This window comes from Lolium perenne, chromosome 2 (genome assembly GCF_019359855.2).
Source record: "Lolium perenne isolate Kyuss_39 chromosome 2, Kyuss_2.0, whole genome shotgun sequence".
NCBI lineage: Eukaryota > Viridiplantae > Streptophyta > Magnoliopsida > Poales > Poaceae > Lolium > Lolium perenne.
Window position 1 is genome coordinate 97,153,710 of NC_067245.2, and position 72,089 is coordinate 97,225,798.

Consider the following 72,089-nt stretch of genomic DNA (forward strand, 5'->3'; position numbering starts at 1 on the left):
GCAGCGATCGAAACAATGTATATGACATGAGTAAACAAGTGAATCATATAGCAAAGACTTTTCATGAATAGCACTTCAAGACAAGCATCAATAAGTCTTGCATAAGAGTTAACTCATAAAGCAATAATTCAAAGTAGAGATATTGAAGCAACACAAAAGAAGATTAAGTTTCAGCGGTTGCTTTCAACTTGTAACATGTATATCTCATGGATATTGTCAACATAGAGTAATATAATAAGTGCAATAAGCAAGTATGTAGGAATCAATGCACAGTTCACACAAGTGTTTGCTTCTTGAGGTGGAGAGAGATAGGTGAACTGACTCAACATTGAAAGTAAAAGAATAGTCCTCCATAGAGGAAAAGCATCGATTGCTATATTTGTGCTAGAGCTTTGATTTTGAAAACATGAAACAATTTTGTCAACGGTAGTAATAAAGCATATGCATCATGTAAATTATATCTTATAAGTTGCAAGCCTCATGCATAGTGTACTAATAGTGCCCGCACCTTGTCCTAATTAGCTTGGACTACCGGATCATCACAATGCATTGTTTTTACCAAGTGTCACAAAGGGGTACCTCTATGCCGCCCGTACAAAGGTCTAAGGAGAAAGCTCGCATTGGATTTCTCGCTATTGATTATTCTTCAACTTAGACATCCATACGGGACAACATAGACAACGAGATAATGGACTCCTCTTTTATGCATAAGCATATACCAACAATTAATAATTTTCTCATTTGAGATTTGAGGATTGTTGTCCAAAATCGAAACTTCCACCATGGAGCATGGCTTTAGTTAGCGGCCCAATGTTCTTCTCTAACATATGCATGCTTAACCATATGGTGGTAGATCTCTCTTACTTCAGACAAGACGGACATGCATAGCAACTCACATGAAATTCAACAATGAATAGTTGATGGCGTCCCCAGTGAACATGGTTATCGCACAACAAGCAACTTAATAAGAGATAAAGTGCATAATTACATATTCAATACCACAATAGTTTTTAAGCTATTTGTCCCATGAGCTATATATTGCAAAGGTGAATGATGGAATTTTAAAGGTAGCACTCAAGCAATTTACTTTGGAATGGCGGAAAATACCATGTAGTAGGTAGGTATGGTGGACACAAATGGCATAGTGGTTGGCTCAAGTATTTGGATGCATGAGAAGTATTCCCTCTCGATACAAGGTTTAGGCTAGCAAGGCTTATTTGAAACAAACACAAGGATGAACCGGTGCAGCAAAACTCACATAAAAGACATATTGAAAACATTATAAGACTCTACACCGTCTTCCTTGTTGTTCAAACTCAAAACTAGAAATTATCTAGACCTTAGAGAAACCAAATATGCAAACCAAATTTTAGCATGCTCTATGTATTTCTTCATTAATGGGTGCAAAGCATATGATGCAAGAGCTTAATCATGAGCACAACAATTGCCAAGTATCACATTACCCAAGACATTTATAGCAATTACTACATGTATCATTTTCCAATTCCAACCATATAACAATTTAACGAAGGAGAAACTTCGCCATGAATACTATGAGTAGAAACCAAGGACATACTTGTCCATATGCTACAGCGGAGCGTGTCTCTCTCCCATAAAATGTGAATGCTAGGATCCATTTTATTCAAACAAAACAAAAACAAAAACAAACCGACGCTCCAAGAAAAAGCACATAAGATGTGATGGAATAAAAATATAGTTTCAGGGGAGGAACCTGATAATGTTGTCGATGAAGAAGGGGATGCCTTGGGCATCCCCAAGCTTAGACGCTTGAGTCTTCTTAGAATATGCAGGGGTGAACCACCGGGTGCATCCCCAAGCTTAGAGCTTTCACTCTCCTTGATCATGTTGCATCATACTCCTCTCTTGATCCTTGAAAACTTCCTCCACACCAAACTCGAAACAACTCATTAGAGGGTTAGTGCACAATATAAATTGACATATTCAGAGGTGACACAATCATTCTTAACACTTCTGGACATTGCATAATGCTACTGGACATTAATGGATCAAAGAAATTCATCCAACATAGCGAAAGAGGCAATGCGAAATAAAAGGCAGAATCTGTCAAAACAGAACAGTTCGTATTGACGAATTTTAAAATGGCACCAGACTTGCTCAAATGAAAATGCTCAAATTGAATGAAAGTTGCGTACATATCTGAGGATCATGCACGTAAATTGGCTTAATTTTCTGAGCTACCTACAGGGAGGTGGACTCAGATTCGTGACAGCAAAGAAATCTGGAACTGTGCAGTAATCCAAATCTAGTACTTACTTTTCTATCAACGGCTTAACTTGGCACAACAAAACACAAAACTAAGATAAGGAGAGGTTGCTACAGTAGTAAACAACTTCCAAGACACAAAATAAAAACAAAGTACTGTAGGAAAATAAACACATGGGTTATCTCCCAAGAAGTTCTTTCTTTATAGCCATTAAGATGGGCTCAGCAGTTTTAATGATGCACTCGCAAGAAATAGTAGTTGAAGCAAAAGAGAGCATCAAGAGGCAAATTCAAAACACATTTAAGTCTAACATGCTTCCTATGCATAGGAATCTTGTAAATAAACAAGTTCATGAAGAGCAAAGTAACAAGCATAGGAAGATAAAATAAGTGTAGCTTCAAAAATTTCAGCACATAGAGAGGTGTTTTAGTAACATGAAAATTTCTACAACCATATTTTCCTCTCTCATAATAACTTTCAGTAGCATCATGAGCAAACTCAACAATATAACTATCACATAAAGCATTCTTATCATGAGTCTCATGCATAAAATTATTACTCTCCACATAAGCATAATCAATTTTATTAGTTGTAGTGGGAGCAAATTCAACAAAGTGGCTATCATCATATATAGGAGGCATATTGTAATCATAAAAGAAATTTTTCTCCTCAATGTTTGGGGGACTAAAAAGATCATGCTCATCAAAGCCAGCTTCCCCAAGCTTAGAATTCTCCATAGCATTAGCAACAATGGTGTTCAAAGCATCCATAGTAATAACATTCCCATTAGCATGCATATAAAGTTCCATGGGTTTTTTAATTCTCTCTTCAAACACATCATGTCCTAATTCAAGATAAAGTTCATAAAGATCTCTCATATTTTTGTTGTTTTCCATTATGCTTAACTAGTGAAATAAAAACATGCATGATATTAAGTAAAGTAAAACAAGTAACTAATTTTTTTGTGTTTTTTGATATAGCAAACAAGATAGCAAGTAAAGTAAAACTAGCAACTAATTTTTTTGTATTTTGATTTAGTGCAGCAAACAAAGTAGTAAATAAAACTAAGCAAGACAAAAACAAAGTAAAGAGATTGAGAAGTGGAGACTCCCCTTGCAGCGTGTCTTGATCTCCCCGGCAACGGCGCCAGAAATTTGCTTGATGCGTGTGGTTGGCACGTCCGTTGGGAACCCCAAGAGGAAGGTGTGATGCGCACAGCGGCAAGTTTCCCTCAGTAAGAAACCAAGGTTTAATCGGACCAGTAGGAGTCAAGAAGCACGTTGAAGGTTGATGGCGGCGAGATGTAGTGCGGCGCAACACCAGTGATTCCGGCGCCAACGTGGAACCTGCACAACACAACCAAAGTACTTTGCCCCAACGAAACAGTGAGGTTGTCAATCTCACCGGCTTGCTGTAACAAAGAGTTAACCGTATTGTGTGGAAGATGATTGTTTGCAGAAAACAGTAGAACAAGTATTGCAGTAGATTGTATTTCAGTAAAGAGAATTGGACCGGGGTCCACAGTTCACTAGAGGTGTCTCTCCCATAAGACAAACAGCATGTTGGGTGAACAAATTACAGTTGGGCAATTGACAAATAAAGAGAGCATGACCATGCACATACATATCATGATGAGTATAGTGAGATTTAATTGGGCATTACGACAAAGTACATAGACCGTCATCCAATCGCATCTATGCCTAAAAAGTCCACCTTCGAGTTATCATCCGAACCCCCTCCAGTATTAAGTTGCTAACAACAGACAATTGCATTAAGTATGGTGCGTAATGTAACTAGTGACTACATCCTTGAACATAGCACTAATGTTTTATCCCTAGTGGCAACAGCACAACACAACCTTAGAACTTTCTATCACTTGTCCCTGTGTCAATGCAGGCATGAACCCACTATCGAGCATAAGTACTCCCTCTTGGAGTTACAAGCATCTACTTGGCCAGAGCATCTACTAGTAACGGAGAGCATGCAAGATCATAAACAACACATAGCATAACTTTGATAATCAACATAACAAGTATTCTCTATTCATCGGATCCCAACAAACGCAACATATAGAATTACAGATAGATGATCTTGATCATGTTAGGCAGCTCACAAGATCCGACAATGATAGCACAATGGGGAGAAGACAACCATCTAGCTACTGCTATGGACCCATAGTCCAGGGGTAGACTACTCACACATCACACCGGAGGCGACCATGGCGGCGTAGAGTCCTCCGGGAGATGATTCCCCTCTCCGGCAGGGTGCCGGAGGTGATCTCCTGGATCCCCCGAGATGGGATCGGCGGCGGCGGCGTCTCTGGAAGGTTTTCCGTATCGTGGCTCTCGGTACTGGGGGTTTCGTCACGGAGACTTTTTATAGGCGGAAGGGCAGGTCAAGAGGCGGCACGGGGGCCCCACACCACAGGGCCGCGCGGCCAAGGGGGGGGCCGCGCCGCCCTAGGGTGTGGCCCCTCCGTGGCCCCTCTTCGTCTCTCCTTCGGACTTCTGGAAGCTTCGTGAGAAAATAGGCCCCCGGGCTTTGATTTCGTCCAATTCCGAGAATATTTCCTTACTAGGATTTCTGAAACCAAAAACAGCAGAAAACAGCAACTGGCACTTCGGCATCTTGTTAATAGGTTAGTTCCAGAAAATGCACGAATATGACATAAAGTGTGCATAAAACATGTAGATAACATCAATAATGTGGCATGGAACATAAGAAATTATCGATACGTCGGAGACGTATCATCCATCACTCTAGGCTCCGCAACAAAGCTTCTTGATAATATGATGGTTAATTACTCTGAATGGCACACGGAAAGAGCTCCACAAGGTAAGAAGGTAGATTCTGTCGAAGAAACCTCCTCCTTGAGTGATAAGATTGATACTATTATGTCTATGCTTGTGAATGGTAGGACTAATGTTGATCCTAATAATGTTCCATTAGCTTCATTGGTTGCTCAAGAAGAACATGTTGATGTGAACTTCATTAAAAATAATAATTTCAACAACAATGCTTATCGGAACAATTCTAGTAACAACTATAGGCCATATCCTTATAATAATGGTAACGGTTATGGTAATTCTTATGGGAATTCTTACAACAATAATAGGAATACACCCCTTGGACTTGAAGCCGTGCTTAAAGAATTTATTAGTACACAAACTGCTTTTAACAAATCTGTTGAAGAAAAGCTTGGGAAAATTGATATACTTGCTCCTAAAGTCGATAGTCTTGCTGCTGATGTTGATCTTTTGAAATTGAAAGTTATGCCTAATGAAGATAAAGATATTAAGTCATTTGCTATAGCAAACTCCATCCAAGTTAGAATTAATGAGAATATAAGATTGATGGCGGAATTGCGTGCTAGGTGGGAAAAAGAAGAAAATGCTAAAGAGAATAATATAGCTAAAGTTTGGACTATTACCAACACTAGTAACGCTAATGCTCCACATGTTGCTACACCTCCTACTATCAATGGTAAAATAATTGGTGTTGGCAATGTTTCTATTTCTAATGCAAAGCTTGCAAAACTACCGGAACCTGCTAAAAGTACTAAAACTGCCTGTGATAAAACTGCTGAATTTTTTTCCAACATTGGGGACAATGATCCCATTGCTTTAGATTATAATGGTTTAGATTTTGATGATTGCCACATCTCTGAAGTTATAAAGTTCTTACAAAAACTTGCTAAAAGTCCTAATGCTAGTGCTATAAATTTGGCCTTTACAAAACATATTACAAATGCTCTCATAAAAGCTAGAGAAGAGAAATTAGAACGTGAAGCTTCTATTCCTAGGAAGTTAGAGGATGGTTGGGAGCCCATCATTAAAATGAAGGTCAATGACTTTGATTGTAATGCTTTATGTGATCTTGGTGTAAGTATTTCCGTTATGCCTAGGAAAATCTATAACATGCTTGACTTGCCACCATTGAAAAATTGTTATTTGGATGTTAATCTTGCTGATAATTCTACAAAGAAACCTTTGGGGAGGATTGATAATGTTCGCATTACGGTTAACAATAACCTTGTCCCCGTTGATTTTATTGTCTTGGATATTGAATGCAATGCATCTTGTCCCATTATATTGGGAAGACCTTTTCTTCGAACTGTTGGTGCTATTATTGATATGAAGGAAGGCAATATTAAATATCAATTTCCTCTCAAGAAAGGTATGGAACACTTCCCTAGAAAGAGAATGAAGTTAACTTTTGTTTCTATTATTAGAACAAATTATGATGTTGATGCTTCATTTCTTGATGATACTTGATACACACTTTCTGCGCCTAGCTGAAAGGCGTTAAAGAAAAGCGCTTATGGGAGACAACCCATGATTTTACTACAGTATTTTTGTTTTATATTTGAGTCTTGGAAGTTGTTACTACTGTAGCAACCTCTCCTTATCTTAATTTTGTTGAATTGTTGTGCCAAGTAAAGTCTTTGATAGTAAGGTTCATACTAGATTTGGATTGCTGCGCAGAAACAGATTTCTTGCTATCACGAATTTGAGCAGTAGCCTCTGTAGGTAACTCAGAAAATTCTGCCAATTTACATGAGTGATCCTCAGATATGTACGCAACTTTCATTCAATTTGAGCATTTTCATCTGAGTAAGTCTGTTGCACCTAAAAAATTCGTCTTTACGGACTGTTCTGTTTTGACAGATTCTGCCTTTTATTTCGCATTGCCTGTTTCGCTATGCTTGATGGATTTCTTTATTCCATTAACTTTCAGTAGCTTTGTGCAATGTCCAGAAGTGTTAAGAATGATTGTGTCACCTCTGAACATGTGAATTTTGATTATGTACTAACCCTCTAATGAGTTGTTTTGAGTTTGGTGTGGAGGAAGTTTTCAAGGATCAAGAGAGGAGGATGATACAATATGATCAAGGAGAGTGAAAGCTCTAAGCTTGGGGATGCCCCGGTGGTTCATCCCTGCATATTTCAAGAAGACTCAAGCATCTAAGCATGGGGATGCCCAAGGCATTCCCTTCTTCATCGACAACATTATCAGGTTCCTCTAGTGAAACTACATTTTTATTCCATCACATCTTATGTGCTTTGCTTGGAGCATCTGTATGTTTTTGTTTTGTTTTTGTTTGAATAAAGTGGATCCTAGCATTCATTGTGTGGGAGAGAGACACGCTCCACTGTTGCATATGGACAAATATGTCCTTAGCTTTACTCATAATGTTCATGGCGAATGTTGAACTACTTCGTTAAATTGTTATATGGTTGGAAACGGGAAATGCTACATGTGGTAAATGGTATAATATCTTGAATAATGTGATACTTGGCAATTGTTGTGCTCATGTTTAAGCTCTTGCATCATATACTTTGCACCTATTAGTGAAGAAATACATAGAGCTTGCTAAAATTTGGTTTGCATGATTGGTCTCTCTAAGGTCTAGATATTTTCTAGTAAGGGTCGAACAACAAGGAAGACGGTGTAGAGTCTTATAATGCTTGCAATATGTCTTTTATGTGAGTTTTGCTGTACCGGTTCATACTTGTGTTTGTTTCAATTAACCTTGCTAGCCTAAGCCTTGTATTGAGAGGGAATACTTCTCGTGCATCCAAAATCCTTGAGCCAAACACTATGCCATTTGTGTCCACCATACCTACCTACTACATGGTATTTCTCCGCCATTCCAAAGTAAATTGCTTGAGTGCTATCTTTAAACAATTCAAAAGTTATTACCTCTTATTTGTGTCAATGTTTTCTAGCTCATGAGGAAGTATGTGGTGTTAATCTTTCAATCTTGTTGGGCAACTTTCACCAATGGACTAGTGGCTTCATCCGCTTATCCAATAATTTTGCAAAAAGAGCTGGCAATGGGATTCCCAGTCCCAAATTAATTAACTTTCACAAATTTACAAATAGACACTCCTCCATGGTATGTGATTGTTGGACGGCACCCGAGGATTCGGTTAGCCATGGCTTGAGAAAGCAAAGGTGGGCAGGAGTGTCATCTAAACAAAACTAAAATAAAAAGGCACTCCTTCATGGTATGAGATTGTTGGCAGGCAACCGAGGATTCGGTTAGCCATGGTTTGTGAAAGCAAGGTTGGAAGGAGTGCCACCCAAAAATAAAATTTCATGGGAGCCGCTCTTTGAAAGTCTGTCTGGCGAGGGGGTTAGAGTGCCCACTACCATTCGTTGACAACAACAAACACCTCTCAAAACTTTACTTTTATGCTCTCTTTATGTTTCCAAAATAAAAGCTCTAGCACAAATATAGCAATCAATGCTTCCCTCTGCGAAGGGCCTTTCTTCTACTTTTATGTTGAGTCAGTTTACCTATTTCCTTCTGTCTTAGAAGCAAATACTTGTGTTAACTGTGCATTGATTCCTACATACTTGCATATTGCACTTGTTATATTACTTTATGTTGACAATATCCATGAGATATACATGTTACAAGTTGAAAGCAACCGCTGAAACTTAATCTTCCTTTGTGTTGCTTCAATGCCTTTACTTTGAATTTATTGCTTTATGAGTTAACTCTTATGCAAGACTTATTGATGCTTGTCTTGAAAGTACTATTCATGAAAAGTCTTTGCTATATGATTCAATTGTTTACTCATTGTATTTACCATTGCTTCGAATTGCTGCATTCATTACATGTGCTTACAATAGTATTGATCAAGATTATGATGGCATGTCATTTCAGAAATTATCTTTGTTACCGTTTACCTACTCGGGACGAGTAGGAACTAAGCTTGGGGATGCTGATACGTCTCCAACGTATCGATAATTTCTTATGTTCCATGCTACTTTTATGATGATACACACATGTTTTATACATACTGATGACCCACAAGTCTAGGGGGTATATCGTAGTATCTTCTATAAGTAAGAATGTCGATCCCAACGAGGAGCAGAAGGTGTTGACAAGCAGTTTCGATGAAGGATTCACTGTAAATGCTCACAGACAAGTATTCAGGGAGTTTTGATGTAACAGATGAATAAAGTACGAGTAAGTAAAGTGCGAGAGTAACAATTGCAGCGAGTGGCCCAATCCTTTTTAGCACAAATGACAAGCCGGTTTGTTTACTTATAATGACCAAACGTTCTCGAGGACACACGGGATTTTAGTCTAATGCTTTCGCTACATACGGCTAATTAATCTTCATTGTTTTGATAAGTGTTGTGTGGGTGAACCTGTGCTAATGTACCGCCCTTCCTAGGACTAATACATACTTGTGATTATACCCCTTGCAAGCATCCGCAACTACAAGAAAATAATTAAGATAAATCTAACCACAGCGTTAAACTCTGAGATCCTGCTATCCCTCCTGCATCGATATACCAACGGGGGTTTAGGTTTCTGTCACTCCGGCAACCCCGCAATCGGCAAACGAGTACAAGATGCATTCCCCTAGGCCCATAAAGGTGAAGTGTCGTGTAGTCGACGTTCACACGACACCACTAGAAGAATAACACCACAACTTAAATATCATAACATTGAATATTACTCAACCATACTTCACTACTAACATTTAGACTTCACCCATGTCCTCAAGAACTAAACGAACTACTCACAAGACATCATATGGAACATGATCAGAGGTGATATGATGATGAATAACAATCTGAACATAAACCTTGGTTCAACGGTTTCACTCAATAGCATCAATAACAAGTAGAAATCAACACCGGGAGAGTTTCCCCTATCAAACAATCAAGATCAAACCCAAATTGCTACAGCGGTAATGATGTGCAGCGGTGGAGACGGCGGTGATGATGATGGAGATGATGATGATGGTGATGGAGATGATGTCCAACTTGATGGCGGTGACGATGGCGTCGATTTCCCCCTCCGGGAGGGAATTTCCCCGGCGGATCTCAGCCTGTCGAAGAGCTCTTTTCTCTCTGGTGTTCTCCGCCCCGCAGAGGCGGCTGTAACTCTTCGCGAGGTACCCTCTGGAGCTTAGGTTTTCGGGACGAAGGCATACGCGAAGAAAAGGAGGCGAGAGGGGGCTGTGGGCCCCCTCCTCACAGGGCGGCGCGGCCAGGCCTTGGGCCGCGCCGGCCTATGGGGTGGGCCCACCTCGGGTCCCCTCGGCTCCCCCTTCTGGCTCACTTCGTCTTCTGGAAAAATAGGATTTTTCGTATAATTTCCGTCAACTGTTGATCTTCCGAAATATTGCATTCTGACGGCGCTTTTTCCAGCAGAATCCTGGCTCCGGTGCTCGATCCTCCAATAATCATGAAACTTGCAAAATAGATGAAATAACATAAGTATTATCCCCAAATATGAAATATATCAATGAATAATAGCAAATTATGATATAAAATAGTGATGCAAATTGGACGTATCAACTCCCCCCAAGCTTAGACTTCGCTTGTCCCCAAGCGAAACTGAACTCGGTAAACAGGACCACATGTTTATGGAGTGAAGAGTCGATAAATAAAATACGGACAAGAAGCATCATATTCATTCACACAAGACATTCTAGTAAACAACTCCCTCATATAATTCAATTTGAAACAAGTATAAGGTAATCACAAATAAAGGTGCATAAAAAATCTTAGTTGGTGATGGCAAACTTTGTTCTTGGTCAGAGAACAATTAACAGGTTATACTTATCTTACCGAGCAGCGCTCTCATGTTAAGGTTTATATGGCACAACTTGCATACTCAATCATAATAGTCTCCTCATGATCATTGATAACTTGCAAAGCTATATTCATTTAGATAAAACTTGTACTAAACAAGGAAGAGTAAAAGACATGATGAAGCAAATCACAATATAATGGTTTGATCACAACTACTCAAATGCTTGCTTGAGATGGAGGGAAATAGGTTTACTGACTCAGCATAAAGTAAAAGACAGGCCCTTCGCAGAGGGAAGCAGGGATTAAATCATGTGCTAGAGCTTTTTCAGTTTTGAAATCATATAAAGAGAATAAAAGTAACATTTTGAGAGGTGTTTGTTGTTGTCAACGACTGGTAGCGGGTACTCTAACCCCCTTGCCAGACAAACCTTCAAAGAGCGGCTCCCATTTTATTTTTGTGTGGCACTCCTTCCAACCTTTCTTTCACAAACCATGGCTAACCGAATCCTCGGGTGCCTGCCAACAATCTCATACCATGAAGGAGTGCCTTTTTATTTTAGTTTTATTATGATGACACTCCCCCCAACCTTTGCTTACACAAGCCATGGCTAACCGAATCTTCGGGTGCCGTCCATCAATCACATACCATGGAGGAGTGTCTATTTAGGTTAATTAATTTGGGACTGGGAATCCCATTGCCAGCTCTTTTTGCAAAGTTATTGGATAAGTGGATGAAGCCACTAGTCCATTGGTGAAAGTTGCCCAACAAGATTGAAAGATAAAACACCACATACTTCCTCATGAGCTATAAAACATTGACATAAATAAGAAATAGTAAATTTTGAATTATTTAAAGGTAGCACACGAAGTATTTACTTGGAATGGCAGGAAATACCATGTAGTAGGTAGTTATGGTGGACACAAATGACATAGGTTTGGGTTAAGGTTTGGATGCACGAGAAGTATTCCCTCTCAAGATGTGTCTTTGGCTAGCAAGGTTAATTAGCAAGCATAAGAGTCGAGGGAAATAAACAAATATACATGTGATAGAAACAACCATGCATCTTCCTTGCAAGCACAAACAGTTTTAACTTCAGAATAATAAACTATGAGCTAACAAGAAAGAAAGATAATGAAACAACTACATGTATTTCTCTTTTCTACTTAAACTTCAAAGTGTTGTTTCTATTGACAATGCTAAGTTTGCCAAAACCAAATAGATTTATTCAATGCTCCCAAAGTGATACCAATACTAATAACAAGATCAATCATATAATAAGGATTGCAAACTAAAATAAGATGTGCAATATGTAAATGATAAGACTTCTCATTAATATTCCATAACGATAACTCACACCAAGGGATACATAGACGATCAACTAAAGGAGAGATACTTCCACACTGCAACCCATCTTATATGATAACTTCCCTACTCATGATATGACACTACTTGACAATAAAAAGTAAAAGATAGTGATGATGTGATACCGCGGCACTCCCCCAAGCTTGGAACAAACCAAGGGGATGCCAATACCGATGATGAATTACTCCTTCGGCGATGGTGGTGATGAATTCCTGACAAGCTTCTCAACAAGCTCCTAAAGCTCATCAATCTTGTACGTGAGGTTGCGAATCATCTCCGAATTGTGCTCGACGCGGTTAAGAAGTATGCCCGACGGCGAGTCCCAACTCTTGGAGTTATTTCCCCACTCTTCACCCTCAGGCTTCATCCTTCCTGCAGTGTTAGAATGATCTATATCCCAATTGCTAGGCAATGCTGCCTTGGGATTCCTTTCAATTTGGCTATTGAAAATTAGATTGCGGAAGGGATGGTGAGTGCCTGAAGAAGACGTCTTCGGAGCTAGGTAATGACGTGGAACCCTTCCTCCGGTGTGAATTCTTGCGCTCTTGTTTGCACTAAAAGGGTTATCCACCACCTTGATGCTTGCGATGGTAGCACACGGGTATGCGCGCGAGTCTTCCTCCACCTCTTCTTCATCCTCTTCCTTGACGCTCTTGTCCACCTCTTTCCACTCGGAATCTTGAATATCTTCATCCGAAAGCTCCTTGCCTTGTTCTTGGAGACCATGGTGCTTCTAGACTGAAAACAGATCCTGACATAAACAGCTCGAAACAAAACACGTCGAGAAAACGATATACGGACCTCCAGGGGTCCGGGGGATTATATAGCAGGAATTTTTATGTCAAAAGGAAAGTACCAGGTCGAACCAGAGTCGGAAAGAGGCGACGGGGCGGCCAGCTCATAGGGCAGCGCGGGCCAAGGCCTGGTCGCGCCGGCCTATGGGGGCACGCCCTCGTGCGTCTCCTCCACTCCGTTTTGATCTCGTAATTTTTCATATTTTCCAAAAACAGCAAAAACATTGTTCAGAAAGTAAATTGCGAACTTTTTATTACCAGTACTGTTACCTATTCAAAGTCGAGTTCTGGCGGACTGTCAATTTGACCTTTGATGAAGGCCTCCGGTGTTTCCACTCGAATAACATCAACATCTACATTGTAAGAATCACCTGAGATATAATGCTTGAGTCTTTGTCCATTCACCACTTGTGTGGCATTGCCTTGGAGAGAGATAATTTTAATTGCTCCTGAACGATACACCTCCTCAACAACATATGGTCCTTCCCATTTCGAGAGTAATTTCCCTGCAAATAATCTGAGACGAGACCGATACAATAGGACTTTATCCCCAATATTAAATTCTCTTTTGATAATCCTTCTATCATGCCATTTTTTAACTTTCTCTTTAAAGAGTTTAGCATTTTCATAAGCTTCACTTCTCCATTCATCTAGAGAACTCAATTGCAGCAACCTCTTATTGCCGGCAAGTTTAGGATCTTTATTTAATTCTCTAACAGCCCAATAAGCTTTGTGCTCTAGTTCTAAAGGTAAATGACAAGCTTTCCCATAGACCATTTTATAAGGTGACATTCCCATGGGATTTTTATAAGCAGTTCTATAAGCCCATAGTGCATCCTTCAATTTACTAGCCCAATTCTTTCTAGTTTTATTAACAGTCTTTTCCAAGATAGATTTAATCTCTCTATTTGATAATTCTACTTGCCCACTAGTTTGAGGATGATAAGCGAAGCAATTCTATGATTAATACCATATTTAGCAAGAGTTTTTCTAAAACCACCATGAATAAATGAGAACCTCCATCAGTCATAATATATCTAGGAACTCCAAATCTAGGAAAAATAATATCTAAAAGCATTCTTAAAGAGGTCTCACCATCAGCACTTTTTGTAGGTATGGCTTCCACCCATTTAGTAACATAATCAACAGCAACAAGTATATGAGTGTTGCCTTCTGAAGAGGGAAAAGGTCCCATGAAGTCAAATCCCCAACAATCGAACGGTTCAATAACAAGAGTATAATTCATAGGCATTTCATTGCGTCTAGAGATATTACCAACCCTTTGATTCATCACAAGATAAAATAAACTTCCTTGCATCTTTGAAGAGAGTTGGCCAATAAAAACCTGATTGTAGAACCTTTTGCGCGGTTCTATCTCCGGCGTGATGTCCTCCATAAGCACTACCATGACATTTACTCAATATCTCTTGTTGTTCATATTCGGGAACACATCTTCGCAGGATACCATCCACTCCTTCTTTATATAAGTGTGGGTCATCCCAGAAATAATGCCTCAAGTCATAAAAGAATTTCCTCCTTTGCTGAAATTTGAAAAGGTTGGAGGCAAGTACTTGGAAACAATAAAGTTAGCATAATCAGCATACCAAGGACTGTCTCGCGAGCTCACCTTTATTACAGCCAATTGTTCATTTGGAAAACTATTATTAACAGGAACAGGATCATAAGCAATATTTTCCAATCTAGACAAATTATCAAGAATGTGATTATCAAGCACCTTTCCTATCTACATTATGTAAATCAAATTCTTGCAACAGAAGCACCCATCTAATAAGTCTTGGCTTAGCATCTTTCTTTTGCATAAGGTATCTAATTGCAGCATGATCAGTATGTATAGTAACTTTTGAATCAACAATATAAGATCTAAACTTATCACAAGTAAAGACTACAGCTAACAATTCTTTTTCAGTAGTAGCATAATTTCTTTGAGCAGCATCAAGGGTTTTACTAGCATAATGAATAACATTCAATTTTTTATTTACTCGCTGTCCAAGAACAGCGCCTACAAAGAAAATCACTAGCATCACACATAATTTCAAATGGTAAGTTCCAATCGGGAGGTTCAACTATAGGAGCGATTGTTAAGGCTTTCTTTAGAGTTTCAAAAGCTTCCTTACAATCATCATCAAAAACAAAAGGTACATCTTTTTGAAGAAGATTAGTAAGAGGCTTTGAAATCTTGGAGAAGTCTTTAATAAACCTCCTATAAAACCCAGCATGACCAAGAACACTACGAATACCTTTAACATCCCTAGGATAGGGCATCTTCTCAATTGCTTCAACTTTAGCTCTATCAACTTCAATACCTCTCTCGGAAATTTTATGTCCCAATACAATTCCTTCATTAACCATAAAGTGGCATTTCTCCCAATTAAGAACAAGGTTAGTTTCTTCACATCTCTGCAAAACTTTATCAAGGTTCCGCAAGCAATTATCAAAAGAATTCCCATAGACAGAAAAATCATCCATGAATACCTCTACAATACTCTCGCAAAAGCCATGAAAAATAGCAGACATGCATCTTTGAAAAGTAGCAGGAGCATTACATAAACCAAAAGGCATACGTCTATAAGCATAAGTTCCATAGGGACAAGTGAAAGTGGTTTTCTCTTGATCCTTAGTTTTAACAGCAATTTGTGAAAACCCAGAATAACCATCAAGAAAGCAAAAATTAGTATTTTTAGATAACCTTTCTAACATTTGATCAATAAAAGGCAAAGGGTAATGATCTTTTTTAGTAACCTTATTAACTTTTCGATAATCAATGCACATTCTATACCCTACAACTACTCTTTGAGGTATGAGCTCATCATTATCATTAGGCACAACAGTCATTCCTCCTTTCTTAGGAACACAATGAACAGGACTAACCCATCTACTATCAGCAATAGGATATATAATACCAGCTTCAAGAAGTCTTAATACCTCATTTCTTACCACATCCTTCATCTTAGGAATTAGACGACGCTGAGGTTCAACAACAGGCTTCGCATCATCTTCCATATTAATGGCGTGTTGGCAAATAGAGGGAGAAATCCCCTTCAAGTCATCAAGAGTGTAGCCAATAGCACCTCGGTGTTTCTTCCATATTTCCAATAACCTTTCTTCTTCAAACTCTGTAAGCTTAGAACTAATAATAACAGGATATATTTTCTTATCATCAATATGAGCATATTTAATATTATCAGGCAACGGTTTTAAATCAAAGACAGGATCTTCCTTTGGTGGTGGTGTTGTACCCAGATCTTCCACCGGTAAATCATGCTTAAGAATAGGTTGACGAAGGAAAATTTCATCAAGCTCATCTCTTTCTTCCCTAAAAACTTCACTCTCGCTATTCTCCAAATGTTGTCATAAGGGATTATTAGGAGCAAGAACAATAGATGCACACTGTTCAACTTTAAAATCATCATTAGGCGGATCAATTTTATAAGGAGTTTTGGCAAATTTAGAGAAGTTAAACTCATAAGATTCACCAGCAAATTTAGTCAAATTTTTCTCTTTCTTGCAATCTATAATAGCTCCACAAGTATTTAGAAAAGGTCTACCAAAAATGATAGGACAATATTTACTAGCAACAGAACCAAGTACCAAAAAGTCAGCAGGATATTTAATCTTACCGCATAGAACTTCCACATCTCGAACATACCAATTGGAGAAATAGTTTCTCTATTAGCCAGCCGAATAACCACATCAATATCTTCAAGTTCACAAGAACCAATTTCGTGCATAATCTCCGTATAAAGCTCATAAGGAATAGCAGTAACACTTGCACCAATATCACATAAACCATAATAGCAATGATCACCAATTCTAACAGATAGCATAGGAACACTAGCTTGCTTGGACTTATTAGGATGTGAAACAATATTAGAAGCATCTTCACAGAAAATAATATGACCATCCTGCACATTTTCAGTCACAAGATCTTTAACTATTGCAACAGCAGGTTCAACTTTTATTTGTTCTTCAGGTTCTATAGGTTTCTTTTCACTTTTATGAACCGCATTATTTATAACAGAGTACTCCTTCATTTTAGCAGGGAAAGGAGTTTTTTCAATATAAGCTTCAGGAATAACATGATCAACAGTTTCAACTACAACGCATTTATTAATAGATGAATCAATTTTATCTTTATATGGTTCATGATACTTATCAAAATTCTTCTTAGGCAATTCATAATGAGAGGCAAAAGCTTTATAAAGATTTGCAGCAACTTGAGAATCAAGACCATAAGTAGCACTCATATTACGAAATTTATCAGTATCCATAAAAGCTTCAATGCATTTATAATCATAATTTATACCTGATTCTCTATCTTTGTCGTTCTCCCATCCTTCAGTATTTTCCTGGATCCGATTGAGAAGGTCCCTTTTAAACTCTTCTTTGTTGCGCGTGAATGATCCAGAACAAGAAGTATCCAGCAAGGTCTTGTCTTCAAAAGAAAGTCTTGCATAGAAATTATCAATAATAACATTACCAGGAAGCTCATGAATGGGGCATTTGAGCATTAAAGACTTCAATCTCCCCCACGCTTGGGCAATACTCTCTCCATCATGAGGCCAAAAATTATATATGCGATTCCGATCTTTGTGAATTTCACTTGGAGGATAGAACTTAGAATAAAACCGGGGCACAATATCATTCCATTCAAGAGAATCCCCATTATCCAGTAATTTATACCAATGTGCCGCTTTACCAGACATCGATATAGAGAATAGTTTCTTCCTCACTTCATCCATAGCAATACCTGCACACTTGAATAAACCGCATAATTCATGTAAGAACAGTAAATGATCCCCAGGGTGGACAGTTCCATCCCCTGTATAATGGTTATCCACTACACGTTCAATAATTTTCATAGGTATTTTGTATGGTATCTCTTCCTCACCTGGCGCCTCATCCACTACCTTTGCAGTAGTAGATTTTCCAAATAAAAACTCAAGAGAATATCTCTCCATAATGAATTATGGCAGCAGGCAGAAATAAAATCAGCACAAACAGTAGAAATTTAACTTACCAATTCCACTTACCAATAGCGCTTCACTCCCCGGCAACGGCGCCGGAAAATAGTCTTGATGACCCACAAGTATAGGGGGTATATCGTAGTATATTCGATAAGTAAGAATGTCGATCCCAACGAGGAGCAGAAGGTGTTGACAAGCAGTTTCGATGAAGGATTCACTGTAAATGCTCACAGACAAGTATTCAGGGAGTTTTGATGTAACAGATGAATAAAGTACGAGTAAGTAAAGTGCGAGAGTAACAATTGCAGCGAGTGGCCCAATCCTTTTTAGCACAAAGGACAAGCCGGTTTGTTTACTTATAATGACCAAACGTTCTCGAGGACACACGGGATTTTAGTCTAATGCTTTCGCTACATACGGCTAATTAATCTTCATTGTTTTGATAAGTGTTGTGTGGGTGAACCTGTGCTAATGTACCGCCCTTCCTAGGACTAATACATACTTGTGATTATACCCCTTGCAAGCATCCGCAACTACAAGAAAGTAATTAAGATAAATCTAACCACAGCGTTAAACTCTGAGATCCTGCTATCCCTCCTGCATCGATATACCAACGGGGGTTTAGGTTTCTGTCACTCCGGCAACCCCGCAATCGGCAAACGAGTACAAGATGCATTCCCCTAGGCTCATAAAGGTGAAGTGTCGTGTAGTCGAAGTTCACACGACACCACTAGAAGAATAACACCACAACTTAAATATCATAACATTGAATATTACTCAACCATACTTCACTACTAACATTTAGACTTCACCCATGTCCTCAAGAACTAAACGAACTACTCACAAGACATCATATGGAACATGATCAGAGGTGATATGATGATGAATAACAATCTGAACATAAACCTTGGTTCAACGGTTTCACTCAATAGCATCAATAACAAGTAGAAATCAACACCGGGAGAGTTTCCCCTATCAAACAATCAAGATCAAACCCAAAATGCTACAGCGGTGATGATGTGCAGCGGTGGAGACGGCGGTGATGATGATGGAGATGATGATGATGATGGTGATGGAGATGATGTCCAACTTGATGGCGGTGACGATGGCGTCGATTTCCCCCTCCGGGAGGGAATTTCCCCGGCGGATCTCAGCCTACCGGAGAGCTCTTTTCTCTCTGGTGTTCTCCGCCCCCGCAGGCGGTCAGAACTCTTCGCGAGGTACCCTCTGGAGCTTAGGTTTTCGGGACGAAGGCATACGCGAAGAAAAGGAGGCTAGAGGGGGCTGTGGGCCCCCTCCTCACAGGGCGGCGCGACCAGGCCTTGGGCCGCGCCGGCCTATGGGGTGGGCCCACCTCGGGTCCCCTCGGCTCCCCCTTCTGGCTCACTTCGTCTTCTGGAAAAATAGGATTTTTCGTATAATTTCCGTCAACTGTTGATCTTCCGAAATATTGCATTCTGACGGCGCTTTTTCCAGCAGAATCCTAGCTCCGGTGCTCGATCCTCCAATAATCATGAAACATGCAAAATAGATGAAATAACATAAGTATTATCCCCAAATATGAAATATATCAATGAATAACAGCAAATTATGATATAAAATAGTGCTGCAAATTGGACGTATCACATACTTTATGTCATATTTATGCATTTTCCGGCACTAACCTATTAACGAGATGCCAAAGAGCCAGTTGCTGTTTTCTGCTGTTTTTGGTTTCAGAAATCCTAGTAAGGAAATATTCTCGGAATTGGACGAAATCAACGCCTAGGATCTTATTTTTCCACGAAGCTTCCAGAAGTCCGAAAGGGAAACGAAGTGGGGCGACGAGGCGACGCCACAGTAGGGCGGCGCGGCCAGGGCTTGGGCCGCGCGGCCCTAGTGTGTGGCCCCCTCGTGGCGCCCCCCTGACCTACCCTTCCGTCTACATAAGCCTTCGTCGAGAATAGTTCCAGTACCGAGAGCCACGATACGGAAAACCTTCCAGAGACGCCGCCGCCAATCCCATCTCGGGGGATTCAGGAGATCGCCTCCGGCACCCTGTCGGAGAGGGGAATCATCTCCCGGAGGACTCTTCACCGCCATGGTCGCCTCCGGAGTGATGTGTGAGTAGTTCACCCCTGGACTATGGGTCCATATCAGTAGCTAGATTGTCGTCTTCTCCTAATTGTGCTATCATTGTTGGATCTTGTGAGCTGCCTAACATGATCAAGATCATCTATTTGTAATGCTACATGTTGCGTTTGTATGGATCCGATGAATAATGAATACTATGATATTTTTATTATCGATCTATTATCTATGTGTTGTTTATGATCTTGCATGCTCTCTGTTATTAGTAGAGGCTCTGGCCAAGTCGTTACTTGTAACTCCAAGAGGGAGTATTTATGCTCGATAGTGGGTTCATGCCTCCATTAAATCTGGGACAGTGACCGAAAGTTCCAAGGTTGTGGATGTGCTGTTGCCACTAGGGATAAAACATCAATGCTATGTCTAAGGATGTATTTGTTGATTACATTACGCACCATACTTAATGCAATTGTCTGTTGTTTGCAAATTAATACTGGAGGGGGTTCGGATGATAACCTGAAGGTGGACTTTTTAGGCATAGATGCATGCTGGATAGCGGTCTATGTACTTTGTCGTAATGCCAAATTAAATCTCACAATACTCATCATAACATGTATGTGCATGGTCATGCCCTCTTTATTTGTCAATTGTCCAACTGTAATTTGTTCACCCAACATGCTATTTATCTTATGGGAGAGACACCACTAGTGAACTGTGGACCCCGGTCCATTCTTTACATCGAATACAAGCAACTGCAATACTCGTTCTACTATTTTCTGCAAACATCATCATCCACACTATATATCTAATCCTTTGTTACAGCAAGCCGGTGAGATTGACAACTTCACTGTCACGTTGGGGCAAAGTAATTTGGTTGTGTTGTGCAGGTTCCACGTTGGCGCCGGAATCCCTGGTGTTGCGCCGCACTACACTCCGCCGCCATCAACCTTTAACGTGCTTCTTGGCTTCTACTGGTTCGATAATCCTTGGTTTCTTACTGAGGGAAAACTTGCTGCTATACGCATCACACCTTCCTCTTGGGGTTCCCAACGGACGCGTGCTGTACGCGTATCAATTCCACATCCTTCGACGCATTTCCTACTAAAGAAAAGAATAGTAGGGCATAGTATTATTAAAATATACTAGGTCATATAACATGGATTGATGATATATTGAGACGGAATCTTACAAATGGTAAATATTGTGCTCTCGAACTTAAGTATTATTTTTTGCTTAAGGATTGGTATTCCTCTTTTCATACCATAAAACTGAACAAAAAAATGTGGCTTTAGGGTGTTGGTGTAATGTTTGCCTATCGGTTTTCCTTTTTACGATTTCGTAGAAAACACAATAATCCTTCTACATAAATATGTGAAATGTTTTATCGAGGAAAATTCTTTTTAAATATGTACTCTCTTCGTACCGAAAAAGATATTGCAAATTCTATAAATTTGGATGTATCAATACACTAATTATTGTCTACATATATCTTTTTTTGACACGGATGATGCACTATAAATAATTAAATATGCAGAGAGTTGAAAAATAAAAAGATGCAAACAATCAAGCACATATAAAAAAATTAAACAAGCACTTGCCCACAAGAAGAACAACACATGGATTCATAAAAATAATAATTTAAAAGCATCTCCATCAGCTAGCACAATAGCGCTTTCCAAACAGCTATTGAGGCCTAAACCAAAAAAAACCACACCGTTGACCCTTGTACGAAATCCACGTCATTATAAGACCAATAAAAGCGTCGGCGACACCCCAACCACACCTGATACATAGGACGTTGATTGGGGTCTTCGGTAACTGCATGCAACAAACTCCACGGAGGAAGATTTCCGCCGGTCCACTCGTCAACCTCTCTCTCCCCCAACTTCTCCTAATTTTCATTTTTAATTTCCCACCTACCGCCCAAACTAGGGATGGCACCCGGAGGGTATGGGTACCGGTATAGCCATCCCATACACGTACCCGTCACCTTCAATCTTACCCGTCACCCGTACCCATACACCCATACCCGTGAACGGGTACAAGTTTTTCCCATACCCGTCACCCGGTAGGGTAAATGGGTACCCGCGGGTAAAAAATACCCGCGCTTACAACGTATCAAGTTGTTCAAAAAAATATGAAATGACGTAAAACGATCCTAAATAGTGGTCTAATCCTCACTAACCTACCAGCGATTGTCAGATCAGAAAGCGTGATCGAGGTTCAACCAAGCAATGTGAAGACGCGGTTAGGGGAAAATTAAGTAGTTCAAAACATTACAGCTGCCCACTTGTCAAGTTTTTATGGGTAAATGAGTACACGGGTATGGGTTGTACAATCACATACACGTAACCGCTCTACCGATGAGTATGATATTTTCCCGTTTACAAACTCATGAGTAATATTTTATCCCATACCCGTATTCCTATTGGGTTTTTACCCGACGGGTATGCGGGTCATGGGTACCTATTACCATCCCTAGCCCAAACACATCTATTCTCTCACATTTGCTACCGGCATAAGCTACAAGGGTTAACCGAACCGATATGAGCAATCTAATTTTTTTAGCCTCCTTTTACCGCCGTTGATCCTAATACATTGTTATTATATTATATTGTAAGCTAATATTTAAGGTTCACCGATGGAGATGCTCTGGTGAAAAGCCGAGAGCCGCGAGATCCGCTCCTCGTCGAGACCAACCTATTGTCGTTGATGCATTGATTATTTACGTAAGATACTAGGAGTACTCGTGTCTTGGCACTTCAATACGTACTCCTTTGTGTATCTGACCACAACCCCTCACCACTTTAGGGCATGCCCAATGTACTACTCTAGAGATACTGCCTCACACCTTTAACTAGGTTCGGGTGATCCAAAATAGGTTCGGATGAGGAGGCAGTCTCCTCTTCAGAAAGTGAGATCTTAAATCTTAAAAGTATGCTTTTTAGTGAGAGAAAGAGATACATAGTGTTATTTTTGTGGGGTCCCTTCCCTCTTTTTTCTGACTAAAGTTGTAGCTTTCATTGGAGATATAAAATTGACCATGTTGCTTCTGACAATTTTTTTACATGGAGCAGCTAAGGGCATGGACAATGGTAGCAGCTGCTTGCCACTGCCCCACGTCATCACGAAGCTAAAAAGGAGATGAAGCAGCGGTATGAAGAAAAAATCGTCCAACGCATGCTGCAGTTTCGCTGGGATCCTACCAGATTCCTTTTGTACGCAGCAGGTCCCATCTCCATTGATTTTTCCTTACTTTCTCTTCTCTCTCTTCACATTTCTTTGTTTCTTCTGCCTTTTTCTGCCCAGCAACCGGTCTCTCCTGCAAGAGACTACCCACTCTGCGAAGCAACCAGCTCTAGGTTCGGTCTGCCATCCGAGCCTAAAAAGGCTGCGAGGCAGCAAGTTGAGGCGAGCCGTTGGCCATGCCCTAATTGTGTATGTCACCATTGCTCATGCCCTTGTGTGCTTGGTTCTTTTAGATGATGTCACGAATCTGTTGGGTACTTGACAACGTGTAACGTACGTCCATGCTTAAAGCCAAAACCATGTGTAGACTAGAATAGCTGTGAAGAGAACGGGAATTTAATTCGCTTCGCGGGTTCGTATGATTCCTTTACAAAAAATATTATTTTAAAGTGTTCAAAAATTTCACAAAAAATTATGCATGTATAACTCCAGAATATATGTCCGTTCTTCAAGTTGCATGAAAAATCAATACGTATTTTTTATGGTCTATGTAGAAAAGATAAAATTTATCTTGTGAAAAAAACATTATTTTTGGCAATGATTTTTTTTTACATACGTCACATGACAAGTCTGATATTTTATGAAACAACTTTGTAAGCGTATAGCATGTGAAGATGTACGTGCCAATATTTTGTTTTAATTTTTCAAAATTATAAAATATATTTTAAAATAGAAGGAGTATATGCTTCCATGTTACAAAACACCACTCCCAGAAGAGAGTCGGTTATTTTGTGCATTGCCACAGGGATCTCAAGACATAGTGAACTCTGGCATAGCTCTGGGCAACTATTGAGTAGATCAACTGAAATTAAGAGAATTGCCATTGAAATTGCATGGAATTCGTCTTAGTAGAATATCGAAAAATAGGGATCTTAGTGTATTTTTTTCTTGAGATGCTTAGTGTTTTTCTAAAAACAAAAATTATGAGGACAGATACACTGATTGACGGTACAGTATTTCTCCATCATGAACCCGGCTCGGCCCGGTCCATGTTTATGCTAGCCCATCCTTGACACCTTTCTCGCGTGTCTTGTTTCTTCCCCAGCGGTTCACCACCGCCCAACGGTCCCAAGCTCACCTCTCCACTCCCCACTCCCCACTCCACTTCATCCCCACGCACCAGCGGAGGAGGAGAACCCAACAACGAGCAGCTACAATCCCAAGGTCTCCTATCCCCGAGCTGGAGCTGGAGCAGGAGCAGGCAATGTCAGTCCAGGACCCATCCCCGGCGGCGCGCCCCAAGCGCACGTCGTCGGCGCCGATCCGCCCGCCCGACTACGCGCACAGCCCTGCGCATCACTGCATCGCGATGCGGGACGCCGCCGGTCTGTCCGCCATCCTCGCCGGCCTCCCTCCCCTCGCCCACCCGTCGCGCATCCTCTCCGCCGCCGACGCCTCGCGCGAGGCCCGCCTCGCCGCGTCCGTCTCCGCGGCGCTCGACCGCCGCGACGTGCCAGGCGGGGACACCGCGCTCCACCTCGCCGTGCGTCTCCGGCTCCCCTCCCTCGCGTCCGCGCTCGCCGCCGCCGGCGCGGACCCCACGCTCCAGAACCACGCCGGCTGGACGCCGCTCCAGGAGGCGCTCTGCCTCGGCTGCAAGGACATCTCCGCCTTCCTCCTCCGCGCGCACCGGCTGGCGGCCTGGGCCAAGCTCCGCCGCCGGGCGCCCGCGCTCTCCGCCGCGCTCCGCCGGGTCCAGGACTTCTACCTCGAGGTGGACTTCCACTTCGAGAGCTCCGTCGTGCCGCTGCTCTCGCGCGCCGCGCCCTCCGACACCTACCGCATATGGAAGCGCGGCGCCAACCTGCGCGCCGACACCACGCTCGCCGGGTTCGACGGCCTCCGCATCCGCCGCGCCGACCACTCCTTCCTCTTCTTCGGCGAGGAGACCGACGCCGGCGGCCGCCTCCTCCCGCCGGGATCGCTCCTCGTGCTACACCGCGGCAAGCGCGAGGTGCACGACGCCTTCGCGGCCGCCGCCGCCGCCGGCGACGAGGACGCGGCCACCTCCGACGCCGCCGCCTACCGCCCGGGCCTCAACATCACCTCCGCGAGGCTCGTTCCGAGGACCACCTGGCTGCGCAAGGAGAAGATGGAGAACGTCGGGGAGTGGAAGGCGCGGGTCTTCGACGTCCACAACGTCGTCTTCTCCTTCCGCACGCTCAAGGCTGCCAGCGCCGGCCGCAAGGATTTCACGTTCGAGCTCGCAGTAGATGAGGACGACGAGTTCTTGCCGCTGGAGATCCGGGATGACGACGAGGACGGCGATTTCTTGGTCGCGGACATCCCCCCGCCCCCGTCGCGGCGCAGCTGCTACGTGCCCGGCCGGCGCAGCGTGGCAGGGCCACCCTCGCACATGGGGACGCCGCAGAGGAGGAGGAATAGCGTGGACGTGCCGCGTCGCCTGCCGACCTGCGCGTCAGTGGGCCGCGGCGAGGACAGTGTGTTCGGCCGGCCCGCGGCCACCGGGGGAACCAAGTGGAAGGAGGAGGAGACGGTGAAGACGCTGCGGCCGACCGTCTGGCTCACAGAGGATTTTCCTCTGAGCGTCGACGAGTTCTTGCCGTTGCTGGATATCCTGGCGACCCGTGTGCGCGCAGTTCGCCGCCTCCGTGAGCTGCTCACCACCAAATTTCCACCGGGGACATTCCCTGTCAAGGTAACTTTCAGTCTGTTCCTCTGCTCTAGCGACAACGCAAGTTCGTGTACTCTTTATTCTGAAACAAGATCCTCAATTTCACTGGCTGTGCAAATTTGACTACTAGAATTTAGAATTAGTCTCTAGCAATTTTACAAAGTGAACGAGCTGCTGTCTTCCATTGACCCAAAAGTCATCTGAATCAAGTATCTGTTGTTGACTCCACATGTGCATGAATAAAACTCTGTAAATTTATAGCATGAAGAACAGCAATGGCACCAGCATGTAGTGAATGCTCTGGACTAATGTAAATGTGGAACAGCTTGTAGGGAAACAATTTATAATAAGTGAGTTTACTCAGCTCACATGCTCATCTGATGTTGCATTGCCCTGGTAGGAGGCAACTTCCAGATTTGATCAATGTTGGGGAGTTGAATAGTGAATGATGTCTAATAAATATCTTCCAAGGGTACAAACTTGTTTAAATGGAGGGCAAATATGGTTCAAAAAAGTACTAATAGCAATTAGTACAGGCCTAGCACTTGATGTAATGTCATTTTGCTTCATCATCATGTTCTGAAGACTACTGTGCATCATCCTTTTTTTCTGAAGAGTGATTGTTGGAAGCATGGTATCGGCTCGCTGTCCATAGCCATAATTCATGTTTCTGCTTACTGATTTTACTGATGCAGGCATGCAGCTATGGAGTAGAGATGTTGTCTTTCAGTTCTGCTAACTGATGATTCTGTTGCTCATGCTTTGGTTGCGATTCGTTGTTATGTGTGAATTCAGCTAACTCATGAATCTGTTGTTCATGCAGGTTGCGATCCCTGTTGTTCCAACTGTCAGGGTAGTCATAACTTTCAACAAGTTCGTCCCCCTTGTGGAGCCAGAGGAGTTCTTCACGCCGATGTCGAGCCCCAGCCTATTGGCGAGCCCAGGTCCAGGCTCCATCATGCCTAAGCCAGACGTCCACAAGAGCTCCTATCTGAGGTGGACGTCGAAGAACTCCAGAGCAAAACCAGTGAACCTGTCGCAGGTCGCGGACAACACCGACCCCTTCACCATCCCCAGCGACTACACCTGGGTAAACCTGGGTTCCAGCAAGAGCAAAGACAAGAAGTCATCCAAGACCAGTAAAAAAGGCAAGAGCAAAGAGACCTAACTGTCTAGCGGTGTCTCCAGTTAGTGTGGAGCTAATACACCATTGCCCAGAAGGCCAGAACCTGTAATTACTGAGCATCTGGGATGAGCCTCCTAAATACCTAGAGTTAGCGTGTACTGTATTTGCCAGGAAACAGCTGGTGTGGAACCAGGTCTGCTGATTTTCATTTCCTCTTTATGTTTGCCTCTTGTTCACTGACTGTTGTTCTTCAGCAATGTTGTTGTAAAAACTGGGCAGCACCAAATTGCAGAAGCTGCTATTTTAGATGCTACAAGGATTCCTTCAGTTCTTTTATATCTACTGCATATTTCGACCCCTTATGTACTAGTATCAGCTTATTTCAGCTCTTCAGTGTGCACCTGTGCTGGAGACCGATCTTCTTATTTGAGCACATTCTGATATTCTTTCCTGGAAAAAGGGAGGTGGTGGAAGAAGGGTTCGTGGATCGAGGAGTTTGATGGATCTTTTTTCTCTTGTGGGGATCATTATGATGGCTGTTGCGGTGATGCTGCCTCTGCAAAAGATGTGTTAGCGTGTTGTGTGTCCGTGCTTTGTAGCGCAGAATCATTGGCCTACATGCAGCCTTTACAGGCGTTCCTTTCCTTGCCGGGCGGTGAATAGTTGGCACCTTGAGTTTCACTCGCAAACGCCTAGTATTCAGAGAAAAAAAGTATCCGGTGGAGAGAACGCAAGCTATCTGAAAACGATATCAAAAACTGTATATGAAACCTTACTGTCACATACAGTACGGTCAATCAAACCCGGGAGCCGAATTGAGTTTCTGACTATACTCTTCATAACTTGATTCGCCAACAGAGAACACCAAGTATCATGACAGAAGGTAAATTCTTTTTTCGTGAATTCTAGCCAACCAGTACTTGGCGATTTACACAGAAATAACTCTTTTCTGAAACTATAGCACAGACTGATCCTTCGGGTAAACTATTTCACCCATCTAACCCTTTTGTGTGGCGGCCCTCTCATGGGTGCCACACCTTCATGTGTGGCGCCTGTGCGGCCGGCGCCACTCTCCCATCCGACGTGGCGCCCTCCACGCTGAGGTGTGCTCGACGCTGACATGGCAGGCTATGTGGCGCCGCTCACACCGGCGCCACACTTTAAAAATGTGGCGCCCGTGGCAAGGGCGCCACACATCCTTGCACAAAACATACTGTAAGACAATTCTCTAGGGACTTAGCCGTTTTGGCGACCCTATTTGTGTGGTGCCGACGCCATGGGCGCCACACTTCATGTGGCGCCGACGCCACGGGCGCCACGCAAAAAGGCTCGCCAAAACGGCTAAGGACTAATCGTCCGGTGCCCCTGGATGTTTTCGACATATAAGTTGATATAAGTTGACATGTGTGGCGCCGACGCCATGGGCGCCACACTGTGCAGTGTGGCGCCTATGCCATGGGCGCCACACATTGACTTGTGCTAAACCATGAAATATTCTACCATATTCCAACAATTTTGAATACAACATTGCACAGAACATGTACGACACATCATAGTGGTTCAAATAACAAATAATGTTCGACGACATCAAGGTTCCAATTACAATAAGGTTCAACGACATGAAGGTTCGAGAAGATCAAGTTTCACACAACATCATGGTTCGACAACATAAAGGTTTGACAACAAGAACATAGCCAAAGGGACATCACTGCGTGGCAAAGGCTCCCTCCCCCCTCGCCTTCTTCTTCTTAGATTCTTCCGCCAGTTCTTTCTTCCCCCTTATGTCACGAGCCAACTGAACCACGAAGTCGAAGAAATGGTGGCGCTCCTCCGTCTTTGAAGCTTTCGCTTGAGCTCTTTCCTCCTTTATGCGCTCCGCCTCCTTAGCCACCTCCTCTAGGTGCATCCTATTTGCCCTCTCCCTCGCTAGTTGAGCAAGTTGCCAGTTCCTCTGGAATTTTTCCCTCCATAGACGGTTCCGTTCGGCCTGGAGCTTCTCATTCCTCTTCTTCTCACGCCATAGGTATTCTTGATACTCCCTTTGCATACGGTCATCTTCCGCCTTCTTCTTAGCTATCTCCTCCTGTCTCTTCCTCTCAAATTCTTCCTTCTCCCTCTTCCGCACCGTCCTCAAAGCCTCCTCCCAAACCGACTCCTCCTTCTCATTGCCCTCCCACGCCCCCTTCCCCTTGGTGGGTGTAGTTGCCATATCTGAAAACAAAATTGAAAAAACTAAAGTTAGTCACGGAATAGGAAAATAGATAGTACAATGCAATTAGTAACTTGGAGACACGTACAGATAAGGCCCCGCTAGGTATCCTAGCATACTAGTACCCCGACGTCCACCATGGCGACCTCTACTAAGCCCTACATGAATCCTTGGTTGCCTTGGAGCTTGTCGCCATTGTGGTTGATGCCTTGCGGCTTGTTGCCTTGGAGCTTGTTGGCTTGGACCTTGTTGGCTTGGAGTTTGTTGCCTTGAAGCTTGTTGCGTTGGAGATTGTTGCCGTGGGGCTTGTTTCCTTGGAGCTTGTTGCCGTGGGGTTTGTTGGCTTGGAGCTTGTTGGCTTGGGGTTTGTTGGCTTGGAGCTTGTAGACTTGGAGCTTGTTGGCTTGGAGCCTGTTGGCTTGGAGCTTATTGGCTTGGAGTTTGTTGCCTTGGGGTTTGTTGGCTTGGAGGTTGATTTGAAGCTTGTTGGCTATTGATGCTTGGCTTGTGCTAGCATCATTGCCCTTTGATTTTTTGCCGGATGTACATTTCCTTTTATTGTGCCCCTTACTATTGCATGATCCACAATTAGTTGGCTCGCGAGCCTCTTGGAATAACTTGTTTCCCGAATGACCCCATCTATCCATATCTCTGTGATACCTCTTTGTCTTTCTTGTTCCACGTTTCACAACCTTCCATTCCAGATCTGGCCAAACTTGCACTCCATGATACTCCGCCCATTGTGATTGGTCCAAGTAGGGAGAAAACCTTGGAGCCCATGTCCTCTTTGTGGCTTGGATGGAGAACTCGGACTCCCGAACGGTGAGCGGGTTATTGTAGTCAACACGTCTAGTGCGTGCCGTTGTTAGCAAGTGGGAGCAAGCCAAATGAAGCAAAGAGGGCCTCCTACATGTGCATTCACATGTCTTTAGGGGCACACGGAAAGCCCGTCCTTCGTGTAGGACACCACCTTGTGTGGTGCCTCCCGGCTCATTCACTTGGTAAACCCAGTCAACATTGTCATAACATGTAGCCGTTTGGGAGTCCGCCTTCCTCGCCTGAAATTCCATGAAATCTTCAACCTTCGTTGGGTACTCGCAGTTCCTAGCAATTTCCTTCTCCGTTTCTTCGGTGTAGTTTTGGAAATAGACATTCAACTTCTCAAATGTGTATTGAATTATTGCCGTCACGGGTAATGCACGAACACCCTTCAACACATTGTTGAAGCACTCGGCCATGTTGCTTGTCATTTGACCATATCTCATCCCATCCTAATCATAAGCTCTTGCCCACTTTGAGTTAAATATAAGGTGTCTATGAAGAAACTCAAGACCACCCGCGTTGAGGTCTTTGTGCTTCAGCAAGCCGTTGCATAGGTTTGCGAAGCGGTGCTCAGAGTAAGCGAGGCAACAATCTTGAAAAATGTCAGACAACTCTTTGCTCTTGCATGCCCGATAGAAGTTTGCACAAAAATGCCTCATGCACCATCGGTGGTGCAAAGGAGCATGCCCGGGAATGTCAAGCTCCATCGCATTGAGAATTCCTTGATGACGATCCGAGATGACACACACTTCCTTTGACGGTGGTATGACCCTCGTCCTCAATATATGGAAAAACCATTGCCAGTTATCATTGTGCTCAATCTCTACCAATTTAAAAGCCTAAACGGTTGCTCGCATCATTTTCTATTGCCACCAATAGTGTGCCCTTGTACTGCCCGGTCAAGAAGGTACCGTCGACGGCTATGACCGGCCTACAATGTTCGAATGCCCTCGTGCATTGCTGGAATGACCAAAATGCACGGTGAAATACCCTCACTCTTTTACCGTCATGCAATGTCATTTTGGTTGCGGAAGGCTCCACCACATGCACCATGCCCGGGTTAGTTGCGGCCATCGCTAACAACAACCTAGGGACTCGGTTGTATGCTTCCTCCCAATCACCGTACAACATCTTGAATGCGGCTTATTTGGCCTTCCATGCCTTCCCATACTTGACGTTGTAGTCAAACCGGGATTTCACCGTATCTTGCACGGACCTAATGCTCATGGTAGGAAGTGATGATATCTCCGCCGAGAGCTTGTATGCAATGAACTCGGATGTGAGTTGACGGTGGTCCGGCTGCGCATCCTTTCCATCAAGCTTCGGCCCCTGGCACATGTGAGTGGCTACACAACTTGTTATGTGCCAAGAGGGCCCTTTTTTGAAAGGTCTTGCACGGACAACCCATGGGCACCTTTTATCCACACATTTTAGCGTGTACTGCTTCTTCAAGTCCGAGTGAACAACGATGTAAGGGCGATGATGCTTAATGGAGAACTCCTTCAACCATATCTTCAATTTCAAGAAGGTATCAAACGTGAGCCCTTTAGAGATCATAGCCGTCCTACCATCCACATCTCTCTTGGAAATTGGCCTAGCTCCAAGAAGTAAACTTTTGCCACCATCAACCACAGCTCCATCCGCAAGACTAACATCACGAAACAATGGTATCCGAATATCCCGTCCGGTTACCTTCTTGAAGATCTCGGCTCTTTCGGCTTCCTTAGCCATCAAGCCATCCTCATCAAGTTCCTCTTCGGGTCCATCATCATCCGAGTCCGACGCATAGCATTGGGAATAAGGAATGGAGTGGTCCATCTCCTCTTGAGTCAAATATTTATCCAAATCACAGACATTGTTGTCATTCATCTCGAAACCATCATCACCATCGTCAAGCTCGTCATACTCCTTGTCCAACGGAGGTTCTTGGGCAATGGGAGATTGGACAATGGGAGATTGGGTGGCTTCTTCTTGGCTCATGGGTGGTGGACTCCTCTCTTGAACGGGGGAGGAGGGCCGGTTAAGGTCAAGCTCGATACGAGCATCAACCGTCTTGGTTGCAAACAACTCCAAAGTCTTGTCTTGTGACTTGGCCACCGTCTCCTTGTAAACGGACCAACGTTGCTCGGAGTTGATACGCATTGTCTTCCAACGGGTGTGCATTCCAAACCCCACATTATGTCTTCCCTCTAGCTCAACACCATCATTTGGCTCATTCCAATTCAACTCAACCCTCACTTGTGCAGTTGTGCTACCACCTCCGAAAAGCTAGGGCTAAGGTCAAACACCAAGTCAACCTCTCCCGGGTCCGGCTCTATGTTTACCTTCAAGAAAGCATCCTTGTCCACATGATGAATATGAACAATTATTTCCATCCCCCTAGCATAATGGGAACAACACATACACACATGTGTTCATTAGTTACCATAATCAACATAATCTACCCATACAAACTAGCATACTACCATTTCTCCTACTTCAACAACCCTAACATCCAGCCAAATCCACATCCACCCTCAAATCAACCAAATCCACATCTAGGGTTTCACATGTAGATTCAACCAAATACACAAAATCAATGGATGAAAAGAAGGGGAACAGAGGAGATAACCTCAAGGAACGGGTTGGGAACGATCTCCACGGGAAGATCTGACGAAATTCAATAGATTTGAGTAGGGATTTGAGGGGGGGAGAGAGAGCCGGCCGCCTTGGAGCTGAGGGAGGAAGAAACGGAGAAGACAATGGTTGGGTCGGGCTGGGGCGGGCTCGCGCGGCCACACATAACAGGATGTGTGGCGCCCTTGCCACGGGCGCCACACTTTCAAAGTGTGGCGCCGGTGTGAGCGGCGCCACACAGGCTGCCATGTCAGTGTCGAGCACAGCTCAGCGTGGAGGGTGCCACGTCGGATGGGAGAGTGGCGCCGGCCGCACAGGCGCCACACATGGAGGTGTGGCGCCCATGAGAGGGACGCCACACAAAAGGGTTAGATGGGTGAAATAGTTTGCCCGGAGGGTCAGTCTGTGCTATAGTTTTAGAAAAGGGTTATTTCTGTGTAAATCGCCCAGTACTTAGATACATCCATACTAGTGCCAAATAATATGGAATGAAGGGAGTATATGAAACCTTACTGTCACATACAATACTTAGAATCAAACTATACTCTTCATTCACTAACAGAGAACACCAAGTAGAAGAAAGTGAACAACCGGCGGAGGGGGTTATGCGACCGCGCCGCCGACCCCAAAGCGTTCCTCTCACATCCACCCCTGCCTCTCGCGCCACTAGAGGATCCTCCCCAGGCGAAGCCATCGTGGCGGCGGCGGCGCAGACCTTTCCCCTGGACGGCGGCTCCCCTTCCTCGCGGCGGCGACGTAATTCGGTAGAGATTCGGCGGCGGTGTGGTGTCGCGGCCCTCCCTACCAATATCTACGCCTTGACGGTGACGAGGGGTTTGGGCCGCTCCAGTGGGTTGGCCCTGCGGTGGCGCCGACAACCTCGGGTCCGTTGGTGGCCACGGGCCAGGGCGGGGCTGAGACGTTTGCTGCAGCGGCGTGGAGGCGCTAGCTGCTGTTGCCGGGTGCCATGGTGGTGCCGTGGCTGCGGGCTAGTTGGCCGAGGCCCCGTCGTCGGATGTGGCTTTAATCCTCATCGCCCACCTGTTTCGGCTGCATCGGGGTTGCGGTGTATGGTCGGATGAAAGTCCTGCTTGGCGGTGTTACCTTGCTGAAGACATGGTCATGGCCTTCACCATGCCTTTCTTTTCCTTTGATGCTCGGGGAAAACCCTAGGTCTGGTTCACCGGACTAGGCGGCGGCCGCCAAGGTGTCGTTATCTTCTTAAAGACATTGTCTAGGCCATCGAGGAGGGACGATGCGGCATTCGGAGTCTCGGGGTGGTGATGTGTTGTAGGTGGTGACTGTGGCCCAAGGCTTGTGAAGTGAAGTTGTAGCCTCCTTAGCGTTGTACCGGCAGTTTTGGTCTCTCTTCTATACAATTGATACCCTTTCAATGACGTATTCTCGAGAAACAAAGAAGTACTATGACAGTAGCCAATCCATTTTTTCGTTAATTCTAGCCAACCGTAGGACTATCTCGTTGTCAAGCTCAAGATGGTTATTCACCGTCCCGCCAAAACGCCTTAGATATTTAGCCATTCCATCCGGCGTTGAGCCCTGGCAGTTCAACATCCTGCCTTGTGGCGTTGATCGTAGAATCTGTTACCGTAACAGTGATTAGCGGGGAGGGAAATGATTGTACCTGGCTCATTTTTGCCAGGGGAAATTTGTCAATTGTCAAGACAAAATCCTCTAAAATGTAACCATCCTCCCCATGCATTGTGGGACCTGATAGGAGCTTCTCACCTCAAAAGTAAAGAAAAACAAGCATGTCGAGCCGTTTACACTAGACTGCTACGGTCAACTAGAATCTGGTGAGATTTTACCCCTCTTTTGCACTTCCACGCAAATAAAGAAGACTAAAGCAAGGTGATGTGATACTTCTGCAGGCACCGTACAAAATACAAGAACCCGGGGCTTTGTGGAGTACTGGTAGTCCCTTCATTTACTTGGACGGCTTCTCTACGGTGCTTGGCTGCTGCTGGCTAAGTGTAATGGGGTTTGCTTCCATGAACTCCCTCCTCGAGATCCCTTCATTCTTTAATTGATTCGTAAACGAGATTTGATCCCAGCAGCTCGACGCATTTTATAGCATCACCTAGCAGTGCCCTTAAAAATCTGACTTTTAAAACACAAATACAGGTTAAGAAAAATGAGTTTTAAGGGTCGAAAACAACCCCATATGGGAATATTCCAGGAATATGTTGAAAACGAGTCTCTTTTCTTACACTTCATCTTCACTTGCCCTGGCCTCCCGCGCGCTGCCCCCGGCCATCCACCGGCCCCTGCCTCGCCCCCGCCTCGTCCACGCCCCTGCCTTGTTCGCGTCGTCCCTCGCCGTGTATGGCTTTATGCCGATCGTTGGTGTCATGCCGAGAGTCAAAGGCTGGATCTCTCTGGCCAGATCCAGATCTTGTTGGTATTGTTCTTCCTTGCTGCGGAGCTCCATCGAGCGGAGCTAGATGCAGCGGTGAGGACCTCCACCTGCAGCTCCAAAAATAAGGTATGCGATTGTTGCAAGCTTCGTTCTTTTGAGCTGCATGCACCTTCTTCTCTGGCCGGCCATGGAGGCGAGGGGAGAAGTGATGGTGCAGAAGCTCGAAGGATTCGAGGCTTGCGGTGGTGGGAAGTTTCTGTTGCGTTTTCGAGCTCAACTACAGCGACTGGGAGCAAGCCGTTGATCTCTGATATGTCAAAAATGGGCATCTTGTGACGCCATGGATGCGTCCACTCAATCTCCAACGGAGGAGGCCCTTCTTCGATGGAGCTGCGGTGGCACCTTCCACCTTGTTCATCAAAAGTGGTCTCGTCCCCGGTGATGAAGACAGTGGCCGTCAGTAGTCTCCATCTCCCGAGTTCAGCGGTGAGGCAGATGGACTGGATCGCGTTTTCACAAAAGTTTCTGAGGTCCTCTGTGTGTGTTTCTAGGACCAGCTTGTAATTTTGTTTTCTCCTAAGGTCCTATGTGTAATTTGTACCACCGCTTGGAATGAAATGAAGCAGCTCTAGGTCCTTCAGGACCTTTCCCTTTCAAAATAAAAAAAGAGTCTCGCCGAAGTAAGTCGTCCATGTTCGCAGACAGGGTCGCCTTTCTAGGCCATCTTCAACGGGCCAACGTATTTTGGACGTTTAAAATGACGGGACGTGTCCGCTTGCGTCGCCTTGCGGACATGAAAATGATCATTTTTTACCGCGCGTCCGTTTGCGTCAGGGGTGCCTCCAGCGGTCCGATGCATAAATATTTTTACCTATTTTTTTTATTTTTCATATAATCATAGATAGAAACATTACACAAACTACTACATAGTTTGAAACATGGTTTCAAAATTACAAAATGAAAAAATCTAACTAGTGTTAGACTCGATGGTTTCGTTCTTTCGCTGCCAAGAAAGAACACTTTCAGACACCTAGTTATCCAAACTAGAAAATTCAGTTGGGTTCTGTGTGCCTATATTATAGGTGAGGATGTAAACGGCATGAAGCTTTCGATTTCGCATTTCGAACGAGAACGGTGAACTTGAGGGAATATTTCACAACCAAAATACTCACAGATAGTTTTATATAGATTCAATGTTTTTTATACATATCAGAAACCATGTGTAATACTTATCATCGCATACGATTTCCATATACGAAAGCATGTGCAATCTTCGTCGTCCTTCCTTTCGCCTTTGTCGGAGGAGGAGGACACTACGGGAACCCGCCGAGGGGCCGACGGCCGGCGGCCGTCGGCACAGCCTGCCTCGCCGTCGGCCCACGCCTGTGCCGACGGCCACCGTCAGCACCTTGCCATCGGCACAAGGTGGCCTCGGCACAGCCTGCCTCGCCGTCGGCACACGTCTGGCCATCGGCACAGTAGGTAGCCCGACGGTGGGACGTTGCCGTCGGCACAGTTGCCGTCGGCCCCTTCGTCGTGGGCCCCACGACGCCCAAACGGCCGTTAGCCCAGCCCATCTGCTGTGCCGACGGCCAGGCCGTCGGCACAGCCGCCTCGCTCAGACAACCAGAGCCTGCCACGCGTCCCCCGTTCAGCTTCTGTGCCGACGGCCAAGCCGTAGACCCAGCCTCGTCAGCCCCAGCCGCGTCGCAGCAGCGCCGCCCAGCTGCTGGCCGCCTACCTTCCTGTGCCGACGGCATAGCCGTCGGCACAGCTCCTGCCATTTGGCACATCTAGGTGACTGTGCCGACGGCTATGCCGTCGGCACAGACCATACCATTTGGCTTTCCGCTCCATTTTCCAGCACAGCACAGCACGCACAGCAAAAATAGCAGTAATATACATTGAAATGCATCACAAATATTGCACAGCACATAATCATCATCGTCATCATATCAAACGTAGCAACAACATCATCGTGATACAAATATGTGGCATGTAGCACACACGATCATCATACATCGTCAACACATGGCACTTACGATCAACGCACACCCGCTTGACACCTAGCTAAGGGGGACCCAAGATCAGGGGAACCAACCAAGTTCCGTACTCGTCCATTCATGCGTCCGGCCTTTGTCGCGGTGGACCGAGGTAGAACCATGGCCTGAACCATCGCCAGCAGGTGAAAACCCTGAAGCACCGGGAGAATGGCGGCCGGGGTGCATCGGGTGTGCCCTCGCGCGACGAATCAGGAGAGGGTCGGTTCCGCGAACTTCCCGTGCCCTACATGTTTGACAAGAGTTAGCATCTTACACATGGGAAAGGAAAGCGGTGAGAACTGGTTAGGCACAGGACTTACCGGAGTCCGTGCGTAGTATGTGGCCGCGAAAGCTTCCCTCGATGGGCACACTAGAGTCGGCCCCGGCCTAGGTGGCTCCTCTTCCGGAAGTGCGATCCTCTCTCCAGTCTGGAAGAACGTCCTGAGCGCCTGCAAGATAGTTTAGATGTCAAGCGCTGCAGATATAAAATAAAGGGGAGGTGGGACTTGTCATGTCTTTGAACCATAAAAGATTGGAACTTACACGACTCGTCGCCTCCTGGTACTCTTCCCAAGCCGCTCTCTTGAGGTCCCACTCTGCTACAACCGTCAAATACTTCTCATAAGTGGCAGCGTAGGCGGCCTCAAAGTTAGCCTACAATTTCCAAGAAAAGGAGCCACGTCAATTTAGCCATTCAGGAATGAATGTTGGAAAGAAGATGAAAATGAGAAAACTTACATCGGTACGACGGTGTCGAGGAGGCGCGACCGGTGGGTCGCCAGCGGTGAGGGTAGACCTGATCTGCGTGAGGGTCCTCTGCGGCTTGATCACCCCACTAAGAAGCTTCGTACGGCCATGCTCCGAGCCGCGCCCCGCCACCATAATCGCCGTCAAGTCGGTCTCCTGCTCAATAGGATCATCCACCTCCGGATGAAGACCCTTGAACGCCGAGCAGTACTTGTCCAACTCCTCTTCGGCATAGCCGAAGTACTCGGGCAGCGAGGGCTGAGGCTGGCTCAGATCAGGCTGCTTCAGCTTCATCTTCTGCCACCCTCCCACCTCGGTGAGAGGCTCCCCGAGTTCCGCCTCCTGCACGGCAAAAGAAATGGTATGTGTATCAAGTAGTAATATGAGGGGAAGTAAATGCAAGTTGTTCCATGTATATATGTACCTTGTGCTTCCTGTAGCGCTCAGTGCTGCGGCTTCCTGCACTGTGTGTTCCTCCGGTGCCACGGTTTGCCTTGTTGCGTACACTCTTGGCGTTGAAGTCGGCGTCTTCGCCAACCCACCTCGCTACCAAGGCCTCAAATGCGTCTTCCTTATTCTCGCACCATAGGGGCATAACCTGAAAAACCAAAACTCATTTGAAGAACACATAATGCAATCCCAACTATGCAGCAACATAGAGTCTCATTGAATATTTACTTACCCTCAAGTAATCTTCCTTCGTCAGCTGAGGATCGTCCCTGATATTGTCAGCTTTCTTGACCCTAATGCCCTGCTCAGCCTTGAAGTGCCCGATGCAGGTATGCTTCTGATTGTACCACTGTTGCCTTGTCAACCTCTGAGAAGCCCTAGTCAGTACCGCCTTCCCTCGCTCAACCATATCATCAGGCACCTTATAATGGGTCTGCAATCATGCATAAGAATAATTGTGAGAGAGACATGAGTTAGCATAGTGTGATCATCAACTATGAAGTAAACTCGAGAAGCATGCTTTACCCAAAACTTGGTGTACACGGCGTCAGCAGCTGTCCCAAAGCCCGGGCAAGGAGCTGCCTCATAGTCCGCCCAAGTCTCGGCTAGCTTCCTCTCGCCGCCGAGGACCGGAGTGTAAAAGCCCGGCCAATACTGCCTAATAAGAGCTCCAATCATGCTCGACGGCTGGCGAACCCCCTTGTCATATGTCCAATTGCTGCACAATAATCAAAACATTAGTATGCCAATCAGTTATGCACGATAATGAAAACATTAGTACATAGCAAAATGAATCTACATGTTCAAAATTAAACTTACTCTGTTTCGTTCGGGATGATGAGGGCTTTCGCCTCTTGGCTAGTAGGCTCCCTCCTCTCATCAGGGACTTGCGCTTCACCACGAATGCGCAACTTCTTCGGCGCCATCTCCCTCTCCGCCTCCTCGTCCTGCCCCTCCACCTCCATCTCCACCTCCATCTCCCCCTCAGTAGACTGTGTGTGAGCGGACTGGGAAGCCACGTCGCCAGAAGCAGAGGGTATGTCACCAAGGAAAGGTCCACCTCGTCCTCATCCTCCACCTCCACCTCGTCCTCGTCCTCCACCTCCGCCTCGTCCTCCAGCTCGTCCTCCACCTCCACCACGTCCTCCACCTCCACCTACACCTCCACCTCCAACTCCACCCGTGTCATCGTCCGCGTAACGCGAGCTGGCACGCGTTGGTCTTCCACTTCTAGTGGTCCCGGTGAACTTCTGGGTCCTCATGGTCTTCAGAATGGAGTTCATGGATTCCTTGCTTCCGCTCATATTGATCAATCACCTGCATTGACAAAGAGTAAACAAGTAAGCATTCATGCCTTAATAAAATGTAGACACTAAGCAAAAAAAACATATGGCGAAGCATGTTGAAAAATAGATACTAAGCATAAGAAGCATATTGAAAAATAAATACTAAGCATAAGAAACATATTGAAAAATAGATACTAAGCATAAGAAGCATATTGAAAAATAAATACTAAGTATAAGAAGCATATTGAAAAATAGATACTAAGCATAAAGACATAAAGGACCCTCACCTCGAATCATCACTATCATAATGAGGCATTGGGTTCTCATAACGAGGCGTTGGGTTCTCATTTTCACTATCACTATCAGTATCATGTGAGTAATGAGGTTGGGTGGGAATGTCCGGTGGAGGCTCATCATTGAACCCATTGCCCTCATGTAACTTGGTGAGCATTTGTATGTCCTTTAGGTCCACCACTGTTTCACCATGAAGATGTGCCTCGTTCTCGAGGTCCTCAAGACCAATTTCTATTTCGAAATCCCCAAAGTTCTCTTGCTCTTGATAAAAAAATTCCCTCGTATGTTACAGGGTCAATGTTGTTGTAATACTCGTCGGAGGGCATGGGTAGCTTACCATGTGGTGATACCTTGAACACGACTTCCCAGCCTTTGAGATACTCCTTTTGACATGGGTAGGGCAAATAATAAACTTGCTTGGCTTGGTGAGCCACAACAAAGACATCGGCTCCGCTATAGCAGGTTGAAGGCCTAACTTCAACTAACCCAATGGAAGGAGTGCTTCTCTGTCCAACTTGTGGGTCAAACCAGTGGCATTTGAACACAACGAGATTGAGTTGTATGTTTGTCCTACTGAATGTCAGCTCGTATACATTCTCTAACCTTCCGTAGTATTCTATGTCATCGGATCCTTTCGTGAAGACCCCAGTATTTATAGTTTTTGGGTTAGGCCGATTCTTCTGGTGATACTCTGTATGGAAGCGATACCCATTCACATCGTACTTCTCATACATTGAGATTCTACGGTTGCAACCCTGGGAAACACATCTCAGCTCATCTGTCATCTCAACGTTGGGATCACCTCCCTACAAATTCAGTTCAAATTGTTTCTTTGCATTAGTTACGGATTGCAAAAGTATTGGCTAAAAGGGACTTGTTAGAAATTACTTTTTCGTAGAGCCAATCCAGGAATTTTTTCTTTCCGGGACGACTCTCTTTCAAAAGAATCTCCATCTCCGCATCAGAGGGATCCGTCGATCTCGTCCAATATTCATCCTTGTATTGGCTAAAAGGGAGAAAAAACGTATTAGACCAAAATCGAGTTACTAATTGCAAAGTAATTTGTTCACCATTTTACCTTATGAATTTGAGCACTTCTTGCATGTTCGTAACCACATAAAACATTATGCAATCTTTCTCTTCCTTTGTCAAGATGCCCTTTTTAGAGGCACCAGCCTTGCCACCGTGACATTTGAAGAGGAGGAGCTTGGGGTCATGCTTGGGCTCGTCGATATTGTACCGAGATATCGGGTTATGCATAGTGGGAACATCATCGGCATAGTACGTTGTCGTGGCGTCTGCCATCTCCCGAAGGATAGTTGCCTCAGCTATGCATGCTTCAATCTTATTTTTGTTGCCACATTTGTTTCGAATATACTTGAACTCTCTCTCAATACAAAACTGCCAACGATACTGCACCGGTCCACCCAAGAGTGCCTCGTTCGCAAGATGCACAATGAGATGTAACATCGGAGTAAAGAAACCTGGTGGAAAGATCATCTCTAACTTGCATAACAACTCCGGCACTTGATCATGCAACTTCTCAATCACCGACTCACATATCTGCTTAGCACAGACCGTGCGGAAGAAATGGCTCAACTCCGCAAGCACTCGCCAGACATGCTCGGGGAGATACCCTCGAACCATCACCGGCATCAGCCGCTCAATCCATATATGATAGTCGTGACTCTTGAGCCCGTTTACTTTTCCTGTTGTAAGATTGACTCCCTTACTCATATTCGAACAATAGCCATCTGGGAACATAACGGCGTATTTCAGCCACATCATTGCCTCCTTCTTCTGGAGACTATCAAGCACGTAGTTGGCATGCGGCTTGACCCAATTTTTTCGATTGCCCTCAGGAGGATGCATGTGTAGTCTTTGCCTGTCACACAGATTCTCAACATCGACTCTAGCCTTGACATTATCCTTTGTCTTGTCAGGAATGTTCAGGACGGTGTTAAAAACGGACTCCCCCACATTCTTTTCGGTGTGCATCATATCGATGTTATAGGGAAGTTCGAGATTCTTGTAATACTCGAGCTGCGTTAAGCCTGGCACGTGAGTCCAGTTGTGTGTCTCACCATATCCCACATATGTTTTGCCGGGTTCTTTACTACGCTGGAGAGCACGTAGCTCACCATCAACAGTTTCACCATTGAACTTTGGTATCGTTTCTTCTTCACGCACAACTTTGCCCTTTGTGAAGTTCTTTTTGTCTCCTCTGAACCGATGCCCTCTTTTGAGGTACTTTTGATGTTTGTCAAATGCGACATATTTGCGACCCGCATTCAGCCAAATGAACTCCAGTCGGTGCACACTGCTTGGGCATGGAAACCTACCAGCTGTACAATGCCCGCAAAATAGAGCGTACCCAGGTAGGTCGTGCATGGAATATTGGAACCAAACTTTCATGACAAAGTTTGTCTTCGTTGCTCGGTCGTATGTCAAGGTCCCATGGTGCCAAGAGTGGTGCAAATCATCCACAAGCGGTTGCATGAATACACTCAAATTCTTCCCCGGGTAATCAGGCCCTGGAATGATCATCGACAGGAATATGGTCTTCCTTTGCATAAGGACTCCGGGAGGGAGATTGAGCGGAATAACAAACACGGGCCAACAGCTGTACGCGGATGCTGACATACCATATGGATTGAATCCATCGGTTGCTATCGCAATTCTGACATTCCGAGCATCATTTGCCTTATCAGGGTGTTTTGCATCGAAGTTCCGCCATGCTTTACCATCAGATGGGTGCCCCATGTTTAGCCGTCCATCCTCGTCCTTGAATCTCAACCCGTTCTTATGCCACGTCATCTGTTTGGCTGACTCCTCGGACATGTAAAGCCGTTGGATTCTTTTTATGAACGGGAGATAACGAAGAATCTTCACGGCGACTTTTGTCTGCACCTTCTCACCATTAGCTCTGGTTATCTCATGATACCTAGAGGACCCACACTTGCTACAATATTTGTCATCCGCAAACTCTTTCCAAAACAAAAGACAGTTTTTGGGACAACAATCATACTTCACATAATCCATGCTGAGCGCTTTCAACATTTTCTTTGCTGCATACATGGTTTTAGGCAGACAATGGCCTTCGGGCAACATGTTACCAACTGTTACCAGATTTTTTTCAAAGCATGCACGGGTCTTTGTCGAACCAGGCCTTGTCGGCTAGTACTTGCGCGATGGCATCGAGCTGAGAAATTTTTGCACCCTCGTATAGAGGCCTCTTAGCCGCAGCCATCATATCATAGAAGGCCTTTGCGGTAGGCTCGGGTTCCTCCGGTTCTGGCGGTTCCTCCGGTTCTGGTGGTCCCTCCGGTTCTGGCGGTTCCTCCCTGTACAGCAATTCTGGCATGTAGGCATCGTGGAGATCATCTAGCAAGTATCTAATCCCATCGTCCTCATTGCCATCGATTCGCTGCCTCATCACCTCACCTCTGTCACGTTCGTACTGAGCAAAGTCGACACACGTGACGTAATCAGGCATATACCCATTCAACCAAAGATGTTTAGTCATATCATCCTTTCCGTGACGATGACGCCTCTTGCAACGAGCGCAAGGGCAACTTGGACGAACGCCTGACTTTGAACCACGCGCTAACTCCTTCACTAATAAATTGGTCTTCCATACCCACTCTTCTGTCATTTCAGTCGAACTAGCACGGCCACTGTACATCCACCCATTATCAGCCATCCTCTGCTTGATTGGGAGACAAACAACAAATAGTACCATGAAATTAAATGCATCATATTTTTATTTATTTTACCGGGCGAAACGCATGCATCAACCTACATCTCTACTAGGTGGGCTCCTAGCAGCCGCCGGATCCGTAGTTGGCTACGTTCTCCATGCTCTACCCAGGTCCAAGTCAGAATTTCGGCAGCACCTCCACGCTGCTCTCCCGATACACGTCTCGGCAAAAAACCGAGAGGATGTGCATCCGGAGAACAACGGGGAGGCGCCGCCGAAATCCTGACTCGGACCGGAGTAGAACATGGAAAACGTAGACAACTACGCATCCGCCGACTGTCCCGTAAATGCCGCAAGCGTTACGGTTGAAAATATGCCGACCACTAATGCATATTTATCCGCGTAACGCTCGCGGACGGGAAGTGACACCTAGGTTACGCAACTTTACTTGAAAAATGAATCTAGTGATGTAAAAATATGGAGGAGGTGGAGTTTTAGCTCACCCTCGGCGATGTCGGCGACCGTCTCGAATCGCGTCAAGCAGCAGGGACCCGGGGTCGTCACGCCATCGGCCTAGTTTAGACAACAACAAATTCAAATTGTTATTTTCCTATTTTCAATTTTTCATTTCTATTTGCTATTTGCTATTTTCCATCTTTGTTTCTATGTGCTATTTTCCATTTTTGTTTCTATTTGCTATTTTCAAATTGCAACAATTACTATTACTAAAATGAAAAATAAAATTACCTAGTGGAGGAGCAGGGGAGGCGCGGGCGCGGCCGACAAGCAGCGGCCGGTGGAGGAGCAGGGGCGGAGGCGGCCGGGGGAGGAGGGGGTTCCGGCGGCCGGGGGAGGAGGGGGCTGTCGGCGGCCGGGGAGGAGCGGCAGGGGAGGCGGCGGTGGCCGGTGGCGGCAGGCGCGGCGGTGGCCGGGGGAGGAGGGGCTGTCGGTGGCGGGGAGGAGCGGCAGGGAGGCGGCGGCGGAGGAGCAGCCGGTGGCGGCAGCGCGGCGGCTGGGGCAGGAGGGGGTGGCGGCTCGGGTGGAGGAGGGTGGCCGCGCGCGGGTTGGATGGCACGAGGGGGAGGGGTGATCTGTGAGCCGGACTTGGTCCGGTTGGACCAATTAACCAACCCTACCTGTGCCGACGGCTAGGCCGTCGGCACACTTTTTTTCATTTTTTTTTCTTTTTTTTTTATTTCTATTTCTATTTTTCTTTTTCTTTCTATTTTTCTTTTTCTTTTTCTTTTTTCCTTTTCATTTCTTTATTTACTTTTGCAGTGGTTGCTAGGAGCTGAGCGCGCGGGGTGGAGGAGCTGAGGGTGGCGACACATAAAATGACGCCACGCGGTTATTTTTATTTCTATTTCTATTTTTATTTTTCTTTTTTCTTTTTATTTCTTTATTTTCTTTTGCAGTGGTTGCTAGGACACATAAAATGATGCCACGTGGCTCCGCGTGATTTTATGACTTCGTTTACTTCGCCAACTGTGCAAAACGGGGCCGCCGGGACATGCGGTATGGCCGTACCGGGCGCGCGGTTGCACCCGTCCGCCGACGCGCGAAACGGAAAACATTTAGCACATAAAATGACGCGTCATAGACCTAAAAACATTTTTCCCTCCATTTATTGAGCGAAGGAAAGTGTCGCCCCAGTTCAAATCCGGTCAGTTTCCAGCGGATTCGGCGGGACACCGCAGGAAGCGGGAGGGATTCCCAGATGGCTACCGCGCGCATATGGCATGTGATAGGTGGTGCGTAGGAGGTATCCTACCGCTGCGCGGAGGTCCCGCGCAATACTGAAATGCGCACCATGTAGCTGCTTCACAAAAAAAGCCCTTCCGGCACCCCGAAAATGGAAAAACCGTCGCCCGTGGTTCGGATTGGAAATCCGCGACCGGGGCCTTGCTTCCCATCCTAGGGCCCACGCACGTGCCAAATATGGCCTCGTTCCGACAAACTATGTGGTGAAACGGGCCGTTTCCTACTCATTTCCCCTAAAAGCCATAGAACTCCGGACGTGATAGCCCTGTTCGTGAAGGGTTTTTCAAGATAATTGCCGTATCCCAGTTCCGTCTTTTGCAGTGGTTGCTAGGACACATAAAATGACGCCACGCGGCTCCGCGCGATTTTATGACTTCGTTTACTTCGCCAACTGTGCAAAACGGGGCCGCCGGGACATGCAGTATGGCCGTACCGGGCGCGCGGTTGCACCCATCCGCCAACGCGCGAAACGGAAAACATTTAGCACATAAAATGACGCGTCATAGACCTAAAAACATTTTTCCCTCCATTTATTGAGCGAAGGAAAGTGTCGCCCCAGTTCAAATCCGGTCAGTTTCCAGCGGATTCGGCGGGACACCGCAGGAAGCGGGAGGGATTCCCAGATGGCTACCGCGCGCATATGGCATGTGATAGGTGGTGCGTAGGATGTATCCTAACGCTGCGCGGAGGTCCCGCGCAATACTGAAATGCGCACCATGTAGCTGCTTCACAAAAAAAAGCCCTTCCGGCACCCCGAAAATGGAAAAACCATCGCCCGTGGTTCGGATTGGAAATCCGCGACCGGGGCCTTGCTTCCCATCCTAGGGCCCACGCACGTGCCAAATATGGCCTCGTTCCGACAAACTATGTGGTGAAACGGGCCGTTTCCTACTCATTTCCCCTAAAAGCCATTGAACTCCGGACGTGATAGCCCTGTTCGTGAAGGGTTTTTCAAGATAATTGCCGTATCCCAGTTCCGTCTTTTGCAGTGGTTGCTAGGACACATAAAATGACGCCGCGCGGCTCCGCGAGATTTTATGACTTCGTTTACTTCGCCAACTGTGCAAAACGGGGCCGCCGGGACATGCGGTATGGCCGTACCGGGCGCGCGGTTGCACCCGTCCGCCAACGCGCGAAACGGAAAACATTTAGCACATAAAATGACATGTCATATACCTAAAAACATTTTTCCCTCCATTTATTGAGCGAAGGAAAGTGTCGCCCCAGTTCAAATCCGGTCAGTTTCCAGCGGATTCGGTGGGACACCGCAGGAAGCGGGAGGGATTCCCAGATGGCTACCGCGCGCATATGACATGTGATAGGTGTTGCGTAGGAGGTATCCTACCGCTGCGCGGAGGTCCCGCGCAATACTGAAATGCGCACCATGTAGCTGCTTCACAAAAAAAAGCCCTTCCGGCACCCCGAAAATGGAAAAACCATCGCCCGTGGTTCGGATTGGAAATCCGCGACCGAGGAATTGCTTCCCATCCTAGGGCCCATGCACATGCCAAATATGGCCTCGTTCTGACAAACTATGTGGTGAAACGGGCCGTTTCCTACTCATTTCCCCTAAAAGCCATTGAACTCCGGACGTGATAGCCCTGTTCGTGAAGGGTTTTTCAAGGTAATTGCCGTATCCCAGTTCCGTCTTTTGCAGTGGTTGCTAGGACACATAAAATGACGCCACACGGCTCCGCGCGATTTTATGACTTCGTTTACTTCTCCAACTGTGCAAAACGGGGCCGCCGGGACATGCGGTACATGCACATACAGATCCTGGATTTTCACCAAGTGCTGGCCCATGTCTGCGAAAATCGTAAACGCCGGGTACATGCAAGGTTGGCCAAACCCTACATCACACTTGTGCACATATGCTAGGGACATATGCAAGTTTTTAAGCGGTTCCGACGCTCCGCTGATCTGTATCTTCGGAAACCCTAGGGCGGGGACCCCGCAGATCTACCCCTATAGCTTTCTCCGTGTGACGGTGTAACAATGGATTTTTTTATTTGCTTTGGTTTGTTTAGGACATATGTACATGGGAAACCATAGGTTGGGCTTACTTTACCATAAAATAGGCTCCATTTTAGCCGTACCAGGAGTTTCCACATACAGATCCTGGATTTTCACCAAGTGCTGGCCCATGTCTGCGAAAATCGTCAACGCCCGGTACATGCAAGGTTAGCCAAACCCTACATCACACTTGTGCCCATATGCTAGGGACATATGCAAGTTTTTAAGCGGTTCCGACGCTCCGCTGATCTGTATCTTCGGAAACCCTAGGGCGGGGACCCCGCAGATCTACCCCTATAGCTTTCTCCGTGTGACGGTGTAACAATGGATTTTTTTATTTGCTTTGGTTTGTTTAGGACATATGTACATGGGAAACCATAGGTTGGGCTTACTTTACCATAAAATAGGCTCCATTTTAGCCGTACCAGGAGTTTCCACATACAGATCCTGGATTTTCACCAAGTGCTGGCCCATGTCTGCGAAAATCGTCAACGCCGGGTACATGCAAGGTTAGCCAAACCCTACATCACACTTGTGCACATATGCTAGGGACATATGCAAGTTTTTAAGCGGTTCCGACGCTCCGCTGATCTGTATCTTCGGAAACCCTAGGGCGGGGACCCCGCAGATCTACCCCTATAGCTTTCTCCGTGTGACGGTGTAACAATGGATTTTTTTATTTGCTTTGGTTTGTTTAGGACATATGTACATGCGAAACCATAGGTTGGGCTTACTTTACCATAAAATAGGCTCCATTTTAGCCGTACCAGGAGTTTGCACATACAGATCCTGGATTTTCACCAAGTGCTGGCCCATGTCTGCGAAAATAATCGTCAACGTCGGGTACATGCAAGGTTAGCCAAACCCTACATCACACTTGTGCACATATGCTAGGGACATATGCAAGTTTTTAAGCGGTTCCGACGCTCCGCTGATCTGTATCTTCGGAAACCCTAGGGCGGGGACCCCGCAGATCTACCCCTATAGCTTTCTTCGTGTGACGGTGTAACAATGGATTTTTTTATTTTCTTTGGTTTGTTTAGGACATATGTACATGGGAAACCATAGGTTGGGCTTACTTTACCATAAAATAGGCTCCATTTTAGCCGTACCAGGAGTTTCCACATACAGATCCTAGATTTTCACCAAGTGCTGGCCCATGTCTGTGAAAATCGTCAACGCCGGGTACATGCAAGGTTGGCCAAACCCTACATCACACTTGTGCACATATGCTAGGGACATATGCAAGTTATTAAGCGGTTCCGACGCTCCACTGATCTGTATCTCCGGAAACCCTAGGGCGGGGACCCCGCAGATCTACCCCTATAGCTTTCTCCGTGTGACGGTGTAACAATGGATTTTTTTATTTGCTTTGGTTTGTTTAGGACATATGTACATGGGAAACCATAGGTTGGGCTTACTTTACCATAAAATAGGCTCCCTTTTAGCCGTACCAGGAGTTTCCACATACAGATCCTGGATTTTCACCAAGTGTTGGCCCATGTCTGCGAAAATCGTCAACGCCGGGTACATGCAAGGTTAGCCAAACCCTACATCACACTTGTGCACATATGCTAGGGACATATGCAAGTTTTTAAGCGGTTCCGACGCTCCGCTGATCTGTATCTTCGGAAACCCTAGGGCGGGGACCCCGCAGATCTACCCCTATAGCTTTCTCCGTGTGACGGTGTAACAATGGATTTTTTTATTTGCTTTGGTTTGTTTAGGACATATGTACATGGGAAACCATAGGTTGGGCTTACTTTACCATAAAATAGGCTCCATTTTAGCCGTACCAGGAGTTTCCACATACAGATCCTGGATTTTCACCAAGTGCTGGCCCATGTCTGCGAAAATCGTCAACGCCGGGTACATGCAAGGTTAGCCAAACCCTACATCACACTTGTGCACATATGCTAGGGACATATGCAAGTTTTTAAGCGGTTCCGACGCTCCGCTGATCTGTATCTTCGGAAACCCTAGGGCGGGGACCCCGCAGATCTACCCCTATAGCTTTCTCCGTGTGACGGTGTAACAATGGATTTTTTTATTTGCTTTGGTTTGTTTAGGACATATGTACATGGGAAACCATAGGTTGGGCTTACTTTACCATAAAATAGGCTCCATTTTAGCCGTACCAGGAGTTTCCACATACAGATCCTGGATTTTACCCCTACAGTCTATAATCTGCCTGAGTTTTGGGACCATTCCCACCCTCCGATGCTCGATTTCTGACGACACACAATAATGATACACTTAAGAACTTGAGACCCACACACGTTACAAAGCACTTAAATAACTAGACCCACACACAAACCAAAGCACTTAAAGAACTAGACCACACACAAACCAAAGCACTTAAAGAACTACACCCACACACGAAGCAAAGCACTTAAAAACTACACTACTAACACACAAACCAAAACACTTAAAAAACTAAACCCACACACGAACAAAGCACTTAACACTGGGTCGACACATGATCCGTTAGACACACGGACTCGACACACACACATACTAATCAGTTCTCGAAATCTTCGTCCTCGCTAGGGGTGTCCTCTGAAGCGGTACTTGAGAGGTACCACAACCACCGTTCATCATTTTTCCCCCATGTCGACGCCTCTCCTTTGGCGTACTCCGCATCATATTCGGCCCTCCTCTGCCGCTTTCCCACCCTCCTCTCTCTCCTGTACGCCTGCTTCTCCTTCCAGAATGCGCGCGTGGCCGCGACGTCTCCGGGATGGTCTCTGCGCCACTGTGCCATGAACTGCTCGTCCTCCTCGGTGGTATCAATCCGCCGCTGGCCATCTCTGAACCGCTGCGCTTCACCCTCTGAGCGAAGTAGCGGCTCAGTAGAGAGACTCTCGGCTTCCGTCAGAGACCTGACCTCCGGGAAGTTCAATTCGTGGCGCGACCGGCCAAACCTCCAAGCCGCAACGTCGTATGCGCGGGCAGCAGCCTCCTTCGTGTAGAAGGTGCCGAGCCACACACGCACACCACCGGCGGAGATTTCGGACGCGAAATGGCCCGCAGCCCGCTGGCGAACGCCGATGAAGCCCGTGTTGCTACGGCGACGAGGAGCCATCTCGACGGCAGCTGAGCTCAGAGGATTCTGTGGTGTTTTTTGGATGAGAGAGTTGATGAGGAGAGAAATGTTGCTGGTGATGTTAGTGTGGAGAAGATATGGCTATATATAGGACGACGAGGGCTGAAATGGCGGGAATAATTGGCGGGAGAGAATGGGCGCGAGAAGAATGGCGGGAGGGAAGGAGCGGGGAAAAATGGCGGGAATGTTGGAGGAAAAATTGGCGGAAGCTGTGCCGACGGCCTGGCCGTCGGCCCAAACAGTGGGAAGCTGTGCCGACGGCCTGGCCGTCGGCACAGTCTGACGCCGTTTGCCAGCTGCTGACGCCGTTGTCGGTGGCTGTCGGTGGCCCTACCATCTGCCCATGTGCCGACGGGTAGGTTGCGTGCCGTCGGCACAGCCTAGGCGTGTGCCGACGGCTGAGCTGTGCCGACGGCGGCCTTCGGCCCAGGAGGTTCTGTGCCGACGGCCAAGCTGTGCCGACGGCCACTTTCCTGGGCTGACGGCGTGGCGTTATGTGCCGACGGCGGCCGTCGGCACAGATTCTGGCCGTCGGCCCCGCGGCGGGTTCCCGTAGTGGGAGGACAAGCCGGAGTAAGAGGGGGAGGAGCCGGCTGGTGGTCAGTCAGTGGGAGGGACTGCTCCTCCTGGCAATCGTTCTGACTTCTTGGCAAGGCCGTATGCGTATTTCCGATTACGGTCTCGAAAGCATTTCCGTACGCTTTGTATCCGTGTCAGGACTCACACGGTTCAAATTATTGAGCGTTAACGGGCGTCCAGTCATTGCTACTATGAGTAAACGGAACAGAGATACAATACATATATTCTGAGAGGCGACTTGATCCATCTTGACATAAAACAAGAATTTAGACTTGACCCATTTGGCACACATGTAGACCAGATCACGAGAAGAAACTCGCGCCTTGTCCTTGGCGGTGGTCTTCTTTTTTTTTTTGATAAAAAAAATCCTCTCAACATAGTAAGATTGATTACATAAGCTAGTATTGATGCGCAGCAGTAATGAACTTCTACAAACAGAACGAACATAAAACTGGAGAAACAACAGGGCATATCAAAATCCACTCTCTATCAACAAACACTCAAGTTCAGATGGGAATTCAACATGAAGCTTATTTTTCTTCATTTCCAATAAATCAATAAAGCGTGCCTAGTGGCTTAAGAAAAACGTTAAAACGATGGACCTACACGCTGAAATAGCGTGTACTGCTCCCCTCAAGATCAAGCACATCATGAGGTCTGAATTTATAGTCCACATCACGGTGTTGGTTCCTCCCAAGCAAGCTCCTGTCCTCCTCCTCCGAATCACCACCAGCAGCCTGGCCCCAAGGATGCCGCTGGTATCTTCTCAGTGCCTCCAGCCTCTCCGCAATCTCCTTCATCCCCGGACGTTCCTCGCCGTTCATGCTAACGCATCGCATGAGGAGGTGTGATACCTCTTGGAGAGCCTCATGCCCCATCTCCTTCCTCACACTGTCATCCATGAGCTCTTCATGCCGGCCGGCTTTCACGGCCATTATGAAACGTGACACAAGGCTCCTATTTTCTTCCGGGCCGTCAAAACAGAGAACCTTCTTCCTGGTCAGCAGCTCCAGCAGAACGACAGCAAAGCTATACACATCGCTCTTGTCAGTCAACCTGCATGTCATAAGGTACTCGGGGTCCAGGTAACCGCAGGTGCCTTGCACTAGCGTGGCGATCTCGGCCTCATCATTTGGAGCCAGCTTTGATGCTCCAAAGTCCGTTACTTTTGCGGTGAGGCTGCTGTCGAGCAGGATGTTAGCCGTCTTAACGTCACCGTGGAGGATCGGTGGCGAGGCCGATGAGTGCATGTAGGCCAGCGCCTCTGCCGACTCGGCCGCTATCCGGAGACGGGTATCCAAGGGCGTGTTGGCATCAAGGCCCTTGCCTCCATGGATGTACTGGTATAGGGTGCCATTTGAGACGTACTCATATACCAGCATCGGCACCTCCACCTCAAGACAGCAGCCGAGCAGCTTGACGACGTTCCGGTGGTTAATTTGGGAGAGAATGAACATCTCCCTTGTGAACTCCTTGGTCTCGGTCTCCTCCATCAACTTGGACTTCTTGATGGCCACCACCGAATCGTCTGCGAGGACACCTCTATAGACGATGCCGTGGCCTCCACGGCCGAGGATCTGGTCGGCGGCGAAGTTGTTGGTCGCCTTCTTGAGCTCTTCAGCGGAGAAAATCTTGAACCCGCCGGTGGTGCTACCGTATGACTGCATTTGTTGCTGCAGGATGACGCCTCCATTGTGCTCGAAGAATTTCTGCTTTGTTCTGACGAGCTTGCTCTTCTGCCGCGCCAGGCAGAGGCAGCAGCACATGGACCCTAACAAGATCACTCCCACGCTGACTCCTGAATATTGCACATTGCATTGCATACTCGATGATTAGCACATGGAGTATATAACTGACACCGAGAAGAATTTGAATGAATAACCAATGTGATACTCCCAAAATATGTTGATCAATGAATTGATCAGTGTGTACCTGTAACAATTTTGAGAGCTAAGGTGAACTTGTCTTGTGGTGAATCTGGTCGGCAACCATCCTTCACTCTGGGATTTCCACTTGTCCCCCGAGGGCATTGGCAAGTGTAGTTTCCCGGCGTGTTTTTGCAGATTCCGTAGCACAAGTCTTTACGTTCGCACTCGTCGATGTCTATGGGTTTGCAGAGCAATGAATCACCATTTGGTTAGACAAATTCATGTCATCTTGCAGGAGAATTTAGTACTTCCAAGACTGAAGAATTCTGAATTCTGAAGGCCTTTCCTCGGACGTACCTCTGCATCCATTGTCGAGGTAGGGGTTGCCGTCGTAGCCCGTAGAGCAGTTACAGCCGTACCCGCCATCGTTGGCGACGTCGAAGCAGGTGCTGTGCGCGCTCCGGCACGCGAAGTCCCTCGCGTTCCGGGCGGCGCTGCAGTCGCCGACATCCCGGACGGCCCAGTCGAGCACGACGGGCACGTCAATATCGCCTTCGCTGGACAAGCGGTACACGCTGGTGTCGACGGACGTGTACGCACCGGCGTCCCCGCCGATCAGCCCGCCCGTGAAGTCGAAGCACGCCGTGGTCGCCTTGACATAGACCGTGACCTGGCTGGTGGCGAGGGAGAAGTCGGCGAGGCTGTAGTTGTAGCTGAAGAAGGTGAGCCGCGGAGCGGAGGGGCCGGTGTCATTGCACACAAGCTCGAAACCCCGGCTCCCGAGGCCGTCGACGCGGTAGCAGCCGCTGCCGATGCCGAAGGGGTAGGGGACGGTGATGTTGCCGCAGCTCTCGCGGCACCCCTCTCGCGCCAATGCCGGCTGCGGCTGAGCCGACGCCACGGCCACCAGCGAATGCAACACGATCAGCAGCAGGACGGTGGTCGGCATTCTCGACATGCTGTTGCTTGCTTGGTCTGGTTCGATTGGATCATACAGTATTATATAGGAAAAGCTGCGAGTGAGCACGGTAGACGACTTGACTTGACGCGAATATTCCGGAACGATGGAAGGAACGCGAAGACCTGGTCGTCCATGCCGTGTTCATTGTAAAAGATTGTTAAATTTCCTGGAATTTCCGCGCAAGTTCCATACTCGTATAGCTAGAATAAAAGAAATTAGCAACCAACATCCACTCCCGCACCCAACCCTCCCTCCCTCCCGCACCCAACCCTAACCGTTGCCGCCGCCGCCGGTAGCGCCGCCAGGGCAAAGACCCTCGGGGCGTGGCGGCGGCGGGGGGCTTCCTCGTCGCTGCGTGACGAACGGCGGTCGGATCCCACCTCCTCGACGCATGGCGGAGCAGGCGCAGATCGGATGGGATGGGAGACGTGCGTTGCGGGCCCCTCCTCCCGGTGGTTGTCCCCTGGCGGACCGGCCGGCGCGGGTGGGTTGGGTGGTGGCGGCATGTCTCCCTCCTTCCGTCAGCTCTCCCCCGCAGCACTCCGGCAGGGGCTGGGTGAGCGGCGGCCATGCCCTCCCCCCGCCTCTCGTCGGTGCGTGGAGGCGATCTCGGGATTCTTCCGCGACACGAGGGCGCCCGGGGCAGCAGCCTTGGGTTCGATGGAGGAGGTGGCCCTCTTCTTCGCCGGAGAGGGTCGGCCTGCGGTTGGTGGTGGTGGATCCTTGATCTATCACCGCGATCTGGCGGCGAGATGGAGGAGCATGGAAGCCGGCAATGGTGTCGCCGGTGGAGGGTTGGATTGGCCAGCCTGGGATGGTCGCCGACGTGGGGGTCCGACCTGAATAAAGGCTGCGGTCCTAGGGCCTCTCTTGCGTGACGAGGAGGACCTACCGGAGGCCTGGACTCGTGATCTGGCCGGGGGGTTGAGTTCCGGAAGTCTCCACCAGCGAATGTAACAGTGATTTGCCTAGAGTTTGCTGGATCAGAGGTATTCGGTCGTGCGCACCCATGCTTTTATTCCGACCGATTGGTTCTGGAGGGAGCGGCGCGAAGCTCTTTTTCTGTGTTGACATCAAGTGACTATGGATCCATGATGAAAGTCGGAAGAAGAGAATTTCATGAAGGCCGGAGGAGAGGACTAGCTAAGGGAGGTTCAAGTCTCCGCGTTGTTGAGGGGCTTGCTTGGTGTTCCGGGCTTCACAACAGCGATATGAAAGTGGAGGCGACAACATAGATGAAGTGCAGAGTCCTACCTTTCAGAGTGAAAACCCAAGGTCTGGCCTTAACTGGTTGTGCATGGCAATGACCTTGGTGGAGGCATTGTTTTGAGAGCGGGGACTATCTTCAGGGTGAAAACCCAAGATCTTTGATCGGGCGACGACGGTGTTTGAGCACTGTTCCCTTCTTGGAGGCGTCATTTTTTGAAGAGTCTGTAATTCAGGTGTTGTCATGGCGGTGGATGTATTGTTGTTGTTAGGCCCGAGATACTATAGCGGGACTTTTGTTTCTTAGTTTTCTTTTCCTTTTTTGGATGTGTGCATCCATAGTGCCATTAGGGTGGTGTGTTGTTGCAGAGGCCGGGTATAATTGATATCTCTTGATATTAATATATTCCCTTTATCGAAAAAAACATCCACTCAGTTTAATTAGTTTAATCATAATAAAGGGTATGACTAGTGACATAGGCATCCCCAATGGGCCTGCCAAAGATGGTACCCGGGGTTTACCGAAGGCCCACGGGTCGAAGAATATGAAGTTTAGGAGCCCAAGTTATGTTAAGGAAATTTAGAGTTGTATTAGGAAATATAGACTTTTAATTTTACGGGACGGGTTAGAAACCCTCCCGGACTCTGTAACTTGTGTATTATGAATCCCTCGACTCCGCCTCCTATATAAGGGGGAGTCAAGGGACAAAGAGAGGATCGATTGATTGTTTCACGCAACCCTAGTTTTCATATCGTCGAGCACTTTTCGGCTGAAACCTTCGAGATCTACTTGCCCTCTACTTCCGACTAAAACCCTAGTCTACAATCTGTAGGCATTGACAAGTTAATCCCTTGTCAATTGGCACCGTCTGTGGGAATTAGATGTGTCAAGGAGCTGATCTCGATGGCACGTTCAAGATCGTCGACTTCGTCAACAGCAAGCAACGCGATGGACAGAGGTAAACAGATCGAAACTGGTCTAGTCGATTTTGTTCCTCACCCGCCCTCCCGTTTGGATGCATATGCGTATCTGGAGGAGCCCATGGAGATGACGTTCGGAAAGTTCCACTTCCGCGTCGAGAAAGAAGGAGCGTGTCGTCTCGAAATTCCGATCTCGTCGGGATTATCAGCGGTCGATCCCGATTTTTCGAGTTCAGCATCGTCAATCGAGTCAGGCGACGAGGAGATTTCGTCGCCACGCTTCATCAGCACTATGGCAAGTGCAAAACTCGCCAAGATCTTCAACGACATGTCTTTCGAGTCATCTGCGGACTCCGATATAAGCGATGACTCGAGCAACATCGACAGCTTCAACTTCATCGACAGATCCACTATCGTTGGCGAGGTCTTCACCAATCTCTGTGATGGTGTCACCAAACCAGACAAAGTTCTGAATCCAAAGTATCATAAGATCTATGCAATTGGAGACCCAAGTCGCCCACAGGAGGAGACATCAGAAAACTTCGACGAGGCGGGAAATCCGTATGTCGATCCTGCAGATATTACGCGAGGTCTAGGAACAAAATATATCTTACCAGGAACATGAGAGATGGTGCGATTTCCGCAGGCAGTATGGGATTGAGTCGCAAGAGCCATTGATGGTACAAAACCAATGACCATAACGGCGACACCTGAGGAGTTACAAGCGTATCAATATAGGCTTGCACGTACCAGGCGGGAGCTCGAAAAGCAGAAAATCGAGTTGGATAGGAGGCAGGAAGCAGCTTCTGCGTCAAGCAGGCGAAGAGCTAATTTGAGTCAACAATCTGGTACTTCGGGAGATAGTCACAGAGCAGCTCGAAATAGAGCGAGATCTCGGCTGCAAAATATACCTGAGGCAGATAGGGAGAATCTGTTTCAAAACATCGACATGTCCTTTATGTCGATAGAGACGAGGGGTAACATCATCCCTAAGACACCAGAAGCTGCGTACATGGTGAGGCAAGCCTTCATCCTCGCATCCAAGCCACCTCCCGGAGATCCAAGAGAAGCATTGTACAATATGGCTATGGCAGGAGTTGGAGCCACGGGAACGGCGTTTATAAATTCGCCTCCCGAAGGATCGGCAAGGCAAAATAGTCCACGACCTACTGCAGCAGCACCAGTTCCCGAGAGAACAAGTGGAGCAAGAGACACAGCAACTCAAGCACGGGTAGACAGAGCACGACAAAATAGAAGGGAACATCGGCATTCCCCAGAAATAGATGAAGAGGATATGTGTGGGCTACCGTGCTTTACAAGGAGGGTCCGGAAAACTCGAGTTCCTTTAGGGTTTAAATTACCTGATAATTTCAAAAAAAAATCGACGGCCTGCATGATCCCGAGGATTGGCTAGTCGATTATCTCGAGACGGTGAAGCTGATAGGAGGAACCAGAGCAACAGCCATGCAGAGTATTCAAGTACATCTGAGTGGAGCCACGCGATCTTGGATAAAGAAGCTTCCTCCGGGTTCCATCGACAGCTGGGACAGTTTTGAGGATGTGTTCGTCAAGAATTTCCGATCCACCTGCAAAAAACCCGCATCACTAGAAGAGTTGAGATCATGTCAACAAAAGCACGATGAATCAATGAGAAAGTACATCCAGAGGTGGAACATCATTAAAAACTCGGCAGAGAACATATCTGACGAGAGAGCAATAGATGCGTTCGTAGCAGGAATTCGACGAGGAGATTTTGTCGAAGACTTGGGGAGAACCAACCCAAGGACAGTATCAGCATTGATGGAGATAGCAAACAGATGGGCAGATGGAGAAGATGTTGTTCACAATAAGCGACATAGGTCACCAGAGGAGGACCGCAGTCGAAATTTTCAAAATAGACGATGATTTCCTCGGCAGTTCTCGAGTTATGATGCTCCTGGCCAAATATCGGCTGGTTTTCGAGGAAACACTGGCGGGAACAATAGAGATGAATATCAAAAGAGTAGCGAGCAGCGAGGCGATAATAACAACAGACAAAATAGCGGACCAAGGTTCCAAAGACCATATGTATGTCCCGAGGATATGATGAACGGACCATGTCAGATGCATTTTTATCTCGACAATAATGGGAAGAGGCGGTCAGGACATCTGCAGAAGGACTGTCAAAATTTTCAAGCAATGTTGAGGTTTGCAGGGCAAGCCAATGCTCAAGCAACAAATAGAAATCCCCAGGGACCCAGGAGTGAGATCCACCTGCCACCTCCTCCCGCGATTATGGACGAAAATCGGCACCAGCTCAGAATAGCGGTAGCACCACACCCACCTCCATATGTCGACCCCAACTCCAATGGCGCGGTCTCGATGATTCAGAAAGCTAGGCCGTCTAACAGGGCTCAGAAAGTAATCTCACGTCAAGTGTTCATGGCAGAGAAGATGCCTCCACCAACGATTGAGTACCTAAATTGGTCGGGACAGGACATTGGCTTCACAATAGCGGATCACCCGCAGCAAGTTCCTCGACCAGGGCAGTCAGCACTTATCTTACCAGCGGTGATCGCAGGGTTCGACGTATCTCGAGTATTCATAGATGGAGGCAGCAGTCCAAACCTTATGTATGCAGATACACTAAGGAGGATGAACATATCGCTGGCAAACTTAAAACCAACTGATACGCATTTCCATGGTATCACGCCGGAGAAGCCAAGTTATCCGCTGGGAAAGATTAATCTCGACGTTCAGTTTGGAACCCGAGAAAACTACAGGATAGAAAGCCTGGAGTTTGAAGTCGTGAATTTCCCGTCGCAATATCACGCCTTGTTGGGACGACCAGCGTATGCCAGGTTTATGGCGGTACAGCACTACACGTACTTGTTGTGGAGGTTACCTGGACCTAAGGGACCAATTACAGTCAAGGGAAGTTTTGCGTTAGCTGACAAATGCGACAAGGATTTTCATCGACTGTCAGAAATTTTCGGGATGCAAGCAAAATATATGGCGTCAAGGCTAACAACTGATTATGATGTGTTGCTAGATGTAGGAAGGCCACTCAGGGAGCCAACCTTTAACACTACCAAGGATTCCAAGGAGGTGCAGATTCACCCGACAGATCCAAAGAAAATGACGTCCATCGCAATAGACATGGACCTCGCATAGGAACGCGCGCTCGTCGAGTTCCTCCGTGAGCACTGGAAAATCTTTGAATGGTGTCCAGCTGACATGCCAGGAGTACCCAGGGAACTTGCTGAGCACCACCTAAATGTGGATCCAATAGCGAGACCAATCAAACAACCTTTGCAGCGTTTTTTTGGAACCAAACCGCAAAGCCATGCTGTCAGAGATTGATCGACTCAGAGAAGCTGGTTTTATCAAAGAGCTACATACAAAGGCCACATGGGTAGCCAACCCAGTTTTGGTCCCGAAGAAAAACACAAAAGTCCTTCGCATGTGTGTTGAATTTACGTGTCTCAATAAACACTGTCCAAAGGATCACTTTCCCCTCCCAAAGATCGATCAAATTATCGACTCCACGGCAGGATGTGAATGTCTTTCCTTCCTGGACGCATATTCTGGTTATAACCAGATCAGATTAAAAGAAGATGACGAGGTCAAGACAGCGTTCATAACACCTTATGGCGTGTTTTGCTACAAAACAATGCCTTTTTGTTTAAAAAACGCGGGAGCAACATATCAGCGGATGATGCAGAAGTGTCTTGCAACACAGATTGGAAAAAATGTACAAGTATACATCGATGACGTCGTCTTAACAACAAAGAAGGCGTCAACATTGATCGAGGATCTGAAGGAAACTTTCGACAACCTCGACAAGTTTTGTCTCAAGCTGAACCCGACAAAGTGCTCTTTCGGCGTCCCTGCTGGAGAACTTCTCGGGTTCCTAGTTTCAGCAAGAGGAATCAAAGCCAATCCAGAAAAAATTCAAGCTATCGTAACAATGAGGAAGCCAACAAAGTTGAAAGAAATACAACAACTGACTGGGCGAGTCGCAGCTTTGAGCAGATTCGTCGCCAGACTTGGAGAAAAGGCGTTGCTATTCTACGCTCTGATCAAGCAAGGAGAGAAGTTTCAGTGGACGAAGAAGCAAACAGAGCTTTTGAGGACCTCAAATGCACAATTTCGACACCACCAATCTTGGTGGCGCCTAAGGAGAAGGAACTCCTCTTGTTATACATTTCAGCTACACCTCGGGTGGTCAGCACAGCACTCGTAGTCGAAAGAGAGGAAGAAGGAAAACTCCATGGAGTGCAGAGGCTGGTATATTTCATCAGTGAAGTTTTATCGCCTTCAAAACAGCGCTATCCGCAGTGCCAGAAGCTAGCATATGGAGTGTTTACAACCGCAAAAAAATTGCGGCACTATTTTTCGGCGCATCCAGTAATAGTGGTCAATGAGGCGCCTTTTTCCAATATACTAAACAGTCCTGAGGCTACGGGTCGTGTCTCCCTGTGGGGAATAGAGCTTTCCCCTCGGGACATCACGTATGAAAAAAGAAAAGCAATCAAGTCGCAAATTTTACCAGACTTCATCGCAGAGTGGATGGAGCTACAAAATACGGGACCCCCGGATTTATCGAGAACCTGGACTATGAACTTCGATGGGTCCAAGAGATTAGAGGGAGCTGGAGAAGGCGTTATACTAATATCACCTGAAGGCGACAAATTAAGGTATGTCTTACGGATGATGTTTCCAAACGCGTCTAACAATGAGGCAGAATACGAAGCTCTTATACACGGGATGAAGATGGCGAAGGCTTGTGGCGCAACTCGACTAAAAATATTCGGCGACTCACAATTGGCGGCTCAGCAAGTCATGAATCAATGTGATGCAGTCAATGATAGTATGATAGCATACAAGGAAGTTTATAACGAGCTAGAGAAGCTATTTGATGGATGCGAGGTAAATCACATCAGCAGGCTGAGCAATGACGAAGCCGATGTTCTTCCAAACATTGGGTCGCAGTGTCTCGCGATTCCACCAGGCGTGTTCTGGGAAGAGATAGCCGAGAGATCTACAAAGCCGAAGAAAACACAGAAGAAGAAGAAGGATGAGAAACGCTCGGGGGCTAAAATAACAGCACTGGAGGAAGAAGACGAACCGGACCTAGTCATGATGGTACAAATTCCATGGATGCAAGCATACATATCATACATCCTAAGAAAAGAAATACCCGACGATCCAGTTGAAGCGAGGCGAGTTATCAGACATTCTAAAGCCTTTACTGTGGTCAAAGGGGAGTTGTACAAACGAAGTATTTCAGGAGTGTTACAAAGGTGCGTCACACCCGAAAAAGGAAGGCTAATTCTGAAGGATGTACACGAAGGAATATGTGGTCATCACGCAAGCAGTCGAGCTATAGCAGCCAAGGTTTTCAGAGCAGGATTCTATTGGTTGATAGCAATCGAGGATGCGAAAGAAATAGTTCGTACTTGCGATGCGTGCCAGAGATTTGCCGCAAAACCTCATTCTCCGGCAGCAGAATTGATGCCAATACCGTTGTCTTGGCCCTTTGCTCAGTGGGGTCTCGATATGGTGGGAAAATTACACAAAGCCTCGCCAGGAGGATACGAGTATATGCTCGTCGCTGTCGACAAATTCACCAAGTGGATAGAAGCAAAGCCGATAAATTCACCAGATGGAGCATCTGCAATCAAGTTCGTGAAAAGTATCGTCTTTCGGTTTGTAGTACCTCATAGCATCGTCACGGATAATGGCAGTAATTTCACATCCAAGGAATTCAAGGCATATTGTGCAGAGGTAGGCATCAAACTACACTTTGCATCAGTTGCGCACCCGCAAACCAATGGTCAAGTCGAGAAAGTCAATGGTATCATCTACAATGGTATCAAGAAGCGCATGCTAGCACCACTGGAAAAAGCTCGACATACTTGGCCAGAGGAGTTGCCCAGTGTGTTATGGAGTATTCGAACAACACCAAATACAGCGACACAGGAAACCCCGTTTTTTCTGGTCCATGGAGCTGAGGCAGTACTGCCGATAGAAATAGAGCATGATTCTCCAAGAGTAACTGAGTATGACGAAGAAGATTCAAGAAAAGCATTGGAGGATGATGTCGACGCACTTGATGAAGCTCGAGATGAAGTGTTATCACGGGTCACTAAGTACCAGCAAGACTTAAAAACTACCACAGTCGACGTTTGCGACCAAGATCCTTTCAGGTAGGCGACCTGGTTCTTCGCTCAGACAAAAAAGCCAAGAGAAACTCGAACCACCATGGCTTGGCCCTTACATCATCACAGAAGTAATCGAAGGAGGAGCATACAGGATAAAGGACAAGAAGACAGGGGTTGCCGAGCCAAATCCCTGGAACGTGGCGCAGCTCAGGCGTTTTTACGCTTGAAGTCGAAATATAGTCCTCCTTGTAAACATACAATGTAATGAAACTCCCGCGAGTTTTCAGACGCACTCTTTTCCTTTCAGGGCACCGAGTGGGGCTGAAAGGTTTTTAATGAGGCGGGCTCGCGGTGCTGCAATATAGTAAAAGATATTGGTGATATACATCTTTTTTCGTCGATAGGCTCGGGGGCTCAAAATTCGCGGCAACAAAAAATATATATGAACTCCCGCAAAAATAGTAAATTCACCATGGCGTAAAAAATAGCTCAAGCACCGGCCAACAAAAGGCTCGGGGGCTTTTCAATATAGATTACATTTTACAATACACACAACCTCATCATCGAGAAAAATTCGACAAGGAAAAATCTATATGAACTCCTGATACGTCTCCAACGTATCTATAATTTCTGATGTTCCATGCTAGTTTTATAACAATACCTACATGTTTTGCTCACACTTTATAATGATTTTATGCATTTTCCAGAACTAACCTATTAACAAGATGCCGAAGTGCCAGTTCATGTTTTCTGCTGTTTTTGGTTCCAGGAAGGCTGTTCGGGCAATATTCTCGGAATTCGACGAAACAAAAGCCAAATATCTTAATTCACCGAGACGGACCAGAACACCGAAGGGGAGCCGGAGAGGAGGCCCAGGGCCTCCAGACCATAGGCTGGCGCGGCCTGGAGGGGGGCGCGCCGCCCTATGGGGTGGGCCCTTCAGGCACCCCCTCGCGCCGCCTCTTCGCCTATATTATCCCTCGTGACCTACAAACTCGACAACAATTGATGAAACTCCAGAAAGACTCCAGGGGCGCCGCCACCATCGCGAAACTCCAATTCGGGGGACAGAAGTCTCTGTTCCGGCACCCTTCCGGGACGGGGAATTGCCCCCGGGGTCATCTCCATCGACACCACCGACATCTTCATCGCTGTTGCTGTCTCTGTTGACGCGTAAAGCACACGCCCGTTGGGAACCCCAAGTGGAAGGTGTGATGCGTACAGCAGCAAGTTTCCCTCAGTAAGAAACCAAGGTTTATCGAACCAGTAGGAGATGAAGGCCACGTGAAGGTTGTTGGTGGAGGAGTGTAGTGCGGCGCAACACCAGGCATTCCGGTGCCAACGTGGAACCTGCACAACACAATCAAAATACTTTGCCCCAACGTAACAGTGAGGTTGTCAATCTCACCGGCTTGCTGTAAACAAAGAATTAAATGTATGGTGTGGAAAATGATGTTTGTTTGCGAAGAACAGTAGAGAACAATGATTGCAGTAGATTGTATTCAGATGTAAAAGAATGGACTGGGGTCCACAGTTCACTAGTGGTGTCTCTCCAATAAGAAATAGCATGTTGGGTGAACAAATTACAGTTGGGCAATTGACAAATATAGAGGGCATAACAATGCACATACATATCATGATGACTAATATGAGATTTACTTAGGGCATTACGACAAATAACATAGACCGCTATCCAGCATGCATCTATGCCTAAAAAGTCCACCTTCGGGTTAGCATCCGCACCCCTTCCAGTATTAAGTTACAAACGACAGACAATTGCATTAAGTATGGTGTGTAATGTAATCAACACAAATATCCTTAGACAAAACATTGATGTTTTATCCCTAGTGGCAACAGCACATCCACAACCTTAGAACTTTCTATCACTGTCCCAGATTCAATGGAGGCATGAACCCACTATCGAGCATAAATACTCCCCCTTGGAGTCACAAGTATCAACTTGGCCAGAGCCTCTACTAGCAACGGAGAGCATGCAAGATCATAAACAACACATATATGATAGATCAATAATCAACTTGACATAGTATTCCATATTCATCGGATCCCAACAAACACAACATGTAGCATTACAAATAGATGATCTTGATCATGATAGGCAGCTCACAAGATCTAACGTGATAGCACAATGAGGAGAAGACAACCATCTAGCTACTGCTATGGACCCATAGTCCAAGGATGAACTACTCACACATCAGTCCGAAGGCGATCATGGTGATGTAGAGTCCTCCGGGAGATGATTCCCCTCTCCGGCAGGGTGCCGGAGGCGATCTCCGGAATCCCCCGAGATGGGATTGGCGGCGGCGGCGTCTCTGGAACTTTTTCCGTATCGTGGCTCTCGGTAATAGGGTTTTCGCGACGGAGAGTTTAAGTAGGCGGAAGGGCAGAGTCAGTGGAGGCACGAGGGCCCCACACCATAGGCCGGCGCGGGCCCCTCCCTGGCCGCGCCACCCTATGGTTAGGGCGCCTCGTGGCCCCACTTCGTATCTTCTTCGGTCTTCTGGAAGCTCCGTGGAAAAATAAGACCCTGGGCTTTCGTTTCGTCCAATTCCGAGAATATTTCCTGTGTAGGATTTCTGAAACCAAAAACAGCACAAAACAGGAACTGGCGCTTCGGCATCTTGTCAATAGGTTAGTGCCGAAAAATGCATAATAATGATGTAAAGTGTGTATAAAACATGTGAGTATTGTCATAAAACTAGCATGGAACATAAGAAATTATAGATACATTTGAGACGTATCAAGCATCCCCAAGCTTAGTTCCTACTCGCCCTCGAGTAGGCAAACGATAACAAGGATAATTTCTGAAGTGACATGCTATCATAATCTTGATCAATACTATTGTAAAGCATATGAGATGAATGAAGTGATTTGAAGCAATGATAAAGACAATGATAACAACTGAATCATATAGCAAAGACTTTTCATGAATAGTACTTTCAAGACAAGCATCAATAAGACTTGCATAGTAGTTAACTCATAAAGCAATAAATTCTTAGTAGAAAGTTTTGAAGCAACACAAAGGAAGATATAAGTTTCAGCAGTTGCTTTCAACTTCAACATGTATATCTCATGGATAATTGTCAACACAAAGTAATATGATGAATGCAAATAAGCAAGTATGTAGGAATCAATGCACACAGTTGACACAAGTGTTTGCTTCTAAGATAGAAAGAAGTAGGTAAACTGACTCAACATAAAGTAAAAGAAAGGCCCGTCGCAGAGGGAAGCATGGATTACTATTTTTGTGCTGGAGCTTTTATTTTGTAAACATAGAAACAATTTTGTCAACGGTAGTAATAATTCATATGTGTTATGCATAAGACATCCTATAAGTTGCAAGCCTCATGCATAGAATACCAAAAGTGCTCGCACCTTTTCCTAATTAGCTTGGATTTATATGGATTATCATTGCATAACATATGTTTCAACCAAGTGTCACAAAGGGGTACCTCTATGCCGCCTGTACAAAGGTCCAAGGAGATAAATCGCATTTGATTTCTCGTTTTTGATAGATCTCAACTAAGGACATCCATACCGGGACAACATAGAAAACAGATAATGGACTCCTCTTTAATGCATAAGCATTCAACAACAGATAATATTCTCATAAGAGATTGAGGATTAATGTACAAACTGAAACTTCCACCATGATACATGGCTTTGGTTGGCGGCCCAATGTTCTTCTCTAACAATATGCATACTCAAACCATTTGATCATGATAAATCACCCTTACTTCAGACAAGACTAACATGCATAGAAACTCACATGATATTCAACAAAGGTGTAATAGTTGATGGCGCCCCCAGAAACATGGTTACCGCTCAACAAGCAACTTATAAGAAATAAGATACATAAGCTACATATTCTATACCACAATAGTTTTTAAGCTATTTTCCCATGAGCTATATATTGCAAAGACAAAGAATGAAATTTTCAAGGTAGCACTCAAGTAATTTACTTTGGAATGGCAGAGAAATACCACGTAGTGGGTAGGTATGGTGGACACAAATGGCATAGGTTTTGGCTCAAGGATTTGGATGCACGAGAAGTATTCCCTCTCAGTACAAGGCTTTGGCTAGCAAGGTTGTTTGAAGCAAACACAAGTATGAACCGGTACAGCAAAACTTACATAAGAACATATTGCAAGCATTATAAGACTCTACACTGTCTTCCTTGTTGTTCAAACACCTCACCAGAAAATATCTAGACTTTAGAGAGACAAATCATGCAAACCAAATTTCAACAAGCTCTATGGTAGTTCTTCATTAATAGGTGCAAAGTACATGATGCAAGATCTTAAACATGATATATTTGAGCAAAACAATTGCCAAGTATCAAATTATTCAAGACAATATACCAATTACCACATGAAGCATTTTCTGTTTCCAACCATATAATAATGAACGAAGCAGTTTTAACCTTCGCCATGAACATTAAAAGTAAAGCCAAGAACACCAGTGTTCATATGAAACAGCGGAGCGTGTCTTTCTCCCACACAAAGAATGCTAGGATCCGAGTTTATTCAAACACAAACAAAAATAAAAACATACAGACGCTCCAAGTAAAGCACATAAGATGTGACGGAATAAAAATATAGTTTCACTAGAGGTGACCTGATAAGTTGTCGATGAAGAAGGGGATGCCTTGGGCATCCCCAAGCTTAGATGCTTGAGTCTTCTTGAAATATGCAGGGATGAACCACGGGGGCATCCCCAAGCTTAGACTTTTCACTCTTCTTGATCATATTGTATCATCCTCCTCTCTTGATCCTTGAAAACTTCCTCCACACCAAACTCAAAACAAACTCACTAGAGGGTTAGTGCATAATCAAAAATTCACATATTTAGAGGTGACATAATCATTCTTAACACTTCTGGACATTTCCCAAAGCTACTGAAAGTTAATGGAACAAAGAAATCCATTCAACATAGCAAAAGAGGTAATGTGAAATAAAAGGCAGAATCTGTCAAAACAGAACAGTCTGTAAAGACAAATTTTTTAGAGGCACTTAACTTGCTCAGATGAAAAAGCTCAAATTGAATGAAAGTTGCGTACATATCTGAGGATCACACACACAAAATTTCAGATTTTTCTGAGTTACCTACAGAGAGGGCTACTCAATTTCGTGACAGCAAGAAATCTGTTTCTGTGCAGTAATCCAAATCTACTATCAACCTTACTATCAAAGACTTTACTTGGCACAAAAATGCAATAAAATAAAGATACGGAGAGGTTGCTACATTAGTAAAAACTTCCAAGACTCAAATATAACACAAAAGTGCAGAAGTAAAAAATGGGTTGTCTCCGATAAGCGTTTTTCTTTAACGCCTTTTAGCTAGGCGCAGAAAGTGTGAATCAAGTATTATCAAGAGATGAAGCATCAACATTCTTACCAGGGGAGTTGGGAGTTTTCTCAACAATGCATTGTATATTTTCTATGTAAGTAACTCCTCTTTCGTTGCTATTAGGCTTGCTATCCTCATCAAACAAATTTTCAGGAACAAGCCAAGCATAGTTATTTTCTAGAGCTTCATGCATTCCTAGGAGCTTACTAGGTATCGGTATTTTAATCTCCCCCTCACCATTCACGTTATTAGTGTACTTTAATCTATCCATGTCCATCTTTTCAAGTGTTTTTGCAAAATCGATACAAAAGCCAAGCCTCTTATGCTTAATAAAAACTTTTCTAGCTTCTTTAGCTATATCACCAAATTCTCTAAGAAGGACCTCTAAAACAAAATCTCTCTTTTCTTCCATTTCCATATCAGAGAGTGTAAGAAACATATGTTGCATTATAGGATTGAGATTAACAAATCTAGTTTCCAACATGTGTACTAAAGAGGCAGTAGCACTTTCATAAGTAGGAACAACTTTTACCAAGTGTCTATCTTCAAAATCTTCAACCATACTAACATGAGTGAAAAATTCTTCTATGTTATCTCTTCCAATGATAGACCCTTGCCCTACCGGTATATCTTTCAGAGTGAACTTAGGAGGAAGCATGATGAAATAAACAAAAATTAAATAAAGTAAATGCAAGTAACTAATTTTTTTGTGTTTTAATATAGAGAACGCAAACAAGACAGTAAATAAAGTAAAGCAAGTAACTAAATTTTTTCTATTTTTGATATAAAGAAAGCAAACAAAGCAGAAAATAAAGTAAAGTAAAGCAAGACAAAACAAAGTAAAGAGATTGGATGTGGGAGACTCCCCTTGCAGCGTGTCGTGATCTCCCCAGTAACGGCGTCAGAAATTTAGCTTGTTGACGCGTAAAGCACACGCCCGTTGGGAACCCCAAGTGGAAGGTGTGATGCGTACAGCAGCAAGTTTCCCTCAGTAAGAAACCAAGGTTTATCGAACCAGTAGGAGATGAAGGCCACGTGAAGGTTGTTGGCGGAGGAGTGTAGTGCGGCGCAACACCAGGGATTCCGGCGCCAACGTGGAACCTGCACAACACAATCAAAATACTTTGCCCCAACGTAACAGTGAGGTTGTCAATCTCACCGGCTTGCTGTAAACAAAGGATTAAATGTATGGTGTGGAAAATGATGTTTGTTTGCGAAGAACAGTAGAGAACAATGATTGCAGTAGATTGTATTCAGATGTAAAAGAATGGACTGGGGTCCACAGTTCACTAGTGGTGTCTCTCCAATAAGAAATAGCATGTTGGGTGAACAAATTACAGTTGGGCAATTGACAAATAGAGAGGGCATAACAATGCGCATACATATCATGATGACTAATATGATATTTACTTAGAGCATTACGACAAATAACATAGACCGCTATCCAGCATGCATCTATGCCTAAAATGTCCACCTTCGGGTTAGCATCCGCACCCCTTCCAGTATTAAGTTGCAAACAACAGACAATTGCATTATGTATGGTGCGTAATGTAATCAACACAAATATCCTTGGACAAAGCATTGATGTTTTACCCCTAGTGGCAATAGCACATCCACAACCTTAGAACTTTCTGTCACTGTCCCAGATTCAATGGAGGCATGAACCCACTATCGAGCATAAATACTTCTTCTTGGAGTCACAAGTATCAACTTGGCCAGAGCCTCTACTAGCAACAGAGAGCATGCAAGATCATAAACAACACATATATGATAGATCAATAATCAACTTGACATAGTATTCCATATTCATCGGATCCCAACAAACACAACATGTAGCATTACAAATAGATGATCTTGATCATGATAGGCAGCTAACAAGATCTGACATGATAGCACAATGAGGAGAAGACAACCATCTAGCTACTGCTATGGACCCATAGTACAAGGATGAACTACTCACACATCAGTCTGGAGGCAATCATGGTGATGTAGAGTCCTCCGGGAGATGATTCCCCTCTCCGGCAGGGTTCCGGAGGCGATCTCCTGAATCCCCCGAGATGGGATTGGCGGCGGCGGCGTCTGTGGAACTTTTTCCGTATCGTGGCTCTCGGTAATAGGATTTTCGCGACGGAGAGTTTAAGTAGGCAGAAGGGCAGAGTCGGTGGAGGCACGAGGGCCCCACACCATAGGCCGGCGCAGGCCCCTCCCTGGCCGCGCCGCCCTATGGTAGGGCGCCTCGTGGCCCAACTTCGTATCTTCTTCGGTCTTCTGGAAGCTCCATGGAAAAATAAGACCCTGGGCTTTCGTTTCGTCCAATTCCTAGAATATTTCCTGTATAGGATTTCTGAAACCAAAAACAGCACAAAACAGGAACTGGCGCTTCGGCATCTTGTCAATAGGTTAGTGCCGGAAAATGCATAATAATGATGTAAAGTGTGTATAAAACATGTGAGTATTGTCATAAAACTAGCATGGAACATAAGAAATTATAGATACGTTTGAGACGTATCAGTCTCCCATGATGAGGAGGGAGTAATTCTCCCCCGAGGCTGAGGGTTCTACCGGTAGCTATGTGGTTCATCTCTCTCCTATGGTGTGATCTTTATGTGATCATGAGCTTTGTATCACTATTAATCTATGTGCTACTCTAGTGATGTTATTAAAGTAGTCTATTCCTCCTCCATGATGTAATGTTGACAGTGTGTGCATCATGTAGTACTTGGCGTAGGTTATGATTGTAATCTCTTGTAGATTATGGAGTTAACTATTACTATGATAGTATTGATGCGATCTATTTCCCCTTTCATAGCTATTGTTGACAGTGTGTATGCTATGTTAGTACTCGGTCTAAATTGCAATGGTCAATTATTCACTCTAGAGGTTACTGATGGCGTGTAAATCACACGTTCGTTGGGAACCCCAAGAGGAAGGTATGATGCGCACAGCAGCAAGTTTTCCCTCAGAAAGAAACCAAGGTTTATCGAACCAGGAGGAGCCAAGAAGCACGTTGAAGGTTGATGGCGGCGGGATGTAGTGCGGCGCAACACCAGGGATTCCGGCGCCAACGTGGAACCTGCACAACACAACCAAAGTACTTTGCCCCAATGAAACAGTGAGGTTGTCAATCTCACCGGCTTGCTGTAACAAAGGATTAACCGTATTGTGTGGAAGATGATTGTTTGCAGAAAACAGTAGAACAAGTATTGCAGTAGATTGTATTTCAGTATAGAGAATTGGACCGGGGTCCACAGTTCACTAGAGGTGTCTCTCCCATAAGATAAACAGCATGTTGGGTGAACAAATTACAGTTGGGCAATTGACAAATAAAGAGGGCATGACCATGCACATACATATTATGATGAGTATAGTGAGATTTAATTGGGCATTATGACAAAGTACATAGACCGCCATCCAGCATGCATCTATGCCTAAAAAGTCCACCTTCAGGTTATCATCCTAACCCCCTCCAGTATAAAGTTGCTAACAACAGACAATTGCATTAAGTATTGCGCGTAATGTAACTAGTAACTACATCCTTGAACATAGCACTAATGTTTTATCCCTAGTGGCAACAGCACATCCACAACCTTAGAACTTTCTGTCACATCGTCCCCGAGATATCAATGGAGGCATGAACCCACTATCGAGCATAAATACTCCCTCTTGGAGTTACAAGCATCTACTTGGCCAGAGCATCTACTAGTAACGGAGAGCATGCAAGATCATAAACAACACATAGACATAACTTTGATAATCAACATAACAAGTATTCTCTATTCATCGGATCCCAACAAACGCAACATATATAATTACAGATAGATGATCTTGATCATGTTAGGCAGCTCACAAGATCCGACAATGAAGCACAATGGGGAGAAGACAACCATCTAGCTACTGCTATGGACCCATAGTCCAGGGGTAGACTACTCACACATCACTCCGGAGGCGACCATGGCGGCGTAGAGTCCTCCGGGAGATGATTCCCCTCTCCGGCAGGGTGCCGGAGGCGATCTCCTGGATCCCCCGAGATGGGATCGGCGGCGGCGGCGTCTCTGGAAGGTTTTCCGTATCGTGGCTCTCGGTACTGGGGTTTCGCGACGGAGGCTTTAAGTAGGCGGAAGGGCAGGTCAGGAGGCGGCACGAGGGCCCCACACCACAGGGCCGCGCGGCCAAGGGGGGGCCGCGCCGCCCTAGGGTGTGGCCCCCTCATGGCCCCACTTCGTCTCCTCTTCGGACTTCTGGAAGCTTCGTGGCAAAATAGGACCCTGGGCGGGGTTGATTTCGTCCAATTCCGAGAATATTTCGTTACTAGGATTTCTGAAACCAAAAACAGTAAAACAAAGAATCGGCACTTTGGCATCTTGTTAATAGGTTAGTTCCAGAAAATGCACGAATATGACATAAAGTGTGCATAAAACATGTAGATAACATCAATAATGTGGCATGGAACATAAGAAATTATCGATACGTCGGAGACGTATCAGCATCCCCAAGCTTAGTTCTGCTCGTCCCGAGCAGGTAAAACGATAACACAGATAATTTCTGGAGTGACATGCCATCATAACCTTGATCATACTATTTGTAAAGCA

The 72,089-nt window shown here is 45.8% G+C and overlaps 3 protein-coding genes across 4 annotated transcripts; 1 reads left to right on the top strand and 2 right to left on the bottom strand.

The window, feature by feature from the left end:
- Positions 1-24,277: 24,277 nt before the first annotated feature.
- On the top strand, positions 24,278-27,365 carry LOC127333344 (uncharacterized). Its single transcript, XM_051359732.2, has 2 exons — positions 24,278-25,927; positions 26,727-27,365. Exons 1-2 carry the CDS (start codon positions 24,473-24,475, stop codon positions 27,069-27,071), a joined length of 1,800 nt encoding a protein of 599 aa, XP_051215692.1. The 5' UTR covers positions 24,278-24,472; the 3' UTR covers positions 27,072-27,365.
- A 9,609-nt stretch (positions 27,366-36,974) lies between these two features.
- On the bottom strand, positions 36,975-39,358 carry LOC127333345 (uncharacterized). Of its 2 annotated transcripts, none has more exons than XM_051359734.2 (8): positions 39,112-39,358; positions 38,818-39,010; positions 38,525-38,725; positions 38,267-38,440; positions 37,834-38,184; positions 37,639-37,749; positions 37,416-37,544; positions 36,975-37,339 (listed from the first exon to the last, which is right to left on the bottom strand). In XM_051359734.2, exons 1-8 carry the CDS (start codon positions 39,267-39,269, stop codon positions 37,175-37,177), a joined length of 1,482 nt encoding a protein of 493 aa, XP_051215694.1. In that variant the 5' UTR covers positions 39,270-39,358; the 3' UTR covers positions 36,975-37,174. The 2 variants fall into 2 exon arrangements, with proteins under 2 accessions (XP_051215694.1, XP_051215695.1); XM_051359735.2 differs by having other exon boundaries at positions 39,092-39,198.
- A 12,178-nt stretch (positions 39,359-51,536) lies between these two features.
- LOC127333347 (wall-associated receptor kinase 5) lies at positions 51,537-53,859 on the bottom strand. Its single transcript, XM_051359736.2, has 3 exons — positions 53,257-53,859; positions 52,964-53,134; positions 51,537-52,829 (listed from the first exon to the last, which is right to left on the bottom strand). Exons 1-3 carry the CDS (start codon positions 53,855-53,857, stop codon positions 51,634-51,636), a joined length of 1,968 nt encoding a protein of 655 aa, XP_051215696.1. The 5' UTR covers positions 53,858-53,859; the 3' UTR covers positions 51,537-51,633.
- Between the last annotated feature and the right edge of the window lie 18,230 nt (positions 53,860-72,089).

Bases quoted from the DNA above. Each gene is read 5' to 3' on its own strand.
- LOC127333344 (XM_051359732.2), top strand. From the start codon at position 24,473: ATGTCAGTCCAGGACCCATCCCCGGCGGCGCGCCCCAAGCGCACGTCG. The intron at 25,928-26,726 runs GTAACTTTCAGT...TTGTTCATGCAG, and splicing joins CGGGGACATTCCCTGTCAAG to GTTGCGATCCCTGTTGTTCC.
- LOC127333345 (XM_051359734.2), bottom strand. From the start codon at position 39,269: ATGGAGGTGGAGATGGAGGTGGAGGGGCAGGACGAGGAGGCGGAGAGG. The intron at 37,750-37,833 runs GTAAGTTTTCTC...TGGAAATTGTAG, and splicing joins CTCGACACCGTCGTACCGAT to GCTAACTTTGAGGCCGCCTA. The intron at 37,545-37,638 runs GTAAGTTCCAAT...ACTATCTTGCAG, and splicing joins ACCAGGAGGCGACGAGTCGT to GCGCTCAGGACGTTCTTCCA.
- LOC127333347 (XM_051359736.2), bottom strand. From the start codon at position 53,857: ATGTCGAGAATGCCGACCACCGTCCTGCTGCTGATCGTGTTGCATTCG. The intron at 53,135-53,256 runs GTACGTCCGAGG...GCAAACCCATAG, and splicing joins CCTCGACAATGGATGCAGAG to ACATCGACGAGTGCGAACGT. The intron at 52,830-52,963 runs GTACACACTGAT...TGCAATATTCAG, and splicing joins AGCTCTCAAAATTGTTACAG to GAGTCAGCGTGGGAGTGATC.